Here is a 64,482-nt window from a genome sequence, read left to right on the forward strand (position 1 = left end):
CGCTATTTTAGAATTCTCCCCCCGCCCCCCCGACGGTGTTGGTTCTATAATTTAGGAAAAAAAACACCTCTGTTTTGAACTTCTCTAAAAATGCCCCCCGTCGCGGGACCAGGGGAGCCAGCGGGCGGCACCCAGAAGCCAGCAGGAGACGACACGGAGCTGTCTCCGATGCCCCACGCTCCGTGGCCTGGTGGGCCGGGCTTGGGGAGATTCACCCCATCATTCGTGGCCAGGCTGCCGTCACCCCGCTGTGCACACCAGGCTTCGGGGAGAGCGGGCGGGGGAGCGGGGCTGATAAGCAGAGCTGGGCACTTATCGGCCGCAGCAGGAGGCCCAGGAGGTATCTGGCGGGCCAGGTGCCCACTCCAGGCCGTGCCCTGCGCAGACACCCGGCCCCACGGCGCTCTGGGCAGCTGTCCCCGTCATTCTCGCTGTGTCTGGACGGTCCCCAACCCAGGGGCTCCCGGTTTGGTGTTTACGGCTCCGGGACAGGAACCCAAGTGTGACTCAGTAGCTGGGGCAGGGAACGCGGAGGGCCACACGCCCAAGCTGGCTTCCCGGTGAAAGCCAGGGAAGGACGGGGCCGCTCCTCGGGGCAGGACGGCGTGGGGCTTCCGGAGCTGGACGTCTCGGGTCCAGATCCTGGCTCGGCCACACACCAGCTCTCCGGCCCTGGGGCAAGGGGCTGAATCTACCCGGCCTTGGTTTTCCCATCTGCAAATGGGGCACAGTCGACCTCCCACGTTGCTGGGAGGGTTTGGGGGAAAGAATGGACACAAAACCATAGGAAGTAGTTTTAATAAATGTCAGTTTAAGTAAGTCCTGGGGCTCTGAGGGCAACTTTGAGTTCCAGGGGGACAGACCAAAACATGCTGTGGCGGGGGGGGTGGCTGTCGCTGGGGGGGTGGCTGTCACTTGGGGGGGGTGGCTGTCCCTGGGGGGGCGTGGCTGTCGCTGGGGGGTGTGGCTGTCGCTGGGGGGGGTGGCTGTCCCTGGGGGGCATGGCTGTCGCTGGGGGGGGTGGCTGTCGCTGGGGGGGTGGCTGTCACTGGGGGGCGTGGCTGTCGCGGGGGGGGTGGCTGTCACTTGGGGGGGTGGCTGTCCCTGGGGGGCGTGGCTGTCGCTGGGGGGTGTGGCTGTCGCTGGGGGGGTGGCTGTCACTTGGGGGGGTGGCTGTCTTACTGGACTGGAAACACGGGGTCCTTCATCCCCAGGCAGGACCCTGAGAGGTGGAGGGTGGGTTTCACAGGAACCGGGGTGGCTTCCTCACCTCCAGCCTCAATTGCTCACTCAGCTTTCCTGCCGGCCTGGGGGCGGGGGGCTCCACGTGTGACAGCCCGCGCGGCGAGCCTACGTCACCCACACCAGGCCGACAGCCGGCCGCGTCGTTTCCTCCTCGCAGCGGCCCGGGGAGGGCGGCCGTGCTGACGACCCCACAGGCAGGTGACACAACCGCGACCCAGCTACCTGTCGCCCAAGGGCAGGCGGTGACGGGCCAGGGCACCTGGCCCTTTGCACGTCGCCGTGAGGCCTCAGAGCCCGGAACACCGACCTGAGCCTGGATCAGCCGTTGCCGCCCAGGCCACTCTGCCCCTCTGAGCGTCAGTCTCCCCCTCTGTAAAATGGGACCATCAACCCAGTCCGCATGGGAGGGTCCTGGCAAGGAGGGAACGAGCCGGCACGAGGGAGGATACCAAACCGCACCCCCGGGCAGCACTAAGCCCAGAGCCCCGCGCCAGGACCCCCAAGGTGGAAGCCGTGTGGGCCTCAAGTCCCGCCCAAGCGTGACGCGCCACATCGATGAGGAACAAGCGTGGCTGTCATCCCAGAACGGCCCCTAAGGCGCCAGGCGACCTCGGGCGAGTTCCGTGAGCGCTCCGAGCCTCGACCGCCCCACGTGTGTCGTGGGCACGGTGAAGGACCCAGCTCGGCGGGCTGGTGTGCAGGGGGAGCGAGGACACGGGCGGGGTCAGGATCAGCCTTCGCAAAGCCCCACGGGACCGTCACTGCCCCGGACGCGCGGCATCAGCTTGAGACACAAACTGCAAGTCGTCTACGCAGTGGACGTTCTGCCTCCTTCCGTAGTAACGAAAGGCTTCCTGTATTCCAGACAGCTGTGCACCCAGGGAAACACCTACGTTCCCCGCCCTCCCTCGCGTTTAGGTATGGCCAAGTGACTAAGATCTGACCAATGAGACGGAAAAGCAACTTCTGGCAAGCCTCCCTGGGAAGTCGCAGCCCGAGGTTCTCCTTTCACCTTCCCCTCCTTCCTACTGCTGCTTGGAACTTGGACATGACGGCTGGAGCTACCGCAGCCATCTTGTGCCATGCGACGGTCTCGAGAAAGTAAGCTATGGACTAAAATAGCATAATGGGAAGTTACAAGGAGTGTGAATTCCTGATGGCTCTGGACTGCCTGCCTCAGCTATCTTTTACGTGGGGAAAAATTAACTTGTAACTAGCTAAGAACCACTATCATTTTGCGCTCGTCTATCGAATGCCACTCAATCTAATTTTTCTTCTTCTTTTTTTTACGTTAATTTACTTATCTTGAGACAGGGAGGGGGAAGGGGTAGAAAGAGGGGGGAGAGAGAGAATCCCAAGCAGACTCCACGCTATCAACGCAGAGACCTCATGAACCGTGAGATCGTGACCTGAGCCGAAACCAGGGGTCAGACGCTTAACTGACTGAGCCAACCAGGCACCCCTTGACCTAAGTGGACATTGCGTATGTGGAGGTTGTATATGTCCAGAGTCTTCGTCGCAAGGGACAGAAGAACAAAATTACAATGCAAAAGGGGGAATTTATTAGCTCTTGTAACACAGAAAGGCCCGGGAGTTAGCTTCAGGCATAGCTGGATCAAGGGGCCCCCAACGGTGTCACCAAGACCCTGTCTCTTCTTCACTCCTCAGCTCTACTTGCCCTTGGGCTGCTTTCCTTCTCAGGCAGTGTCTCCATAAGGCACAGGTCGTCCCTCCCCATCCCCATCCCCAACAGCTCCAGGCTTATCTGCTCCCAGCCTGGCTTCCCAGCAGAAAGAGCTTCCTTCCCCAGGAGTTCAAGTCCAGGACTGACTCGCATGGACCCCAACTGGGTCACATGCCTATCCCTGGGGGACTAGGGGGACTAGAATATGCCCACCCTGTCTGCACCGTGGAGCTGAGCTGGGGGGTGGCCCCAGGCTGAGGCAGTCCAGCTCCTCAAGGGACAAAAGCAGGTGCTACTCACCCAGGAAGGCAGTGGATCCTGGTGCCACCCAGCGATCACCTCAGCTGTGCAAGAGACTGGGGATCAGAGAGGGCTGGGGCTGGGCAAGCCCCACCTCCACCCCAGGTGTAGGGGGCAGAGTAGCACGGAGGTGACATCGTCTGACCCCAAACCCAGCCCGCCCCTTCGTGATTACACCCCCAGAGCGGGAGCAACAACCCCGTGGTCTCAGAGGAGCCCTCTTCTCCTCTGTGGCCCTCGGTTTTACTCATCTGAAAAGTGGGATAACGAGGCTCCCAAGCAGTAAAGGAAGTGCCTCCCTGAGGCCCGCGTGGCTCATACCGAGCCTCTCCCTCCCTGGGCACCCTCCCCCGGCCCCGGCCCCCCACCAGCTCAGAGGGTAACAGCTCGGAGACCTGCCGGCGAACTGGCTGGGGGAGCCTCTCTGCCCCTGCCTCTGCCGGGTGCCGAGGGGAGAAACAGGTCCCGCCTGAAGGACCCCTGAGGAGCAAGGGGGCCACAGGATTCCCAGCACAGCCCAGTGTGTGCTGATCCCCACGGCGGGGCTTAGGCTCCCCCACCCCTGGCTTGTCTAGGCAGGTGCCCCCCAAGCGGTGGCTTCCTGGGGAACGGGATCCCCGGAAGCACAGCACAGAGGGGGCACGAGGCTGGAGGAAGTGAGCCGGGCGGCGGGCGGTGGCCCTTGGCAGCCTTCCGGCGTCCCAGGAGAACGTGGGTGCCCGCGACGCCCCGTGTCTGTGGCCACAGCCCTGGGCACATCCCGCCCTGCCCTTTCTGCCCCCTTCTTCTCTCTGCCCCGCTGGCCAGGGCCCGGCCCCGGGGGCCAGGCGTCCAGGGTCACAGCCCTGCCATCCCTGACCCCTGACCCCGGGCCACCTCCCCCTTCCCCAGCCCCCGCCCCGCGCCCTCCGAGCCACCAGGCCTGGCTCAGTGCCTACTTCCCTCTTCCCTGGTGGGTCACAAGCGTGAGCCCTTCAACACACGGGCTGCTGCTGACACGCTTCACGTGGACCCCAGACCACGGTGGCGGCTCTGGGCTTGTCACCAGCACGTGTGCGAGTGAACACGTGTGTGCGTGCCTGGGAGTCAACATATTTGTGTGCCCACATGTGCATCTGTGTGTCCCGTACACGTGTCCGTATATGTGTGTGTGTGTGCATCCGTGAGTGTGTGTGTGTGTCTGGGGGGTGGGGAGAAGAGGGGACAGGGTGCTGTGTGTGCATAAACGTACACGTGTGTGTGCCCGGCCCTCTGGGCGTGCGGGACCAGGGACGGCCTTACTGATGGGGACGAGGAAGGAGCCCTCTTCTCCTCTGTGGCCCTCGGTTTTACTTATCTGAAAAGTGGGATAACGAGGCTCCCAGGCTCCCAGGGCCTCCCTGAGCCCGCGCCCCAGGCTGGCTGCGGGGGAGACAGCTAAGAAGGGACAGGGAGCCGTGCCCTCGGAAGACGGTCAGAGTCCGTTTCTCAAAGCGTCAAGCCCGCGCCCCTCGCCTCCCAGGCAGGTCACCTCCGGGGCCATGGGGACCCTCGGAACGTCCGCGAGAAGCGCCTGGCGCTGTGCCCGAGCCGGGTCAGCCCCGCAGACATCCGCAGCTGTGCCTACCGTCACTAGTGACGACGACGGTGGCCGAGACTGGCGGCCACGGTCCCGGCCCCCCCCAGCGCCACCACGGTTCGCCCTGCTTCCCGCTTGGAGTGGGAAGTCCACTGGGACTTTGGCAACTCTGCCTGCCCTCCGTTTGCCACCATCCAGAGCCTCAGTCCTGGGACCCAGGAGGGCGTTTTCGGGGCTCCGAGGCCGGTCCCCGAGGCTGCCACCGGCTGATTAGCGACAGGAAATGGGCTGGCAGCGGGTGGCCCTCCAGATAAGCCTGGCAGCGCCCGCAACCCCCTCCCGGCCCCCGAGCCCTTATCAGCTGCAGCAAGTGTCTCTGAGCTGGGAGCCCCACGCTGACCTCCCCAACCCCTAGCCAGTGGTGGCAAAGCAAGACCCGGCAGGCCGGGGGAGGGGAAGGCCCGGGTCCCCGGTAAGAAAAGCCACACGCCCGGCAGGATCGCACCTGACTCGACCCTGGGAACCCCCACTCTTCCCTGGGCAGAGGCCGGGGTCCTGCACCACAGACAAAGGGAATTTGTAAATCTCAAAGTCAAAGTAACTGGAAAAGGCCCCAGGAGGCCCCTGGGGGACCACCAGGGATGGTGCAGAGGGGGTGGCCCTGGCCAAGCCCCCTCCTCCCATCGGGGTGACCCCATCTCACTTCAAAGCCAAGGGCTGACCAGGGGAGCAGTCGGTGGCTTCTGGGGCCACATCCAGCCTTGAGCAACTTCTCAGCTCACCACGCTTCCTCCTGCCCCATTCCATGTGAACACTGCCGTGACTGGTCTCTGTCCCTCCCTCTGGTCCCCTCCTGGTCCAGCCTCTCCTGGCTCAGGACCACCCCAGACACTCCACCCCGAATGGACGGTCCTAAAACTCCTGCCAGAAATCTCTGATGCCCACTCATCACCAGCCGGATCAGGTGATGCTTGCAACCTTCAGTTTCCCTGAACTTAAACTTTCGGGCTGAGAGCTGAAGGAGGGACTCGGCCGGTAGAGGCTGCAGGACTCAACAGCACGTGCAAAGGGCCCGTGGTACGCTGTGACTGGTGTGTCCGGCGAACAGCGAGGAGGCCAGTATGGGCCTCACAGCACCGGCTTTTACTCCCAGGACAAGGGGAGCCACAGAGGGCTCTGAGCTGGGAGACATGACCTCTCTTTTGGTGACCGGGACCCCTCTGGCTGCATGTGGAACACGGACCGCGGGAAGACGAGGACAGAAGCAGCGAAGGGCCCACGGCAAGGGTCCAGGACAGGAGGGGATGGTGCCTGGGTTGGGGGCAGATTCCTGATAGGCTTCGCTGGTGGAAACGTCGGACCCGGCAACGGGTTAGATGTGAAGGTGAGGGAGAGAGAGGAGTTGAGAGCAGCTGGAATCTCTGGCTTGGCCGGAGGGAGAGGTGTCGTCTGGGCCAGATGACAGGATGGGGACAGATTGCACGTTATGGGGCCCGACTCTGCTCTGTGGGATCCGGAGAGGATAAGCCTGGTGCCTGGAGTACATCTGGCCCAAAGGAGGCCCAACCCGAGACCTCCAAGCCTTAGCCGAAACCGGCCCCCTCACCAGGGTGCCCATTCCCTTCCCACTAGCTCCCCAGGAGCCCCTCCATCCCGCGCAGCCCAGCTGTGGTGTCCACCCCCTCCCAGGCTCAGGGGCCTCTCCGCTGACAGCATCGATCAGACCACACTGTGCTAAGCTTGTCGGGTCACGTGTGCACGCCGCTATCCCTCCCCAGACTGCAGGCCACAGCAGGACCGCCCCTGGGTTTCCCCAGTTTCCTCAGCTCCGGTTCCATCACTACCCTAAACTTCGTCTCCTCCAGCCACACTGGCCTTCTTTTCCATGCATCCTACCCCAGGGCCTTTGCACTTGCTGCTGTCTGCCTAGAACCCAGCCATTCTCCAGCACCCTGTGACACCTGCTTCACAGGGCTCAGCAGTATCCAAAATTATCCCATTTGTAGGCTTGTTAGGTCACCCTCACTGGATTATAAACCCCAATGGGATAGCATCGTGTCTGTTTTAGGACTCTCTTCAGTGCTTTGCCTCTGACCGGCCCATGTTTCTTGGAGTGAATGACTTCATCCTCTTTCCAGGCTGAACACTTCCTCCGTGAGTCCCCCGTGATTTCTCCCGCATGGAGCTGTGGCTCCAGCAGAGTTCTGGGAAATGCCAGAACTATCCCTGGGCTGGGCCCCCTCAGCCCCAGACCAAGACTTCCCTTCCTGGACCTCGCACCCTGCCTGCCTCCCAGCATCCCCTAGGGCAGCTGGCCCACACACCTGCTGTTCTCTCCTCTCAGCAGTCCTCACTCAGGTTCTTCTAGAAGCACTTCCCTTCTCCTGGGGACAGGTCCCCCCATCCCACGGGGTTCCGGGGAGCCACCACTCACACCACTGCGCCGGCCCGACCCCATTCCCAGGACACTGCACACAGCTCATCACGTATGCAGAGCCAGTCAGCCCTCCCCTGGGCTTTAAGCAGACTGCAGGGGAGCAGACACCCAGGGCATGGGGGGGGGGGGGGGCAGGCATCAGCTCCTTCCCTAGTTCGTGGAAAGGGGGGTGGTAACAGGACCCCGTCTGTCCGGTCACTCTGGATGCCCAGAGGTCAGTGCGGGCAGGTGCTCAACAAACACTTGACTAAAATGCCCGGCTCCCAAGCTGTGACACCAAGTGATCACGTGGCAGGGAGGGGGGTGGAGGCGGGGGGGGGGGGGGGGGGGGGGGGCTGCGATGCCGGAGGCTCCCGTGCAAGAGAAAAATTACAGACCAAGTTTTTCTTTAAAGAAAACAAGTTTTATTTTTATAATCAGAACGTTCTAATAAAAATATTATTATAATATTAGCTACCTTTATTTTCTGGGCTTTGACTCTGTACCAGGCGTGCCGCAAAGTGCTTGCCCACGTCGGTCAGCCCCCTGAGGCCACCACTTCCCTGAGGTAGGTCCGAAGGAATACCCCCAGCGCCCCCCAACTTGGCGGCCCGCCCTCCCCAAACCCTTCCACGGGTCTCCTCCGCGAGGCTGCCCCTCGGCTCACTCCCCCCTTCCTCTGAGTGGGGGCCACCGCACGGCCCACGGTGCTCTGTCCGGGAGCCCCCCGCCTGGCGGCACCTCTCTCGCCCCACCCCCCACCCCGCCCCCAGACCGAGGCCCCCCCCCCCCCCCGCCAGGAGGCCGGACGTGTCTCTGCTCAATCCCAGGGCCCCAACTGCTACACAGCAGGTGACGCCACGAGGGAGGGGGGCAGGCAAGGCCGGGTGGTCCTGCACTCGGAGCCCCGCCCACTCGCTGGCCGGCAGGGTCGGTGCGCTCCGGCCCCTCGGCCAGCATCACCTCGGGCCACACTCCCTCCTGCCCTTGGTGGCTGGGGGGGGGGGGGGGGGAGGACACGCTGAGACCACTGCCCGTGGCCCAGAGAGACCTGCCTGGAGACGCCCACCCTCCGAGGGGCTCCCGGGGCCGGCAGATGCTTCGTCGCGCGGAAATACTGCCACCGTCGCCTTGGGCGGAGCCATCGACAAAAGTGAGTCTCTCAAAGTCAAAAATAGGTTCTGGATTCTTGGTGGTGGGAGTTCCCGTTGAAAAAATAGACTACGATTCTGAAATCATCTTAGTAGCAAAACCAGGACGATAAGAAAAAAGTTGCAGCTCGACAGAAGGGGATGTCGGCCGGCTCCCCGTCGCCAGCGTGGGGTGGGAGGCAGACGGGCCCCCCGCACCTTCCACCACGGCTCACCGCCCGCTTCGGCGGCTCTCTCGGGCTTCCCCGGAGTAAGGCATCTCCGAGCGGGGCGAAGGGCAGCCGGTCCGCGGGGAGGGGTGGGGGAGGAGGGGGGGAGGGGGGGGAGGAGAGGGGGAGGGGGGGGAGGGCCCGGCCAGGTGCGGTGGGGGCAGGGCCCTGGGCGCCTGGGGTGCGGGGAGGGGCAGGAGCAGGGGAAGGCGGAAGGCTGGCGGTGTGTGCGAGGTCTGGGTTGTGTCTTCGAAGAGCGCGCGGCCGTCCCTTTTTCCCGAAGTCCTCCCTCAAGACGCGGCGGGTCCTGGATTTCAAGAGAAGCGGTCTCCGGTCCATCCGGGGTCAGGCGGGGCTCCCGCGGGGTCTCCGGAGGTACATGCGCGGGCGCGCACCCCGAAGCCCGGCCGGCCGCGTGCCCGGCGTGGGGCCGATGGGGCCGTGACGCCAGGGGCGGGAACGGCCCTCACTGCATCCTGTCGGGCTGCAGCTGCGGAGGCTGGTACTGCACGAACGTGGCGCCCGCGGGGGCCGCGGCCGAGAGGGCCTGAGGCACGGCGGCCGGGTAGCCGTAGCCCACGAAGCTGGCGGCCGTGGCGGGCGAGGCGGCGTAAGGGTACTGGTCAAAAGTGGCCGGCGGGTACTGGGCGTAGGCCGGGCTGGCTGGCGTGTATTCGATGTAGGGGGAGGACAGCGACGGGACCGGGGCAGCCGGGATCACCACGCTGGGCTGGACGATGGCTTGTGGATAGATGTAGTGGGGGGTCAGCCTGCGGGGCCAAACACAGAAGGTCTGGGTCAGGGGACGGGGCGGTGGAAAGCCGGCTCCGGAGTGGAGGGGCTGGGTGATGCCGTGTCCCCGGCTCCCGAGGACCGCGCGTCGGTCAGATGGGTGTGGCAACAACACATCTTCCTGGAACACACCAGCCGTGCTCCTACCACAGGGCCTTTGCACTGACTGTTTGCCCTGACTGTTCCCACTGCCCATAACACACGTTCCCCGGCTCTCCAGAGCCCCCCTTCCCAGTGAGCCCTTCCCAGGCACCCCCCAGCCCGACCCAACGCTCTGCACTCCAGCCATCCCCCCACGAGGCCCCCCACAGGGCCAGCGATTTGGGGGACCCAGGTTTAAAAAGGAGTTAGAAGTTTCAGACGGTGACAGCAGAGCATCAAGTCTAGCGTGGGCCTTCTGAGCTCAGGTCCCCGTGTGACTGCCAGGTCACACCCCGGCCCTCCGCCTGCCTGTTCGTCTCCCCAGCAAGCCGCCACCACCGGGGGACACGCTGCGCTGTCCCGTCCTCCTCCCCAGCTCCGGAGCTTTGCCCTGGTCACCGACAGCCCAGAGCCCGGCCGACGGCAGCTCGGCGAACCTCCCCGAGTGAGGACTGCAGGAATGAGGCACGAAGGACAGCAGTGAAGACAAAGAGGATGAGAAGCCCTGGGAGCAAGGCCACCGACCACGCCCGGCGCCCACCGAGCCGGGTCCGAAACCGAAACACCTTCACGCGGTGCCTGGTCGGACGCGCGCTCAGGCTGCCCTTCACGTCACCATCTTGTTTCACGACAGAGAACGGAGCTCAGAGGGTCAGCGGCTCGGCCAAGGCCCCACGGCGATGAAGTGAGGACACCCTCCTGACCCACGCGTCTGTCCCATGCCGCAGGCTAATGTGCAAAACCGTCACCGCACGCCCGGGATGAGTCCCACGTGTCACGGGTGGGGAGACGGGGGCACAGAAAGGCGGTATCGGTGTGGGCCCGCTCGGCCAACCAGGCGCTGGGCGGCCCCGGGCAAGTGGCTGGGCCTCTCCGGGCCTCGCGGCCTGTCTGCTCCATGTCAGGTACCCGGCAGCCCCATCGGGGCAGACGGCCCGGCCACGGGCATCAGTCTCTCCTCCGCCTCTTCTCGCACCAGCACGGGGCACGCGGGACCCAACTCCCTCCTGCACGGAAAGAACAGGGCGCCCCGTTCTCCGACACTCAGCCGGGGCAGACACCACGGCAGCACCCACAGGATCGGCGACAAGCCCGAGAACGCCAGAGGGTCACCTGCAGGGGCCGCAGCGGCATCCGATGTCCCTCCAGACGCACCACACGCGGTGGCAGTGAGACCAGGCAGCCGGCCCGTGCTCGGCCCCACGCCACTGCCCTCCACGCTGCCGGGAGGAAACCGAGCAGCGGACCCGAGATGCTGTTTATGCTGTGGTATCACTGATGCTAAAGCAGCCAGATGGGTATTTATACGCGGGCCAAGGCGGCTGAGGATGGGCGAGGCGGGCCGTAGGAAGCTGCCGTTTTTACGGGTCCGAGAACCGACATCCTACCGCACGACGTCCTGAGCGCACAGGCAGGGGCCGGGGCCGGCGGAGGGCTCCGCGGGTCGTTACAGGGCAGATGGGTTCCCCGCGCATAACCAGGAAGAAGGGGCGATATTCACGGGGGCCAAGCGCCCCCCACGGTGGACAAACCAATGGGGTCTCCCCACGCGGCGACGGGGAATGACACGTGCCACGACGTGGATGAGCCCTGAGGACGTGCTGAGCAAAGGACGCCAGACCCAGAAGGCCACTCCCCCGACAGGAAACGTCCACACGGGTTTGCCCGGAGGAAACGGGGGGCGAAGCGCCAGGGGCTCCCGCATGGGGCGGGGCCGGGCCGGGCGTGAGCGCTCGCGGGGCTCCTCTCGGGCTGATGGACAAGTTCTGGGTCAGGCAGAGCGCGCGTCTGCACACGGCTGTGAACACACTTAAGGTCTGAAAACAGCTGTTCGGTTTCAGATGTTCAGATGCTCGGTGACCCGTCCTTTGCGAGAGACAAATCCCGCTGCGGGGTGAGCCGCCCGCGAGGGCACGGCGCGCAGGGCTGCGACGATCTGGCAGCAAAGCGGGCGGGAGTCTGGGGCACACCTGCCGGTGCCTGCGGGGCCCCCAGCGCCGCCCGCGCCGCCCTCCCAGCGGCAGCGCCCCAGTGCTCCCGCAGCAACACACGCAGGCCGGCGGCGGCCGTGCCTCCCCACCCCCACCCTCTGCCGCGTGTGCCCGGGCAGCTTCCGCCGGGATCCCCGTGCTCTGGCTCCGGACCACAGCGCCCATCCCCCTCCACCGCCCCCACTCCAGGAGCCTCCGCCGACCACCTCCTTCCTCCCCCCACGCAAACCAGAGCCTCGAACAGAGCCGGGCCTGGGTTCGAATCCTGCTCGGTCTCGTGAAAAGTGCAACAGCGATCTCACGTCTGCCGGGGCCAGGATACGGCCCCCGCAGCTCAGATTCCAGCGGGGCGGACAGACACACAAACATACCAACCTATGACCTGGAGGCGGGACTGCGGGGAGTGGTCAGGGTAGGCTTCTCGGAGGAGAGAGCAACTGCACTGAGCCCCGAGGGTAAGACAGAGCTGGCCGTGGGGGACCAGCAAGGCAAAGACTGAGGCTGGAGCCAGCGTGTGCGCGGGAGGGGCCCGGCAAGGCTGCCAGGCTGTCGCTTTGAGACCACATCCCTGGGGGCTGCTGTCCCACCTCAGCTGCTGTCCCGTCCCAGCCGTGCCCTGCAGCACCTCCGACGCTCAAGGCCATCCCCACCCGGGTCTGTACCTGCCAGCGACCCCCTGGAGCCCTCACCTCCCCTGCATCTCATGTGAGCCATGGGGAGGGCTCTGCCCCCACCCCCAGGGCCTCCCCCGAGGCCTAGCTCTGGAACGAGCCGGGCACACAGCGTGTTGATGGAACAACAGGTCACGGGGAACAGGTTCTCCGCTGAGAAGGACCAGGGGCTCCCGCAGTCAGGACGCCACCCGGGAAAGGAGCAGCCCCCACCGGGACGTCCCTGGCACCACGAGAGCCCCCACCACCCGGCTCCTGGAGCCTCGGGAACATCTCTCACTTTGAGGCTCTGGAAGCCTGCAGCCCAGAACTTCTCCAAACATGGGCGGGGACGCCCCTGCCTTAGACACCCCCGAAGCATGTGCCAAAAAGGCAGATCCCCTGCAGACAGAGGGGTCAGAAGGGGTGACAGGCCCCCAGGGATCCTGATACACACCCACACTCAGAGCCACTGCCTAGACCCGGGCCTCACCCTGTCCACACAGCAGAAGGATCCAGGGCCGCAAAAATGACAGGTTTCCGGCGACTGGGTGGCTCGGTCGATTGAGCGTCCGGCTCTTGACTTTGGCTCAGATCGTGATCTCACGGTTCGTGAGATTGAGACCCCGGGTCAGAGTGCGGAGCCTGCCTGGAATCCTCTCCCTCTCTCTGCCCCTCCCCGCTCTCGAGCGCGTGTCCTCTCTCTCAAAATAAACTCAATAAATACACACGTAAGTAGGTAAGACAGACAAACAGGGCCCTGGCCGTATTTCCCCAAGGTCCAGCCTTGGGGATGAGGCAGTGGTCACATCTGCCAGGTCCTGCACTCTCCCCTGTCAGGACCAGAGCTCTGTCCCAGCCTCCACGGGTGACGGAGGAACTGTCTCAGGCTGGGGAGGAAGGGAGACACCCGGTCCCTGACACCCCAGGATACAGCCCACCTGCGTCCACTCACCTGCTTCCCTTGAGCCTCTGCCCCGCCCCCACTCTATGCAAAAAGTCCGAGATAACCCACACGCGTTTTAAAGCCACAAGAGGTACTGTGTCACCGCAGTGGCAGAGTCTCGCCTCCTTGTCCATACGCTGCCTGGTACCTGAGCCCACAAGGACTGGCTGCTGGCTGGAGCCTGTGACCGGGGCCCCCCTCGGGGGCCAGCTTGGGTCTCCAAGAGGCCACCCAGGTGGCAGGGCAGTCCCAGTCCAAGGCCCAGCAGCCAAGCTGCTCAGTGCATCCACAGAGACTGGACCCCCAACAGGTGTGTGCACCCCAGACTGGGATCAAAAGGAAAAGAAGGAACGGGGGGGGGGGGGGGGTCCTGCCGCACAGTGGGGCCAAGAGTCAGAGGGAGCCACAAAGCCCCAGGAGGCAGGGCACGCGCCCCAGGCAGGTTCCCTCCAGCAAGGCCGCCCCTCAGCTCTGCATGTGGATTTGCAGAGGCTGACCTCAGGGCCTGCAGGGAGGACCAGGACCCCCCGCCAGAACGGCGGCCTCAGCCAGGGCGACTCTGCCCCTCCGAGGGACACCGGGCCACGCCTGGGACATTTCTGGGTGCCACCCTGGTGGGTGGAGTCCAGGGAGGCCGCCAATCCCCCACAAGGCAGGGGTCGGCCCACCGTGGAGACTCCTCCAGGGTCACACCCCTCACGTGCGGACCCTGCCGTGGAGCAAACTACTAAGCGAAAGGCACGCGCTCGGCTCTTGACCGCCCTCAGGGCCCGACGCCCCAGCCCAGTGGGCGCAGGGAAGGAGGCCGGGTGGGGACGGAGGGGCGGAGCTGCAGGGGTGTGTGCACACACGCCCACGGGGACCCCACTGAGCTCCCAGGGGAGAAAGCAAGCCCAGCCAAACCTGCCTGAGCGCAGCCCGGCGCCCCCCTCCCCAGGCCCGCACACACGGCAGGAACAGGAGGCCCTGGCCAGGGGGCAACGGGGACAGGGCCCGCGTGCCCCGCACGTTCCTTGCCACCCCACCCACTCCCCAGAAAGGCTGGGGCGCCACCAGCCTCCACGTGCTCGACCTTCAGACCTCTGAAAAGGCCACAGGCCGCACAACACTCTGCGGGCGAAGGCTGGTCTGCCACCAGAGCAGGAGGCCCTGGGAGGACGGTCCCGCCCACTCTCCCTCCGCTGCAGCCCAGGACCCCCCCCACTCCCCCCAACTGTGTCTCTTCTCCACACCCCGCCCACCTCCCCAGGTCAGTCAAGCCTCCATCTACCACACCCCGTCGAAGCAGGTCCTCTGTGCCTGCTTCTGCCCCCATCCGGTGACCAGAGGGTCATCTTAAAAACATCCAAGACAGGGCGCCTTGGCTAAGTGTCTGACTCTTGATCCCGGCTCAGGTCGTGATCTCCTGGTCTGAGAGATCGAGCCCTGTGTCAGGCTCTGCACTCTCTCTCTCTCCCTCCCAAAATACGTAAACTTAAAAAAAAAAAAAAAAAATCCAAGAGACCAGCCCACCCCCAGGATCAGAACCCTCCAGCGGCCTCCACCCTCCCCAGAACCACACCGCTCCCCCTATGGCTTCCCACACAGCCAAGCCTCAACTCCCCCTGCAACTCTTCTCTACCCACTGTCCCCACTCTCACCACCCTGTTCCCCAGGGTGCAACGGGCACCTCCCCCAACGGGCCTTTACACTGGCTGTTGCCCCTGCTTGCAGGCTTCTTCCCCAACCTCCAGCCTCACCTCCTCAGAGGCCTTCCCCGACCAACCCCCAGGTCAGCGCCACCACATCCCACCCACCCCTGGCTTTATTTCCTTCTTACGACCTGAGACCCGTCATTTACTTTCCGTTCTGTTTTCTCGATGAAAATGTAAGCCCCCCCGAGGGCAGGCACTTGGTGCCGACGGCCGGGTCCCGAGCACCTAGCACACCATCTGTCGAGTGCGGAGGGCCTCAGGCAGGCCGCGGGATCGCCGGCACCCAGAGAGCAAAGGAGCCTCCCTTGGGCATGCTGCCTGGGTCCTGGGATAGAAGCTGCAGCCCTTTAGAAGGCAAAGGAAGCAGCCCAGCTGGAAACAGCTATTGCCGGACAGGGCCCTGCTCGCAAGTGGGGGGGCGGAACCTGGCGGCTCGGTTCAAGGCTGGCTCTGGTCCTCGCCAGGTGCCGGGCTGTGTCAGCGCTGCCTCTGTGGGGTGAGTGAGGTCACCCTCACCGCTAGGGCTGCGTGAGGATTTAACGCTCTGTGCGCCCCAGAGAGCGTGGCAGCACCAATGACCTCCTCGGGCCTGAGGGACGACAAGGGAGAGCCCCCAAGTTGGCCAGGACGCACAGAAGGTCCTCCCTCTCACGGCCACCTGGCCCCAGCCCCAGGGAGAGCAGACCAGGAACCCTGGAGGGAAAACCGGACCAGCCAGCAGGACAGCTGGGCCCACGGTCGGAACCTAAAGGTCAGGTGGCCCGATGCTCACCAGACTTGCTCCGACCAGGCGTGACCATGACCTGCAGGACCGGCGGCTCGTGGCTTCCTGACGGCACACGAGGGAGCCGCGAAGTCTGCCGGGACCCAAGGCACGGCCAAGGGCACCCCAGTGGACTTGGCCCAGAGGAGGTTCAGGGGCAAGAGCCCTGAGTCTGGACCCTGGCCATGCCTCTCCAAGTCCCTCAGCCCTCTCTGGCCTCAGTTTCCCCATCTGTAAACTAAAGGTGCCAGCCACAGAGCCCAACAGGGCCTCTGCTGCGTCCCCAGAGGCCCCTTCAGGAGACAGAGGTCTCGGGAGCCTGAGTGGCCCAGTTGGAGAGGCGGCTGACTGCTGCACACACTCAAAGCAAAACTCCGCTAAAAGGAATCACTACAGCCTCGGAGGACTCATTTTCTGAAAGCAAAGCCACCCCCAAAAGTAAGAACAAAAAAGGCAAATGAGACCGTTTCACTTTTTCTGCTCCCTGGAGGTTTTCGCCAGCCGTGCTGGGGACCCAGGCAGCCACCGGGGGCGCAACTGCAGGCTTCTGGAAGGAAGGGGCGCGGAGTGGGACACCAGCGCAGGCAGAAAAGCAGGTCCGGGGCTGGGAATCCCCGGAGGGGGCACGGGAATGCTCCCTGGGGCCACCAGACAGCAGGCAGGAGTGGGGCAGCGGCACAAGGCAGGTAAGCCGTGCCTCCGTGGGACGCCGCCAGGCCTCCCCCGAACTTGTCCAAACCTCGACCCACACCTGCGCCCTCTCCTCCAGGCCCATCCGGCCTTCCACGTGCTCAGCCCAAACCTCTGGAATCTTCTCAGGCTCCTCTGTCACACGTTCTTTAAAATGTATTGTATTCGGGATCCCACAGCTGCTCACCCTGGCCCGAGCCAGCGGCCACCCCAGCTGCGTGGGGACCACGGCCTCCACCGCACGGGCCACACAGCAGCCAAAGGGATGCTGTAGAGACACAAGTGACCCGGCCCTCAGCCACGCAGGGCCCCCCTCAGTCCCGTGTCACTCGGAATAAGATCTAAATGTGCCCCTGGGCCCCCCAACTCCCCCACTTCCTCCCCCGGCTCACGCTGGCGTCCCCGGCCCGGCCGCCCCTCCCCCCACAGCGCCTACCGCCACCGGGCCTGCCCACACTGCCGCCGGGCTGCAGGCCACTCTGCAGCTACGATCCGGGACGGCATCCCCACGGCATCCGCGGCCTGCCACAGAGCTGGCAAACATCTGCTGAACAAACGGGCCGAACGAATGCCCAGCTTCCTGCTTCCACCCACGTGGGAAGGGTCGGGAGCACGAACGCTCTGCTGAGCCCTCGTCGCGTTCACGTGGGAGGTGGGGAAACTGAGGCTCGAGGAGGAGAAGTCACGACGACGAGGGATCACACACACAGGCCACGGAAAAGCGCCTCCGGGCTCTCGGCCCAGTGCTCTGGCCACGGCTACGCGAGGGGGCCGGCTGGGCCACCCGGGAGCCCTCCTGCCCCGTTCCCCCTGCTCCTCCCGCCCCAGGGCACACCCTTGGGGGTGGTTCAGACACCCGCAGGCCTGTCTGTGGCCAGGCCTCTGTCCCTCGGCTCCGGGCTTCCGGACGAGGCTCTCCGGCCCTCAGGCTGCCAGGGCAGCGGGCCGGAGCGAGGAGCTCATCCTTGAGAGGAACCCAAGAGCCACCCCGGAGGCTGGTTTCTGTTACGGCAGACGGGGACAAACAACAGGTGTGCACCGGCGGCCCACCGGGAGGGCCACGCGCCGGCCCACGCCTCGCTCCAGTGCCAAACAGGAAGCTACGGTGTGGGGAGCAGGGCCACCCCAGGCACCCTGAAAGTAAAAACAAGCCATGTGACGCCACAGCGGGGAGCAGGCACCAGCTTCCTCCCAGCCCCCACAGCCTCCCGCTCTGACCTCACTTCCTGCCGCGCCCCCCCCCCAAAGGTGCTGATCCCACGCCCGCCCCCCACCCAGCCCCCGAAGCAAAGCTCTGCGACTCACCACCCCTGCCCCGCCCAGCCTTTAATCTACTTCGTATTAGGAAACAGCGGGAGAATCCCGAGAAGTTGCAAAAACAGCACAGGGAGGTCCTGGGTGCCCTCCTGCCGCGTCCCCCAGTGGTGACGTCTTACACAACCCAGCGTGCGACCAAAACCAGGCACCTGATGCTGGCACGGTGCTATTAACCAGGCTGGAGGCCCTGGTCAGGTTTCGGCGTTTTTGGGGTGTGTCCCAGTGTGTCGTCTCTGACCTCCCGTCGCGGGCACAGATGGCCTTCCCACGGCTGCGGTCCCCATGCAAACCGCCCCCCCCACCCGACCCTGGTGACCCAGGTACTGGGCTCGGGCCCCTCAGCGTGCACACACCTGGGGCCTGGTGATGGCGGGGACAGCGGGGGCCTGCCCAGAGAGCATAGGCGTCCCTGGACCCACAAGGCATGTACCGCCCCAAGAGGGTCCCATAGTGGGTGTCAGTCCTGGGGTGTCTGGCTCGGATTTGCTCAAGAGCTGGCCAGAGGGAGGTGCTGGGGCCTCGTGGAAGGAAGGAGAGTACTGGAGCCACCCAATCGGGCCCCCGGCCCCACACTGCGTGAGCTCAGACAAGTTTCTCCTCACCCGGTGCCTGCACGGGCAGCTCGGGCAACAGGCCCTGTCGGAGGGCTGCTAGGAGCTGGGTCCCTGACAAACACAAGTCTCTCTGTGGGCCAGGCCCCCGACCCACCGGCTCTGCACAAAGGCACCCACTCGGTGCTCAAGTCAGCCCTGCATCCTGGTGTCCATCCTGGTCATCTCCGGGGAGATGAGCCCAGGCAGACCCTGGGATCCTGGCTCCAACACAGGACGACCCTGCTGTCTGGGACCTGGGGCCCGGTCTCACCCTGGCCACAGAACAGGACTTGGCAGTGAATGGATATGAAGGCCCCAGCAAGGCCCCCTTAAGAAAAGGGACGGGGGCTGTGCCCAGAGAAGGAGCTGGCCCTTCAAAAATAACCCAAGGAGAGGTTCCAAGTACAGCCAGGCCCAGGACAAACCTCAGACCCTGGCAGGTCTTAGGTCTAGCCCTGGACACATACCCTCTGACACCAGGAGGTCCCTTCCAGACAAGGCTCAAAGCTCTGCCCGGACATGTACCCTCTCCAGACCACTTGGAACTTTCCTGCCTGCAGGCTGCTGACTGTCCCACCCGGGGGGGGGGGGGGGGGGGGGGGGTCGGCCAAGAGATGCTCAGCTGGATGGTCTATGGGCTTGGTCATGTCCTCTCATGGTTAAGTCACTGGTCACCTGCCAAGGAAGGAGTCTCCAAACCTCAGGCCTTGGCCCCACACACAGTTACATGACAGGAACGCACAGCCCAAGTTAGGTCCTGAAAGGCCCCATCCCCCTTAAAAAAAAAAAAAAAAAAAAAAAAAAACCCGAGAGCCAGGGAATCCAAGCAAAAAGTGTAACTTGTTAAGAAATTCTTTGGCGAATCTCCCACGCTGATGCTTGCGGCCCCACCGGCGAGGATTCCGCAGTGGCCTTGCCCAAAGGTGGGGCCGTGCCACCTTTAGACCTGTGCAAGGCGTAGGATCGGAGGCAGGAAGTCCGGGGGAAGTTCGGCCAGGCAGGAGAGGGGTTAACTGGTTGAAAAGGCCGAGCTGCCCAGCCCTGGCTCCCACCGTGCCCTCGGCCGGCGCAGGCCCAGCCTCACTGCCAGCCCGCAGCACACAACACTGACTGCTGAGTCAGGCCAGCCGCGCTCCCGCCCGATTGTTCTCGTTTGCAAAGACAAAAGACAAAAGGGACGCTGACGGCCCAACTCTCCCAACCGAGGGGCACTGGGGGAAGGCAGCTGACCCCGGGCCAGCCCGGCCCTGCCTCGCTGGGAGAGCACCCCCAGGGGCCCCTCCCGCCACCCTGGACCTCTCAGCGAGGCCTGGTGGGAGGCGGCGGGACCCTGAGAAGCTTTGGGCCACCGGCCGCTGGCAACGAAGACCTGGACGCTCCCTCTGACCCCTTGTCCCCGCCTGGGTCTCCGCCCCCTGGCAACCAACAAGAAAAGCCCGAGGCCTCTTCGTCGTCACAGGTATTAGATGCCAGCCAGAGATTTGGTTACAAGACACGGTCACGTGAGGTCGGGAGCGCACGGCGGTAAGATCTGCACCGACCCCCAAGCACCCTCACGTGGGTGGCACTCAAGGGACCGTGAGGGGAAAGGCTGGGGCACCCTTCCTACCCGCCCACCCCAGAGAGCGGCGGCTGAGTGTGGGCTCGGAGCCAGTGGCCCGGTTTAAGTCACGTCACTCAGGTCACCCCGACAGACTGTTAACCGCTCTTCGCCTCAGTTTCTTCATCTAGGAAGCGAAGGTAACATCAGCCCCAACCTCAGAAAGCTGCTGCGAGGACAGGAGAGGATGGGGGGCAGGGGCACAGGGCACCCGGTCCCGCGTGCCGGCACCGTATGTGAAGAGGTCATTATTTCCGTCAAGGAAGTCACAGACGAGGAAACCGAACGCTCAGGAAGAAGACGCCACCTGCCATCTGCCAAGCGGACCCGGCTGGAATGTGGCAGAAGCAGGATTTGAACCCAGGTCTGCAGGCTCCGGGGGCCAAGTCCTGACAGTGACTGGAGTCCTAGAGGCAGCTGCAGCGGATCCGAAAAGAGCTCAAACGCGCTCGGGGAAGGAGCTGCTCCGTGGTCAGCAGGACAGAGCCGCTGATGCCCGCCCCCCTCCACCCCCGGTTCTGTGCAGCCGGCCCCTGCTCCAGGCCCTGCCCCTGGCCACCTGGGACACACCTGGGGGACAGCGCCAAGGCTATGGAAAATGAGGAATGCCCTCCTCACGTGACCTGGACCCCAAGCAGGAAGAACTTCGGATGACGGCAGATGTCCCCAAATACCTCCCAAGACGGCTCCAGACATTTATGAAGCAGATGCCAGGGCGAGAAGGAAACCCAGAAGCACCAGCTCCCGGCCGCCCCCGGGCTCCCTCCCAGGAGAACAGACTGAGAGCTGGGCTCCCACGCATGCCAATCCACGCCAAGGCCACCAAGCAGACACAGACGCCGCGTGTCCGGGCGAGCACCCCCAGATCGTGGGCACGCAACAACTCCTCAGCCATCTGTGTGACCTGCCCGGTCCACCCGAGCCCAGCTCCCAGCCCTGCCAGGGAAGCCAGGTGGTTCCTCGAACTGTGCCTCTTTCTAGGGCAGACACATGCACGTGAGACACACACACACACACACACACACACACACACACACACACGCACACACGCACACGCGCAGCTTGAAGCACAAAATCCAGAGCCTGGGATTTGGTTCTGACAGCTTGAGAAGCACCAACGTTCTAAAAGGGGCTGTCTGTGTTCTCACCGCCCTCGCCACCCCCAGGAGCACACCCCACCCCCGTCGACACGCTGCCGGCACTGGGACACACAGCCAACATCGATCACGGGGCTGGGAAGTCACACTGCATGGCAGGCGCCTTTGTGCCCCTGAAGTGTGTGTGTCCTTCCACAAGCAGCTGCCGGGACTTATTAGAACTTTAAAAAAAAAAAAAAAAAAAGGCCAGGCAAGGGTGGGATGCGCTGAACCACAGCACGTCGGACAAAAGGCCCATAGGCCGGGCCCACTGGGGCTGGACAGCTGGCCCCGGTCCCGTCTCACCTGCTGCAGCTTTCATAAATACCAGACCCCGGATGGCAGTGGCCTGCTGGCACCATCTGTCAGGCACCAGAGCGGGTCACCCGGCACCCTGAGAAGAACGCAGCCACCGGGCCCAAAGAGCACGGGCAGCACTTCCGGAGCGTTCACTGCCCGCCCTCCCCACAGGCCTCTCCCGAGGTCTCCGCTCACAGAACTCAGAGAGGCCGCTACCATCCCCATTCCACAGAGGGAGCTGGGGGAAACTGAGGGACAAACGGCTGTGTAGGCTGCCAGGGGTCACGCAACTGGTCACAGGGAAGCCAAGACTTGAAACCAGGCTCCAGCAGCCTCCGTGGTCTCTGGCAGGACGGGAGGAACGCTCTCGGCCTTCTCTCCGTCCTCCCGGCTGGCCCTGCCTCCCCGCCCTCCGAAGGCAGTCAGGTTTATGGAAGATCGGAGAAGGTGACGGTTCGCAGACACGGAAAGGTAGATGCAAAAGGCATCCCGTGGGGCTGGCAATCCTCGGATGAAAGACTCCCTCGGGCCAAGGGGCGCCCGGGGCCTGCTTGGCCAGGTCTGCTCACCCTCCCCACATCCCCCCAGCCAACAGTGTCCACTCACCCGTAAGTCCGTTGGATCAAAGTGGGGTGCAGCTGCTGTACTCCAATGGCAAAGCCTGAAACGAGAGGCCACGTAGGGGCTCAGCCTCACCCAAGGGAGCAGAAGCACACAGCCGTGCCCTCCCCCATCGGAAGGGACAGATAACTGGCTTCCTCTACACTCCCAGGCCACCATCCCACAAATCCCGAAGCTCCCTGCCTAAGAAAGCCAACGGAGAGGGGTAACAGCGGCCTCTGGGTGTCTGTCCCCCTGATCGCCAGCCCCGGGGAACAACTTCCTCCTTCCCTGGCGGACGGCTGACAACTGGCTGATGCGCCCTCCTCGCCCTGTCCCACGGGCACATGCACCTGGACGACGGGGTCCAGCTCCCAGGCTAGGGGATGACTGCCCAGGGACAGCTCTGCAAGCACATGATAGCTGACGGCCACTCCTGGGGCAGGGCTGGGGAAGGGGGGGGCCCTTTCCACCCCACAGATACCAACACTCAATATAGCAATCAAGACGAGCCAGGAAAGGAAAACACAGGCTCTCACCTGTCTGGAGGCTCCTCGGCTTGGCACCCAGATACGCCAGGTTCACGTTGGCCTTGCGGCCATCGATGTTGGGGTTCGGGTCTTTGCAAGCTCTCTCCGCCGCCGCCCGGTCGGCCATGGTCACCTAGAGGAACACAGATGCATCAGGGGTTTCCCTTACCGGTGGGAGGAGCAGAGCCCTCTGCTCCGGCAAGAGGCACTCACTTCCCCCTCCCTGGGGGGCCAGTTATTCAGAACCTCTGACCCAGTCCCCACCCCCACCCCCCACCATGGGGCCTTCCTGCAAAGGTGCCCCTGGATTCCAGTTCCTCCATCCAAGTTCATGTGCTGGGAAACCTAGCTTTACCGACAGAAATGATCCCCAGGGGAGACAAGGAACTTCCCCCTTTCCTCCCCAAGGAGGGCAGGGGCCCCGAGCTTGTCCTGACTGCCTGTGGGGGTGCGAGTTTCCTCGTGGGAGGGGTTGGGGGACACCGGTTAGAAGGAAAGTAGGAGACGTGCCTTCAAACCGTTTTTTTTTTTCTTTTTTTTACTTAAGCCGTTTGTTCTGGGCGTTTAAAGGAACTCTTGTAAAATACTGGAGGGGAGGGGGTGCGAAAGGCCTCCAAAGCGCCCTGAGGTGAAGCCTCTTCTGCTTGCTTGTTGCTCCAGGAAGTCCTGGGAGTAAGCCGACTGTCCCCAGAATCTCTCCACAAACTCCGAAGCGCTAATTGAACACAGCGGCTCTCCCTTTTAACCAAGGAGTGGGGTGGGGGCAGGGAGCCGCGGCCGAGTAGCGGCGGCGGGACGGGCTGGAGCGTGAACCTCCGCCCCCGAGCCCAGGAGGGGGCAGCAGGTGCCGGGGCAGCTGGGCGTGCGCCCGCCGGTGGACTCGGCGCCCCCGGCGCGGTAAGTGCGGGGCGGGGTGCGCGCCCGGCCGCGGGGCCACTTACGAAGCCGTAGCCGCGAGACTTGCCCGTCTGGCGGTCGGTGATGACCACGGCCTCCTCGATGTCCCCGAAGCCCTCGAAATACTTCCTGAGCGAGGCGTCGGTGGTGTGGTAGGGCAGGCCGCCCACGAAGATCTTGGTGAACGTGGTGTCCTTCTGCGAGCCGTGCATGGCGCCGGAGGCGGCCGGGGGCCGCGGGAAGCCCGCGCTCGGGGCGCACGGCGCGGGCTGCAGCAGCATGGGGGGGGGCGCCCCGCCGCCTACGGACCCGGGCCGCGCGGCGCCGCGCTCATGGGCGGCAGCGGAGAGCGAGCAGGACAGCAGCGGCACCGGTCCAGCCGCCGGGCCCGTCCACTGGCGGGCCGCTCCCACCGAGTGCGCCTCGCTGCGCTGCGCTGCGCTCCTGCCGGCGCTGCGGGCACTCTGCGCCCCGGCGCCCGCCCCCGGGCTTTGTAAGCGGCTCCGCCCCTAGTCCGCCGCAGCCACGCCCCAGCCGCGGCCCCGCCCCGCCCCGGGCGCGCGGGGCCTGCCGGGAAGCGTAGTCCCGGCCGCGCCCCGCGGCGCCCGGCGGGCGGGGAAGACTTGGGGCGGGGCGCGCACGCGAGCCTGAGTGAGCAGGGTCTCGTCCCCGCCGGCCCGGCCGTCCCCGGGGGGGCCCTCTGCGTGCCCGCAGGGGTCTAGTGAGTTAGAGTCAGCGACGGTCAGCATGTTTATTGAGCCAGGGTGGGATGGGATACAGCAACATGTATTAAAAGCTGAAATGATTCTTGTTTTATATGCACATATGATTCACTCGATGAATATTTTTCAGGGCGTTTCATGCGACACTCCAGGATGGGGGCTGCAGGGACGCACAGAACTTACGCCCTAGCTCCGTGGAGCCTCTATGAATAAGACAAGTCAGCGCTAAAAATACAGTGGACAACCCGGAGGGACATAAGCCAGGGATCTGCAATCCAGGAGGGTCCAGAGTGGTCCCAGAGGCCCCCCCTGGAGGAGGTGACTGGGCAGAGGAAGTTGTTCTGGCCTCTTCCAGCTGACATCAGGGATTCCTCCCTGTAGGTGGGCGACCCTGGGGGAAATGCAAGCTGAGGGCAGTCCTGTCTCTCTGTCCTTGTCCCCAGACATGGAAACAGGCCATCCCGGAGCCTCTGTGAGCTCCACGCCAGGCAGGACGGGCTACAAGAACTTGTTCAGAGTTGTTAGGAATTTCAACGAATAGGAGAGCAGTCAACCAAGCGTGGGGCCTTTCCGAGCTTGGGGCCCTGGAAGCTGGCCCTGGCACCAACATCCCCCACTGGTGGGTCACACCTTGGTGCAGAGGCCGACTCTGGGCACCTCAGATCCTCTGCTGTCCCAGCACAGCTGTGGTGACAGCTCCAAGTGAGGTCACTCCTGACCCTGACCCTACGGCCTCCTCTGGGACAATGGGATACAGGTGGGGCCTGGAGGGCTGGGAGTGGCACCTGGTGGGTTGGGGGGCGGGGCGAGTCGTGTTCCCTAGTCTTTCAGGATTTCACCCGCCACCTAGGGTGCTTGACTCCAGGCCCAGACAGACTGTCTCAAGTCCCTGGACCCTGACCTCGCCTTCCTTCCCTCAAGCCTCTCTGCTCCAGGCCCCTTAAGCTGGGAGGGGAGCCCTCAATTTTCAGCAGGTCTCCCCGAAACACACACTTCTCCGTCCCAACTAATTCCTCCCTTGTCCTTTCGCACACGTTCCTGCAGCACCTCAGGCACACTCCTGCCTCCTTTGGGGCCTTTGCCTCATCACTTGCCCTTTATCTTGCCCGTGTGTGTGTGTGTGTGTGTGTGTGTGTGTGTGTGTGTGTGTGTGTGTTTTAACGTTTTATTTTCTGAGAGAGCATAAGCAGGGGAGGGGCAGAGAAAGAGGGAGACACAGACTCAAAAGCAGGCTCCAGGCTCCGAGCTGTCAGCACAGAGCCCAGTGCGGGTCTGGAACCCACACTTGAGATCATGATCTGAGCCGAAATCAGACCCTCACGCGACTAACTCATGCAAGCACCCCTATCCTGTTTTGTTTTGTTTTTTTCTTTCTTTCAATGTACTCCTGTTTCCCGAACCCCTGCCCACCTGCTCATTTACAGCCTCTTTCTCCTGCTAGGTGGGCGGGACCCTGGATGTTTTGCTCCAGCTGTAAGGCCTGGCAAGCAGAGGGCCCTCGGAAAATGTTTGTTGACTGAATGCACGACGGAATGGAGGTGAGGAGAATTCTCCACCAGACAAGGGGCACTTTTAAGAGAGCCCTTTGGAAACTTTGATTAAAGTGTGGCCTAGATTTTTTTCCTAGAGGCCAGGGAAGGCGGCCACTGCCCGGCCACGTGGTCTCGGGCAAGCTGAGTCCCTTCCCCGGGTCTCAGTTTCCCCTTCCGTGACAGACAAGGCCTCTCTGCGGCCGCCCTGGCAGTGGCCACGAGGGGCTCCGGCGGGGTGGGCGGTGCCTTTCCCAGCGGCGCAAGCCGCCCAGGCGTCCCGCCTACAAGTCCCAGAGCCGCCCGCGCGCGGCCCCGCCCTCCGGCGCGCGGCCCCGCCCCCCCCCCCCCCCCCCCCGCGCTCCCGGAGACCCGCCGGACAAAACCGGGAGGCACGCAGGACGGGAGCGCAGTTGCACGCGGGGCGGCTGGCGTCTGTCTAGCACGTGCTGGCGCTGCGGGGGCCTGGGGTCCCGAGCCAGGGCGGGGACCCAGGCTCCGAAAGGGGGAAAGCGCGGGGCTCCGGCGGGGCGTTTGTGCACCCCGGGCCAGGCGGGCTGGCTGCGTGCACCTCGCGCTCCTGCCCGGCCCCGGAAGGGGCCAGGGGGCCGGGGGCCATGTGTGTCTTACCGGGCGCTTGCCCGGGTGGGGTTTCGTTCACTCGTTCATCCTGTGCCCCCTTATGCTTCCGCATCCCCGACCTCCCTGCCCATGGGGTGGCCGCACTTCCCCACTGCAAATGGGAGACCAACGTAACGACCCACCACCGCCCTAAGAGCTTACATTTCAGGCGGAGTAGAGAGAGGGCGAATGAATGAATGGTGACTATTAGGTTTTATATTCAGGTAAATTTTTCTGGTTAGGCTGTGAGAGGGAGCAAAGAGGAGAGGAAAGATGGCCAAGAGATAACTGTTCTTTAGAGTCAGGGAAAGCCTGTGGGAATTGGTAAAAGCCAGAGCCATTGGAGGACAGGAACAGAGAGAACAGAATGAAAAGGCTTAGGGCGACTAACGTTTATCCAATATGTATTTTTTTGTTTAGTTTTCATTTATTTTTGAGACAGCAAGAGAGAGAGGGAGACGGAGGGTGAGCAGGGGAGGGGCCGGGAGAGAGGGAGACACAGAATCCAAAGCAGGCTCTAGGCTCCGAGCTGTCAGCACAGGACAGGACAAGGGGCTTGAACTCACGAATGGTGAGATCATGACCTGAGCTGAAATCGGCCGCTTAGCCAACGGAGCCACCAAGGCGCCCCCACACCCATATGTTTTTTAAAAAAATTTTAATGTTTATTTTTTAGTGTTTTATGTTTTATTTAATGTTTTAATGTTTATTTTTTAGTGTTTTATGTTTTATTTAATGTTTTAATGTTTTATTTTTGAGACAGAGAGCACAGTGAGGGAGGGGCAAAGAGAGAAGGGACAGAGGATCCAAAGTGGGCTCTGTGCTGACAACCCAATGCAGGGCTTGAACTCATGAACTATGAGATTCCGATCTGAGCCAAAGTCAGACTCAACCAACTGAGCCACCCAGGTGCCCTATACCTAATGAGTACTGGGCACTTTTATGTGGTCGATCCTCACACACCACTAATGATAAAGGTCATTTGTCCTGGCATACCTGTTTGGGGTCAGGTCCTTGACTAGGTGACTTACTATTAGATGATTTAATCTTGGGGTGCCTGGGTGGCTGTCAGTTAAACGTCTGACTTCAGCTCAGGTCACAATCTCATGGCTCGTGGGTTCAAGCCCCATGTCGGGCTCTGCACTGATAGCTCAGAGCCTAGGGCCTGCTTTGGATTCTGTCTCTCTCTCTCTCTCTCTCTCTCTCTCTCTCTCTCTGCTCCTCCCTTGCTCTCACTCTCTCTCTTTCTCTCTCTCAAAAATAAATTTAAAAAAATTTAGATGATTTAACCTCAAAACAGCCTTTGTCATATGTAGGTACACCCAGTTTTAAGGCAGTGGGCACTGAGGCTCAGAGTGGCTTCCCCAGGGCCACCAAGTGAACAATGGCCAATCCATGATCCCCTTTTATTCTCCCCACAGCATTTAAGGAAGATTTGTCTCCCCATTTTGAGGGCTGCGCAGGTGAGACCTCAGAGAGGTTAAGAGAAGTGATTAAGTGGAAGTCTTAGGGGGAAGGCCCAGACTTTCAGGTCTGGAAACATTGGCCCTTGTCTGAGACCGTGCCTGGGCGTGTGCGCTTGTCATGGGTTGAATTGTGTCTCCCCCAAAATATGTTCAAGTCCTAACCCCTGGTGCCCACGAGTGCGACCTGATTTGGAGGTAAGGTTTTCACAATCTAATCAATGTAAGAGAAAGTCACATCGGATTCGTATGGGGCCTAATACCGTGACTACTGTCCTTACAGGAAGCCCATGTGAAGGCGCAGACTCAGGGAGAAGGCCGTGTGACAACAGTGGTGGAGACTGAAGAGATGTACACACAGGCCAAGGAGCGCCGTGATCCCTGGAAGCACCAGAAATGACGAGAAAGGCACGTGCAGAACAGGTTCTCCCTTCTTCGTGCACTCGGAGGAAGTACAAGTCCTGCTGCCACCTTGAGTCTGGACCTCTGGCTCCAGAACCACGAGAGAATAACCTTCTATTGTCCTCAGCCACCCAGCGTGTGCTCCTTTGCTGCGGCAGCCCTGGGAGACTAACGCGATTGGAGAGAGGAGGAGGACAGAGCCCTGAGCAGGTGGAATCACACAGTTTGTCACGTTCGGGTCTCAGAACCGTCTTCAGAGCCACGCGGGGGTCCTGGGACTCCTGGGTGTCATTCCAGGCCCCAGGCCTAAGAAGCCGCCCTGTGCCTCCCTGGCCTTCAGCTGCTCAGCCGGGAAAGGTGGGGATCCAAGAAAGGATTCTTCTGCTTAAAACACCACCAGTTTATGTCCATTCCCGTCCTCACTGCCCAACCCCTACTGGGAACAGAACCGGCAGCCGCCTTCCCCTGCGCCCCTCCCAGGTGTCTCCGGAGCCTGGGCTCTTTCCCACAGTGACAGCCAGGCTAGGACCTCACCATCCCCGCCTGCGTCTCGGAGGCACCATCTGGATGCAGCCCGAGGATCGACTCAGATCTATCTTTAGTTTTCTGTCCATCCCGGAACGCGGTCAGCTCGGCGTTTGGATCAGTGGCCGCTGAGCTGGATGCTCCCAGAGCCTGGGACTCAGGCTGCATCCAGGCCTCTCTTCTGGCATCCCTCAGAAGCCCGTGTCCCTGCCCCACGCCGTCCTACACCTGCATTTGCCTCTCTATGGACTGGCGGTCTCCCCACTAGAGGTCACCTCCAAGAGGCTGCTGGCTGCTTTGTTCACTGCCACGTGCCCAGGGCCCGGCACATGGAAAGCACATGATAAATGTGTGCTGAGGAGGGCGCCTGGCTGGCTCAGTCGGTTGAGCGTCTGACTCTTGATTTCAGATCAGGTCATGATCTCAGGGTTCATGAGTTCGAGCCCCGCGTCAGGCTCTGCCCTGAGCGCCCGGAGCCTGCTCATTCGTCATTCGTTCTCTCTCTCTCTCTCTCTCTCTCTCTCTCTCTCTCTCTCTCTCTCAAAGTAAGTAAATAAACTTAAAAAAAAAATCCTTTAATAAACGTATGCCGACTGAGTGAGCAAACACACGAATGAATGAACAGAAGACTGGGATTGGAGGTGTTGGGGGGGGAACCCCGAAGCCTGTCTATTCTAATGGAGACCCAAGCAACTCAGGCTTTCTGCGGATCCCAGCCAAGGTTGCCCCTCGTCTCCATGCCAGGCTGCGAGGTAGAAGCGTGCGGGCCACCTGCACCCACCCCACCCCCAACCAGAGGCCTGAGGAACCCTGAAAGAAAACATCAGCACAGCAAATCGAAAAGGATTTGCTCAAGTCTCTCTGCGGGAGACTTGAGGCCCGCAGACTTTGACGCTTTAGCGGAGCCCCATCTACCCGCCGTTTCAGGTTTGCAAGGCTCCTTTCTCGTCACGTGGTAAAAAGCCACCCCGTGTTCTTCGCGAAGGCAGTGGCGGGGCTGTGAGGAGAGAGCAGAGGGCAGGCCAGGAGGAGCCGGCCCTACGTTTGTGAGCCGTGCCCAGCGCACCCAGCGCAAGCCTGCCGGCAGCCACCTCCCCGAGCCTCGGTTTCCTGGGCTATGAAATGGACGTGATGGTAGCAGCTCCCTCGTGGGGCTCCTGCGGGGCCGGGAGACACAGAAAGTGCTGAGGTCAAACTCATACCGAGTAGGCGCTCAGTAAACGCAAACTCCTGCAGTTTTCGGTTTTTTACCAGCACCCCTCAGTTTCCAGCCGACACAGCAGCAGTCTGGGCCAGGTGGGGAGGTGGGGACCTTGTCAGCCCTCCCACACGTGCTCCTTGGGCGACTCCCGTTGCCTGTGGGACAGAGTCCCAAATCCCTTTGTTCGAGATGTCCTCCCGCCCCCCCCAGTACAGAAAGGCGCCCCTCCCCGCTTCCCCCAGCCCTGTCCCCTCTCAGGGGCCCTCCCTTCTGCGTGGGCCTGGGCCTCCCCCCTCCCCCTGCAGTCTGCCAGGACCTGAGGCCTCTCCTCCGATAGATGGTTCCAAACAACAAATGGCTAGAAATGTCACGGAAAACAAGCACATTCAAAAAACGCTATTAACGTGTTTACAAACGAGCAAGTGATACAGGAACGTGTGTGCCCTTCCGTTGACGCGTAAAGTACCAAGAACAAGCGGTGGCTTGGACGATGCCAACGTTGTGGACGACCCGGCAAAATGGCCGGGACACCCGTGCTGTGCGTGTGGCTCAGGGCCGCTCAGGTTCAGGGTCATGGCGGCTGCTGAGGCTGCACGGCCTGTGGCCTGCGTCCACGGCTCGTCCGCGTCGGTCGGACTCTGCCGAGGAAGACTTTTTCCCTCGCCAAGTTCACAGGCCCTGAATTCTGTCCACGGGCCGGGTGGGCGTGGGGGCCCCAGGGGAGAACTCCTCTGCGTCAGTTCCTTCGGTCGTGGTAACGAGTGACGCACACTTCGTGGCTCCGGGTAACACAGACTTATTCTCGCATTCTGCTTACTCTGGAGGTCGGAGCCCAACAGGGGTCTCGTGGGCCAGAGTCGAGGTGTCGGCAGCCGGGTGAGCTCTCCCATGCTGCATCACGGTGACACGCCCTCCCTCTGCCCCCGTCTTCCAGCTGCTGAGTGGAAGATGGTCCCCCCCATCACCGGCATAATCGCCCCGTCTCAAGGCCCAGAGCCCTGGTCACAGCTGCAAAGCCCCTTTTGCGACATGCGGTAGATCGGAAAGCAGCGGCCATCTGTGGGGCTAATGAGGGCGTTTCGTCAGTAGACAACCTGGGGCACTGCCTCCGTCCACCTTAGAAAAGTGGCCACTGCTGATCTGGAAACGTGGATCATAAGCAGGGCAGTTCCCCCGCCGGAGGCTGCACGCTTTTTACTTTTTGGCACTCCGCAGGCGAGCAGGTGTGTGTGCCGGGAATTTGCAGGAAGTCGCGTCCTGTAAATGGAAGCCTCTTTCCCCCCCGCCCCACCCCCCACCCTGTGCGGCTAATCCCGGAGCTGCGAGAAACCCGTGAGAGCCAGTGCTCGGGAGAGGGCTGAGCCTCTCTGCAGTGGGAGTGAGGTGCCTGCCCCGGGGGCCGGGTTTTCCCAGTGAGCACTGGTCCCGGGACCCTGCCCCAGCAGGTGCGGCCCGGCAGGTGCATCAGAGGCTGGCTCTAGGAGCTAGGGGGTGGGGGGTGGCAGTGAAGGTACAGCACGGACGTGGAGTCTATTCTGGGGCGGTGGTGGGGGCAGGGGGCGCCGTGTCACACAGCTGGAAGGCAAACGGCTCCCTGGGAACACTGCCCTAGTCAGCTCGGGCTGCTGTGACTAAGGACCACAGACTGGGGGGCATGGATGACAGACATTTATTTCCTCACAGTTCTGGAGGCCAGAAGTCCAAGATGGAGGTGCCGGGGGGCTGGCAGGGTGATTTTTGGGGGGAGGCCCCTGTCCTTGGCTTGCAGATGACTGTCTCCTCCCTGTGTCCTCACATGGTCTTTCCCGGGTGTCTGTGTCCTAATTTCTTCTTAGAAGGACAGCAGCCATATTGGATTAGGGTCCACCCCGGTGACCTTATTTATTTATTTTTTAATTTTTAATGTTTATTTATTTTTGAGAGAGGGAGACAGTGCGTGAGCAGGGGAGGGGCAGAGAGAGAGGGAGACACAGAACCCGAAGCAGGCTCCGGGCTCCGAGCTGTCGACACAGAGCCCGACGCGGGGCTCGAACTCACGGACCGCGAGATTGTGACCTGAGCCGAAGTCGGACGTTCAACCGACTGAGCCACCCAGGCGGCCCTGTGGTGACCTCATTTAACTTCATCACCTCTGTAAAGACCCGGTCTTCCCGTACAGTCGCCTTTGATGCTCTGGGGGTTGGGACTAAACATAGGAATTTGGAGGAGGGGACACAGCTCGGGCCACAACAGGCACCTACTCTGCTTTTTCAGCAACTCTCAATCGAACAGAATCATGCTTGGGGCCTCCCACGCTGGTCAAGGGGCCCCTGCTAAGTCCCGCTGAGGCGGCCAAGAACTGGGGTCCTTGTCACACGAAGTCCCAGGAGATAAAGCGACCCCTGGCACCGCGAAACACGCGACGAATCCGAAGACAAGGGGAAAACCATGCAAGTAGTTCTCTCAGAAAAGTCCACTTCCACGGCGCTTTGGCTTTAAAGGTCACCCCAAAATCAGAGGCGATGGCGGACGGGGCGCTGGAGGAAGGGGTGGGGCGCAGTCCTGCAGAGACGTGTGGCAGGGGCAGGCAGGAGCCCTCGGGCACAGTGTCACGGCCAGCCCCTCCGGGCCCCAGAGCAACGGTGACACCAGGGGCCATCTGTGCTGAGACTCCAAAGCCGGGGAGTGTGGCCTCTTGCTTCTGACCCGCGGTGGAGAAGAACCGGGGACGCAGGAAGCGATGCCCAGATGACCCAGAGGGCAGTGTGGGCTGGGCCCCGGGCAGTGCTGGTGGATGAGTTTCTTCTTAGCACTTTTGTTCTCTCCCCTCCGCTGCCTTCCCCCATCCCTCCCCCCGGGGAGAAACTCAAACTGGTAAAATAGCTACTTTTCTTGAGGGGCTGACTCATGTGTTAAGGAAGTATGCAACCAGCGTTTTATTTGCTTTGGAAACAGCCCTTCCCTTCGAGAGTCTTTGTCCGTATTAGTGACACAAAATTCACGACGACTTACACACGCCAGGCTGTAGAATGGTTCACTCTGCTTATGTGAGCCTCGTGGTGATGAAAAACTCTCAAAAAAAAAAAAAAAACAAAAACAACAAAAACAACCCCAAAACCCCAAACTCTCAAAACTACAGCCGCCCGGCTCTCCTGCCTCCTCCCACCTTCTGCTGCTTGAGCTCCATGAAATCGGGGTACCCTCGCTTTGCAGGTGATCCCGCTGGGTCTCTGGGGGGTCAACCCAGCCCCTCTCTAGGGAACAGGGTGCTCTTACTGAAACTGCTCCCGATAGCCTGCAGCCAGGAGGCATTTCCCACCCACTAGCCCAGGTAGGTGGAGAGGGTTCAAAGGCACCAAAGTTAGTCTCCAAATGGCCCTTTTGGCCACCAGGGTCCACCTGGGAAGGAGATTTGCATTTCCTACTCTTTCCTTCCCAAACCAGGGCAGAGGGATGCCAAAGGGTGAGTGGGTTCTCAGGGTCGCCCACACCGACAGGCAACAAAACCCCAATGTCCCCTAAGGGAACCACGGCGCAGGGGGTGGGGGGGGGAGGCATTGAATTTTAAAGTAGAGAAGTCAGGAATCGGACCTCTGAAAAAACACTGACTCCAGTATCTCCTAAGGAGGCCATCACTCTCGGTAAAGATAAAGTGTATAGTTTTAAAGAATATTTTTCTAACGGGGTAAATACTCCTTCAACCCCACTGACAAGCTTAACGACACCACCAAGTGGAGAGCCAACCCTCATTTCCCGGAACAAGTGCAAGGAGAACACAGAACCGCCCCCCCCCCCCCCAACACAGGCGCCGGAGTCGCTGGCGCCATCTGCCGGGCCGCTTTGAAACACGCACCGGAGAGCCCAAGACCGCCCAGCGTGTGACTTCCGTCCCTGTAGGGCCCCGGGGGGGGGGGGGGGGGGGGGGGGGGAGGGAAGCTTCCCACGGATGTCATCCCACCTGGAAGTTCCAGCGGTGGCAGCAAGAGTCTGAGCACGTGCCGTGGGCCTTAACTCTGAATCCTCAACGCCGGTCTTCTGCGAGCGCTGCTTTTAACGTCTCCCGTTCCGCAGATGCGGTCACGAGGGCTCAGAGAAGTAGAGATGACACGCTCGGGGCGCCAGCGCTGGGATTCGTCGCTGGGCAGCCCACGTTCCTCACTAGGTACAACGCTGTGCGGACACTCCAAATGTCACATTTTAGTCGATAGTCCCTCTCTCCCGTTTTGGGGGGAAAATGCAAGGAAACCATTACGGCTGGTACTCATGGCGGGTACTGCTTGAAGTTACTGAACCTCAAGAACTCGTCCTAAACCGTGTAAGACGTAGCAGGGAGAAAAACCCCAGCCCGGGATACGATGACCGTGCAGAACATGCATATGCGTAGACACGCGCACACACGTGTGACGGTAGCACAAGTTACGCCGAACGATACTGACTGTTACTGCGAACGACGTAGCGGAAAATAGAAAATAAATATATTTTGGGGCGCCTGGGTGGCTTGGTCGGTTAAGCGTCCGACTTCAGCCAGGTCACGATCTCGCGGTCCGTGAGTTCGAGCCCCGCGTCAGGCTCTGGGCTGATGGCTCAGAGCCTGGAGCCAGTTTCCGATTCTGTGTCTCCCTCTCTCTCTGCCCCTCCCCCGCTCATGCTCTGTCTTTCTCTGTCTCAAAAATAAACATAAACATTAAAAAAAAATTTTTTTTTAAGAAAATAAATATATTTTAATGCGGCTCCGCTACAAAAACACCAGTAGCAACAACTCCAGTCACTTCACAACCTATGAATGGATGTTTAATTTGGAAAACGCTGGCTCACACATTCCCTAATGTGTTTGGCTCATTTCTCACAGAACCCCCTCCTTTCAAAGGAAAACCAAACTCCCGGGCCGCTGGGTGGCTCAGTCGGTTCAGCGTCCGACTTCAGCTCAGGTCACCATCTCCCGGTTCATGGGTTCGAGCCCCGCGTCGGGCTCCGTGCTGAAGGCTCGGAGCCTGGAGCCTGCTTCTGGTTCTGGGTGTCCCTCTCCCTCTTGCTCTGTCTGCCCCGCCCCTGCTTGTGCGCCGTCCCTCAAAAATAAATAAATGTTTAAACAAAATCAAATTTGGGTTGAATGAAAAAAAAAAATGGTTTCCCAGGTCACTCCAAAAATGGCAGAGTTCCTACCAAACAGCCTAGAACATACGGAATAACGTCCCCTTGAGAGAATTTTCCAGAGCAGTACGTCGTCCCTTGAAGATGGCTTCACGTGGTACGTTTTACCTTCTGTCGTATTATTTCGTGGCTCGTTTTTACTGCTTTATTTTCATTGTGTTAGTTTTTATGGTTACCTCGGGCAAAAGAGAATCGTTTTCCATAGACTTCCTTTCTTTCTTGAAATTGATGGCGGTGGCTAATTTTTTTGCAAGGCAACCATGTTTTTCAAAAGCGGATCAACTGAAAGAAGTGAACAACAGTGCAAGCGGTGACCAGAGCAGCGTGCGCCTGGGACACTGCGTGACAACCGACCCCTTCCCACACGACCAGGCACTCGAGGAGCTTCTCGCTTGGCAGAACCCCCTGCTCCACAAGAGCGGCCGAGACGCGATGTCGTAAGCAGGGGGTTCACCTTGACCTACCGAATCCCACCCACGGCGTCCGCTCGTCCAGGGGCATGACAGACGAAGCCACCCCGAACACGGGCTGGGCAGGCAGGGGTCAGGAGACACCCTTGGCTGCAGAGGGCTCTGAGAGGGCTCTGAGGAGGCTCCCGGACGCAGGACACAAAGCAGGCCACGTTTTGCAGGCCGCTCCCGGCGTCTGTGCCCCCAGGACGCGGCGTCAGACCAACCGCAGCAGGAGCAGGGAGGGGTGTGGCCACCCTGTGCCTGCAGGACCCCACCTCGGGCCCCCGGCCCCTCTCGTGCAAGGTCTGGCCACCAGGCCGCGTCCGCGGCTCCCGCCAAGCGCGGGGTCACACGCAGAGAGGAGAAAAGGCCCAGCGAGACCAGAGGGGAACATACGTGAAAGCAACGTGCCACCTTTGGAATCTACGTGGCAGGTCCGCCTCACGGGGAAGCTCTCACCTCCGTTTGGGACTTCGTGACGATCCAATGCCGGAAAACGTTAAGTGAGCGAGACGACTGGTCCTCTCCACGAGGCCTACTCTCTCCTCGCTCAACGAAACGGGGACCTCTGGTTCTAACCGCGTGTGCGCAGCGGCCTGACACTGGTTAGAAGAGTCACGATCACACGCGTGGCTTTCTGGACTAGAAGATGGCTGCAAATCTCTTCCGCGTACCTACCGCATGCAACGCACAGCTCGGGCGCCTGCAGCGATGACGTCTAAGGTGCGGAGTTTCTCAAATACTCCGTGTGCCTTTTAGGAACCGTGAAAGCAAGCATCTTAAGTCCGGTGATTCAGCAACTATTTCCTGGTGCGTCAGCGAACCCCAAGCAGGCTTTAAGGCTCTAGGTTCTGGGCCCCGGCCCCTCTGCCAGGGTTCACATCTCTGCGGGCGCCAGGGAGCCGCCCTCACTCCTGGTTCCGCCACCCCACAGTAATTTCGGTAAATGGACCTTGGTAACAACGTTTTAAGTTGGCCGGTGACTAAAACTACCTAGCCCCTCGGTCACGTGACAAGGCCCAGTCTTGGAAAAGAACGCTCTTCGAAGCTCACGACTCGGGCCGTTTCGAGGTCCTTCTCAAGCATCGCCAGTCACGGACATACAGGGAATGAAGAATCTCCGGGTAAACGAACACTGATAAATCTTGTCCACCTGCCGTGAGGGTCAGCCACCGAGATAAGCAAGCCGGACTCGGCAGAGCGGGCTACTTGCTGTCTCGCCCCACAGGCACAGATCATAAAGCCGCACGGCCGATTCGTGCAGCAGGGAGAGAAGGGAGGTGGAAGCGATTAACTTGAAGATTCAGACTTTTTCCCCCGTGCACCTGCCTTTCTCCCTCAAAAAACGCATCTTCCAAGGCAAAGAGAGCTGAAGAGTTAAAGGGCCTGAATTTGCTTGGGATCTGACTACCAAAGAATTCAAACCATTGAGTGCAGGCGATCTCTTTCAGTAGAAAACTTTATTTTCATTGCTTTTTACGAGTAGGCAAACAAGTCTTACAATATTAGGAAAGCCAGATTTCCAAACTCAGCAAGCCAGTTTACAGCCCAGTCCCAGACAGTAAAGCGTCAGATGCATTTGGGATCGCAGGGTAGGAACACAACGGACTCAAAGGTCAAATGTCGAAGTCGAATTTCATTTCAGATACTTACCAACCAAGAATTTTCAAGTACGAGAAATAAATAAAATAAAAATTAAAAAGCCACGCCTGAAAAGAAAACAGTTCCTGGGCGTGAGTTCAGAGCACGTCTCATGCAGGGGGCTCGCTCCTAACTTGAGGGCCACACAAACATCACCCGCTTGGGTCTGCACACGGAACAGGTCCCGTCCCAGCCACCAGGACGTCCGCCCGCAGAGCCAAACGACACCGGGGACGTGGAAGACGGAACGAAAGAAGCCGGTGCTTGGAGAAGCAGCGGCCGGCCCCCCGCGCACGGCTCAGGATTCCCGTCCTCCTCAGCAAGACTGCTGCTCCCCCAACGGCGTCTCACATCACAAATCAAAACCCATGATCATGCTGGGCAGGACAACCATGTGAGAGCTTAGGGGGCAGGCCAGGGGGGAGAGAGACAAAGGGAGCTTAGGAGGCAATCTTCAAAATATTTTATTACAAAATACAGTACAGCGTCCATAGAATGTTCCCCAATGTTCTCTAATACAGACGTGGCTGAACGAAGCGCTGAAAAATGCCTGGCAGTCGCCCACAGGAAGCTGACTTCTCTAATGACTTCAGTCCCCTCAGGGCCACAGCACAGACCTGTGACAGGCAGTCGCCATGGCCGGCTGGGCTCCCGACTGCTGAACAATGATCGTTTTCTCCAGGGGTTGAAATCCACATCCAAAAACTGGGACCAAAAACTGGGACCCAAATTCGTACAAAGACGAGGCAGAGTGAGAGAGAACGACTCCCGACGGCCCAGAAGTCTCCGGCCGCTACTTCTTATTCCTGGGTTTTAGTTCTTCGGCTGCGTTACGCAGGAAGATGTAATTTTTCTTTTGGGGATTATAAAATTCATGTCCCTAAAGGGAAAAAGACACAACAAGCTTATTATGAAAAAGCAAAAGTTAGCATTTTGTGGGCACTTGGGACACGCCAGGTCCTGTGCTTCGTGCATCAAACAGAATCTCTCTGGGGGAACAAAACGGGTTTCTGGCGAGAAAGAAAAGGCAAACAAACGTTAAGCAGAAACCGGTTTCGGAGGAAAGGTTAAGGGCGTCCCCCTCGGACGGACCATCTTTTATGGATTTTCGGCACGGAGACTCTTCAGCCCACCCCCACTTCGAGGCCCGGAGGGCCGCCCACGGGAGGAGCAGAGCCTCCCAGGAGGACGGGGGAGCACTGGCCTGGACTTGAGGCCTTGAAGCAGAGCGGACGTGTGCTCTGAGGCTTCCCGGGCACGAGGGCAGGGTCCGGGACAAGCCTCCCCACGCAGACCCATAGAGAAGCGGAGGCACGCACGGCCGACAGTGCGTCTGCTCGTGCCCGTGCTGAGGTGGAAGGAGATCGGTATGACTCTGGGGGAGCCAGAAAAATCTGGACCAGGCTGGACTCTGAAGGGCTGGGAAGGGCAGACAGGGGGGCCTGAAACATTATCCCACAGGGAAAAGGAACAGCAGCCACCAAAGTCATAAGTGGCATTAAGAGTGATACGGGGGGCTCCCGGGTGGCTCGGTCGGTCAAGCGTCGGACTCTTGGTTTTGGCTCAGGTCGTGATCTCACAGTTCGTGAGTTCGAGCCCCCCATCGGGCTCTGTACTGACAGGGCGGAGCCTGCCTGGGATTCTGTCTCCCTCTCTCTCTGCCCCTCCCCTGCTTGCTTGCGCTCTCTCAAAAATAAACCAAAAACAAAACAAAAGAGGGAGAGACACATGACAGACCCGTTTCAGGGAGATGATGGGGGCGGGGCAAGGCAGAAAGGCAGCACTCCAGGGACCAGAAGCGTGAGAACAGGGAGGTGGGAAAGGACACTGACTGCCCTCTGCCTCCCCCGTGACGACAGGTTTTTGCTCATCCCTGGGCAGATGTGCCGAGGTGGGTCTAGAAGCTTTGCTCAGTGGTGACCATACGTTCTCATCGTAACACGCAAGGTGCAGCTCTTCTGGACAGGTACACTCGGGCAGCAAGCTGAGAGTATTAATCGTAAGCGATCACGGTCGCATCCCGGAGACAACGATCCTTAGACCAGAACAGGGTGAAATTCCCAAAGCAACTCCTTCCAAACGAGAACGGGGATTTAAGCAGCGGGCGCCACGAGCTGGCGCAACCTGTTCGGACAAACTCATCCTGAGCGGCTTTCAGGGCAATGAACTTTCTCACTTCCTTCCACTACCAATGTTTCCAAGCCCGCGACACACGGAGCCCCGCGGAGAAATCGAGGCCTCAGGCCACCACCTGGCTCCAACACCAAATCAGGCAGAACCGGAAGTGCACACTTTGCAAAACTGAGCGTGTGGCTCCCGGGTGGATGGACAGACACGCGGGGCACAGTCGTGCCACGGGCTGCTACACAGTGAAAAGGATGGACCAGGGATACGCTCCACGCCATGCGTGAATTCCACAATCATCACACTGAGTGAAAGATGCCAGGCAAAAAAAGGCGTGTGGTGTAGGACTCCTTTTTTTTTTTTTTTTTAACTGTTTATTTACTTTCGAGATAAGAGACTGTGTGAGTGGGGGAGGGGCAGACAGGAAGACATCGAATCCGAATCCGAAGCAGGCTCCAGGCTCCCAGCTGGTCAGCACAGAGCCCGACGTGGGACTCGAACACACAGATCATGAGATCCTGACCTGAGCTGAAGTCGGACGCTTAACCCACTGAGCCACACAGGGGCCCCCCCTAGGACTCCTTTCACATAAAGCTCTAGAAACTGCAAACTCATCTATCTATAAAGACAGAAAGCAGATCACCGATTGTGTGTGGGGAGAACGATTCCAGCAATACACACGGAAACTTCTGGGGGTGATAAAAGCACTCTCTCGACTGGGGTGAAGGCTTCACGGGCATATAGACGGATGCTGAAACTGATCACTCCGCACGACGACGGCTGCATTGCAGGGACACGTCAGTACAGCTGCCTGACGAAAACCAAAGGGCGGCTGCACGGCCCGCATCGGCAAACGCTCAGCCACAGGGGGCACACCTGTAGAGGCCGGGGCAGGCATCGAAAATAAGGTGCTGAAGGGCGCCTGGGTGACTCAGTCGGGTAAGTGTCCGACTCTTGATTTCAGCTCAGGTCACGATCTCGTGGTCTGTGGGATCAAGCCCTGCGTCGGGCTCCGTGCTGACAGTGCAGTGCCTGCTCGGGATTCTCTCTCCCCCTCTTTCTCTGCCCCTACCCCGCTCGTGCTCTCCCCCCTCAAAATAAATTAAGCTTAAAAAAAAAATTAAAAATTACAAGAAAAAATAACAACGTGCTGAACAGGCAGGGCGGCCATAGGCAGAGCGGCCAGAGACAGTGACTTCCGGCTCTTCTGAGAAAAAGAGCGAATCAAAGCTGAGACCGAGACCTATGCCCCAAGAGAGCGGATGGTGACTGACACAGAGGTTGGACACGGGAGAGGCAGCAAGCCTGGAGGATAAAGGATGCGTGGGTGGGAGTCAGCAGGACTCCTCTCCCAAAGTGAAGGTACCCTAGGGCACCAGGTACACACATCCTGTCGGGACCATGATACCGGAAGAGCTCAGGAATCAAGTCAGAAACCGAAGGGTCACTGGTTTACGGTGGAGAACCCCGAGCAGAACCAGTCAGGCCGAGAGCTGACCAGGAGGGGCAGCATCCCAGAGGCGGCCAAAACAACAGAAGCTAGCGGGCGTTAACCTCTTCCGACAGGTCTATCGGTCAAGGGAAACGCGGCTCCTCCGCGAGCTCTGGCACGGCCCCAGGCTGGAGGACGAAGGAGCTGGCGGGGAGGGAGAGAAGGCGCTGGGAGGAGAAGAGAATGGAGTGGCTTGAGGGAGTCCTATGCCTGTCTGCGGTGGCAGGAGGGCAGAAGGAGACGGGCCAGAAGACAGACACGTGTGCCGACGGGAGGGAAGACGGGTGGAAAGGCTGCTGGGGGAGGGGACGAGAGAGACAAGGGTCGAACAATCCAGGAGAACCAGCAGCTGAGACGCAAGCACGTGGGCTGGCCGGGAGACAGCAGACATCAGCCAGTGGCCCGGAACCCCAGCACCCGGGTCAGGTCCCTTCGCCACTACGCCGGGACGCCTCAAAAATGCAGCCACGATCCGGTCAGCCCCTAAACCCTCTCCCCAGATGACACACAAAAAAGCCACGCCTCCAGCCAAAGCTCGGTGACCTGGCCCTGCGGCCCCTGCCCCCTGCACGACCACTTCCTCTCTGGCCACCGCCCCAGCCATCACTGAAGGACGTGCGGCTTCCAGCTCCCCTCTGCTTCTGGGCTCACGATGACCAGACCCTGCCCAGGGACAGGGTCCCAGGGAAAGGCTCTACAGGTATGACTTCACGGGGTCTGCACACCTGGTGAGGAAAGCCTGCCATTGCCCTTGGAGGTGACGTGATGGTGACCTGCCAAGGTCACCAGCGAGTCCAGAGGAGAGTCACAGCTCGAGCCCGGGCCTTCCGCCTCCAGCCTGGCGTTGTCACCCGAGAGAGCCCAGGGCAGGACTGGGAATCCTCACCTTTGACCAGTCGTAGCTGGAAGCATAGGCAAATATGTTCCCGTTGTGATTGAAGCAGCAGGCCGATATGGGCTGATCTAACTGTTCCGAAGTTTTTAGTTTCGTTCTGGCATCTTTGTCCCAAAAGCTGAATCTGCCGTCGGATCCCACAGTGGCAAGGGTGCCGTGAACAGGATGGAATGCGATCCCGTTTACCTGAAGGGATTGACACGCACAGTGAGAAGTGGACGACGGAGAAAGCACGTCTCTACCAGGACGTGCTTCCTGCTGCACGTACGAAACAAAACGTACAGACTGTCTCTTTCTGAGAGCCGGCTGCCCGCTGATCACGGAAGAAACTAGCCATGCTTCCAGAATCAACTGCCGGCCCAGAACTGAGTCACGCCTCTTGTTAGGGACACAAGTCAGCAAAAATCAGCACGTATGCGGCTACTGACACTGCGGAGAGGACCCCACAGGAATGCCTTTTTCTTTTTCAGCAAACAGCAATTTCTGAGTTTTAGCTAAGCGAATCACCTGCCTACCAGCACCCGAAAGGAGGTGGATGGCCCCGAGAGCCCGAAGCGAGAGCCCGAGGCTTGCACCCGAAGCAGCAGGCGGAGACCAAAGACAGTGTGTGTCATAAAAACAGAAACCCGGGCCCTACAGCATAAGTCATCTATCTCTGCCTGTGACCCCTAATGACTCAGCCACCCACCTCCAAGTCTAGTTTCTAGACAGGTTCTCAAGGTTAAAGTTTCTAAAAACATACCGCGTAGATGTCTTGAGGAGCTGAGGTATTGGTTCCGTTCGAGCGGTGACATTTGAAGGTGAAGTTGTCTTTGGCACTGAAAAGCAAAGGCCCAACTGAGTTTTCCTTTCTGAAAGAGTCTCCAGTGAAAATTCACAAGCGAATCGAGCCCACTTACGGATTTGGGGGGTTGATGTAGTGAATAGCAACCCTCCCCTCGATACTTCCCAGAGCGAAACCAGTCGGCTTGTTCTGTTTATCTTTGAAAATAGCCACGCATCGATGCTACCGTTTGTGGAGACAGAAAAAGAGAACGTTATCTATCACAATGTAAAAGACAAGATTTCGTAACTAAGTGAAAATAAGTAATTTTCACCGTTTTTGGGTTTCAGAAGAACCAGAAACATATCATACAAACACGACACAGAAGTGACTGCTCGTCCTCCAGTAAACATCACTGTCCACCTTTTGGGAAACCACTTGTACCCGGCCACGTGACTTTGTGGATAAACCGCAGGCGGCGTGCTTCCGTCCGGTGCCGCTCGGCCTCTGGCGCCACAAAGGCCTGTCACTCCCGCGGTTCGTGTGACCCTCGGAGCCCCGCCACATCCTACCCTGCTGCCGCCCATCGTGGGGCGGGGGGCGCACTCGTGTCTCCGACCCACGGCCCACCACCAGGTGGGCTCCCTGCGGCGACTCACCCGATGCTTCTGAATCCACTGCCCCAGGCAGAAGAGGGAAACAGCGTCTGCCCGGCAACCACAGGGGAAACCAGGGCCGAGTGGGACAGGGGACGTGACCGGCACTTTCTAACTGTGACCACACTATGCAGAAGCAACACACCGCACCCCATCTAACGCTGGGTCTGGGGACCCAAAGGAGGGTCTCCTGGACTCTATAGAAGACCCCACAAAAGAGCCCGGGACCCAGCCCCCGTGGCAGAGGACCAGGGCCTGGGTCTTCGTGCCTCCTTCTATGCTTTCATCTACCTTGAGAGAAGAGCATGCCGGCGAGTGGGGGTGGCGGGGAGGAGGGGGGGAGACAGAGAGAGAGAGAGAGAAAGAGGGAGAGAGAATCCCAAGCAGGCTCCGCGCCGTCAGCACAGAGTCTGACGCGGGGTTCTATCTCACCAACGGTGAGATCGTGACCTGCACCGACATCAAGAGTCGGACGCTTAACCGCCTGAGCCAATCAGGCACCCCGTCACTGCCTCCTTCTAGATGACAACCTGGCCTACCCCCGAGAACCACCCACCCTCCCCAAACTGGACATTTCATCTTCCTAGAGGGGTTCGGGAGGCATGAGGGCAGCACCAGAGCCTGGGACGAAGCCATAGAAGAATGATGGTAAAGAGCAGTTTCTGTTGTTGTAACACTTATTAGAGCGCACAAATTTCCTAAGTAAACAGAAAAGCACATGCTAGTTCTATTTCTGTACCGTTTGCCTTTTTTTGAACAGAAAGCCCATTACTTCTGCAAGTAGAAAAAAAATTAACATAGAGACAAAATCTGTAAGTTCTTAGAGGTCAGCAGGAACCATGGCTCGTCAAGCTGTGCCTCCCATGCTCAGCACAGAGCCCAGGAACTGCACACCTCTGGGGGGCACCATCTACAAGAACACAACCACACAGCAGCCCTATGCAAAGGCTGACGGCGTGCCTCGACAAATGAAAGGCCAGGGTGCCTAGAAGCAGGAAGTAAAGTCAGATCAGACTAGGTTTTGTCTGGGAATCTGGGATTCATCCAAAGGGAAATGAGAAGTCACTGCTGGCTTTTCGGCAGAGGTGTGGCAAAGTCAGACGTGCCACTAGAAGAAAGAGCCCCCCCAACCCACGCGTGGAGAGCAGATCAAAGGAGGGCACAGACAGAACCTCTTACAGTCATTCGAGGAGACTTGGATTAGATGTGGTGGGAGGGAAGGAACAAAATGAACAGATTCTAAGACACCTGCAGAAGTGAACCTGGGGATCAGGGGGACAGGCGGAAAGGAGGGGGAGCAGATCAAGGATGCCTTTCCGATTCGCAGCATTGACAACAGCAGGTGGGTCTCATGAGATGCAGAGCACCTGGGGAGGAACACGCTGGGGGTGGGGGGCGGGAGCAGGTTAAGATCATTGTTTTGCTCAGCAAACATCTACAGAAGCCTTCTACCCACCAGACCGGGCTGTAGCTGGGAACGAAGCAGCAACAAAGAGAAATCTCTGCTCTTACTGAGTTTACATTCTAGTGGGCAACACAAAACGAAACACATGAAACACATCACGCGTTTATTTCTAAGGTATACACACACACGCACGCACACACGCAGTTTGGGGGAAAACAGCCAGGGAGAAGCCTGAGGAGGGGTAACACCCAAATAAAGATCTGCAGAAAGTCGTCCGGGGTTTGGTGACGGATACTGTTGGGCTGAGACGTCGGGAGACACGTCAAGGAGCTGTCAGACTGGGGGTGTCCTGCAGGCATCCCGGAGGCGAGGTCTGAGTCCCCAGCCCACAAGGTTTACCAAAATGACAGCAGGGACGGGAGAGGAGGTCCTGCTTCAGGAGAGGAGGCAGCGCGGCCAAGGGCAGACACCCGGGGAACCCGACACGCAGCAAGCAGCAGTGAGGAAGACAAAGCAGCAACCGCGAGGCAGGTGGTAAGAGGCTGGCGTCGCGGAGAACAGGGACAGGGCGTTTGAGAACATGTAGGGACAGTGGTGAATGCTGCTGGGCTGACAGAAGAGGACGGCTGGTCAGCGTCCACCGGAATCACTGACGAGGAAGCCCTCGGTGGCCAGCCAAAAGCTGTTTCAGAGGAGTCACGGAGGCAGAAGTCTCAAGGGAGTCGGGTGAGAAGTGAGTGGGAGGTAAGGAAACCAAGAAAGCGCAGGTGAGATGCTTAACTGCAGAGGAAAGGGGTCCGGGTGGGACCAAAGGATGTGGGCCAAGAGTGTTTTCTCGGGTGAAGAAGACTAGGGCACATGTCAGGGCCGGTTGTGACATCAGGAGGGGGTGGGAGTCCAGACAACCCCCGCCCCTGGAGGAGATGGGGACCACCAGCACGAGGCTCCACAGACCCCCTCCACACGATGGGCCTTCCCAAGGGGCACACGTCCCCTGACTGGCGGGAGAAAGCGGGGGCAAGGTGCAGGCGCAGGTAGCCTTCTAGGTTCAGCAGGAGGAAGAGAAGCTCCCCACCGCTGGTCTGTATGCTCTCTGAGCAGGAGCCGAATGGATGTGCAGAGACAAAGGTAGGGGAGGGAGAGCCTAGGAGTTTCAAGTGAAGAAAATCTAAGAGTCTGTGGCAGGTGAGCTGACGAGAAAAACCCGGTAACTGGGCGGGATGAAGGCACAGCGGAGGCTGGGAGCTATGCCCACGATGGAACCAGTCCGCGGGGGTATGCGATCTGATTCACAGCATCCAGCTGTCCGGGGCACGTCTGGAGAGGACAGAGAAATCTGGCTTGTCCAGGGATGGACAGCAGTTACTCACTAAATACTTGCTTATATCCTCAACTTCACCCCCTTTGAAACTACTTGCCGGGGCGCCTGCGTGGCTCAGTTGGTTAGGCATCCGACTCTTCATCTCGGCTCAGGTCACGAGCTCATGATGTGGGAGTTCAAGCCCTGCATCGGGGTCTGTGTTGACAGCTCCTGCTTGGGATTCTCTCTCCCTCTCTCTGCCCCTCCCCTGCTCACACTCACTTTCTGCCCAAAGAAATAAACTTTAAGAACTTTAAATAAACAAACTTTAAAAAAAAAAAAATGCTTACAGGTGTTTGGAAGCACAATTGTATCCCAATCGTGCGCAGTGAAGTGCGTGTGACACAGGCTCATTAAGTATGTGCGTCCTGGTCACGTGACTCACCTGATGTTTCAGCGGGGATTCTATCCTCCTGAATTCGGAGGGCTGATTCTCTAACTGGTAGACGATCAGTCCCCTCTCTGCAGTCGCCACCACGGCCATAGGGTAGATCTAGGGAATGGAGGAGGCAGGGGCGTGCTTCAAATGAAGGACTGTGGTTTTTTTACACAGAACTATTAGATCAAAATTCTTTCAGAGTCACAAAAGTCAGTCTGAATTTTTTTTAATTTAAAAAAGACCCACTGGTATCAACATGTTTCATGAAAATCTGCAGAAACCGTATCTGCAAGTAGAACGTCCGTTTTTAAAAGGCTCGTTTTTTAAAACTACAAAATACAATCATTTGAAAAGTACACTGAGGGGGAGAGGAGAAATCAAAGTCACCTACACCATCCCTTCAGATGACAGCTGTTGTCACTATCACAGTGTGTTTACTCCGGTGTTTCTTTGAGCATTACGCACATATAGGCACGTACGTACGTTCCTGCATAATCCGGATCCTTCACTCGAGGTGTGTGTTCCGAGAACGCTACTGGTGACTGTGCAATCTTCCCTCAAACAAACACTGCACCAGGTTCGTTTAATCTCCCTGGTCCTGTTGGCCCATTAGGTCACATCCAAGGTTTCGTCGTGTTACACAAAACAAAACCCATCTGCGTCGTTTTTCTCACAATAAATTCCTAAAAGTGCGATTACTGGTAGTTCGCACAAAACTTTAAGAATTATAACCAGATGGACAGAGAAAGTTCTTCGGTTTCTCTTCCGCTCACGGTCCCCAAAGATCCAGTGCCACACCACAAAGTTGTTGCCAGTTTTTCTACAGCAACCAAAAAATGTTATAGCCTGATGGCACGTGGCTTCCTGCGTATGTTCAAAAAACAAGTGGCAAAAAAAACCCGGCAGCAGGATTCGGTAATTTTGGAACAAATCCAGTACAAAAATCTCCTGATTCAAGACGACAGGAGGTCTGAACTACATCCTCTGGGAACTTATTATTAAAATTCGAGGGATTTTTACATTATCCTCTAATCGCAAGACGTCATCAAGTTTTGTATTTCTCTTAAAAGGATACGTATTAAGTCGGAAATTCCTCACCACATCGGCGCAGTAACATCTTTCAGGGAGTTGCAAAACCATCATGGGATTTGATGATCGTGTATCCCAAAACTAGAAGGAAGAAAAAACAACAAAAAGCCAGTAACTGACCATTCAGAGCTTTAGTGCAAACAGCATGAGAAGTCAATGTCCATCCTGGTCAGGCCATGCAGTCCCCTGAATGTATGTCCCCTGAATGAAGGTATGAATGGCACAATCATACCTTCAAAGTCTTATCCCAGCTGCCAGTCATCACACAGCTGTAGTTTGGAGCTTTGATCCAATGGATGGTCTTAACAGGAGCGTCGTGCTTTCGAAACAAAATCAGAACAGATCAAGATAAATGTAACCATGTGCCGAACGGCCTCAGTTCTGGAAACTCAAAGACAAGGAATGAACTTAAATATCAAGGTCGTACCAGACAAACACCAAAGGATATCCAAGCCCTTCCCAAGGACCGTGACATCCAATTTACCCCGAGAACTTATACCTACTTACCATTCTGACACATGTCAGTTTTATTTTCCCCCTAATTAGCGAGCACGTGAGAGTAAAAGCAAGCCCCTTCCCAGGGAGGCGTTCAGAAATGACGAGTAGGGCTCCACCACTTTTGTTTATACTAAGGTGGTACGAATCAAGAAATCAAGGAGATGCTTCTGGCACAGTCACACAGCCCCGTGATCTCGGAGTATGCGATGCCTTCCTGGAAACGTTTCCACGTCAAGGGGCCCTTCTCAAACAGGTCAGACCCTCTGGTTCTTGGCCCTCTTGCCTCCGTTACTCCTGCCTTAGCAGTCTTTCCACAAGAGCGTGCCTGCTGTCCCCGAGCAGGCTAACAGCTCCACGGGCGCGTGCAAGCGTCTCTCTTGCTCGCTGCCGCGTCTCTACCCCTACGGAAAGTGCCTGGGATACTGCAGGCATTCAATAAATACTTGTCGAACGAACGAGTATCCAAATACAGTTGGGAAAAGGCAAGCCGCACGTGGGTGTCGGAATGTCAGATACGTGAATGTTGAGGCCCACGGGCACCAGCCTTTTGTGGACGGCGTTCATTACCTGTGCAATCTGTATTGCTTGATTGCTGTTGAGGTCCCACATTTTGGCAGTTTTATCACATGATGCTGTAAATACTTTGCTCCCATCCTAAAAGAAAGTGGAGAAAATCTGTCAATGGAAAAAAATAAAATTTCTATCTGTATGTTAAGTTGATCATATTGAGCCAGGTTTCATTTTGCAATTTTTAAAAAATTTTTTAAATGTTTATTTTCGAGAGAGAGAGGGAAAGAGAAAGAGCACAAGTGGGGAGGGGCAGAGAGAGAGGGAGACACAGAATCCAAAGCAGGCTCCGGGCGCTAAGCGATCAGCACAGAGCCCGACGTGGGGTTCAAACTCAAGGACCATGAGGTCATGACCTGAGTCGAAGTCGGAGGCTTAACCGACTGAGCCACCAGGTGCCCCTGCAATTTTTATTTTTCTAATTATCTGGGGGCTAGTATATTATAAACTACGCTGTCATACCCAAAACGTGTTTTAGCTTCATTTCTTTATTACTGATTTATTTTTCTAAGAAATGCCACATAAACAGGATGAAAACCATCCAAATAGCACTTGAAGTTATACAGGGAAGATGAGGTCTCCCACCCCTGACCCGGCTCCCTCCTTATGGGCCACTCACTACCCTCTGGGAGTAGTTTTGGACATCCTCCATCTGTGTGTATTACCAGGGGACGTTTATACATTTTTTCTTGTTTTGATTAATTTTAAGCTGGTTTTTTTTTTTTTAATGAATTTCAAGCCCTCACAAAAGTCGCAGGAATAAAACCATGAACATCCGTAAACCCTTCACCTAGAATCACCAATGGTAAACACATTCACGGTATCTCTCTATGTAGACACACGTACATATCCATAATCATTACACATTTCTTCGCCTATGTATCCAATAACATTCTGAAGTGCACACCATGAGACTACACTAATTTTTATTCTTTAAATTTCTTTAATGTTTATTTATTTATGAGAGAGAGTGAGCACATGTCGGGAGGGGGGTGGGGCGCAGACAGAGAAGGAGACACAGAATCCAAAGTGGGTTCCAAGCTCTGAGTTGTCAGCACAGAGCCCGACACGGGGTTCGAAGTCACGAACCGTGAGATCCTGACCTGAGCCGAAGTTGGTACGTTTAACTGACTGAGCCACCCAGGTGCCCTTACGCTAATTTGCAAAAATCACTGGTCCTATGTAAACTATAGAACAGCTTAAAAAATTAGCAATCATGTTGTGGTGATTTTAAAAATATTCAAATACAGGGATGCCTGGGTGGCCTAGTCGGTTAAGTGTCTGACTTCGGCTCAGGTCAGGATCTCACGGTTCGGGACTTCGAACCCGGTGTCGGGCTCTGTGCTGACAGCTCAGAGCCTGGAACCCACTTCAGATTCTGTGTCTCCCTCTCTCTCTACCTTTCCCCAACTCACGCTCTGTGCCTCTCTCTCTCAAAAATAAACAAACGTTTTAAAAAATTCAAATACAGAACTCATAAATTAGGTCAAATACGAAGAAGCACAAGATAAGTTTTAAAAAGTACTAAATGGAAAGTTCTAGACCAGCGGTTGGCAAATTTTTTCTTTAAAAAACAATTTTTTTTTATGTTTCTATTTTACTTTTGAGAGAGAGAGACACACACACAGTGAGAGCAGGAGAGGGGCGGAGAGCGAGGGAGACACAGAATCCGAACGGGCTCCGGGCTCTGTCAGCACAGAGCCCGACGTGGGGCTTGAACTCACAGACTGCAAGATCATGACCTGAGCTGAAGTCGGACGCCCAACTGACTGAGCCACCCAGGCGCCCCACAAATTTCTTTCTTAAAGGGCCACTTATTTAGTGAATTTTCGTCTTTATAGGTCTCCGTTCCAACTCCTGAAGTGTTACACTTGAAGGCAGCCATACACACTATGTACATGAGGGAGTGTGGCTGTGTTCCAATAAACTTTATTCCCAAAAATAGGCAACGGGCCACAGTCTGCTGACCAGTGACCCAGATTATGTCATTCCTGGTTCCAAAGCTCCAAGATTTACTGCCATCCCTCCCCAGCAAAAGTTTCTTCCCATAGAAAGTCACCAGTTCTGCAACTGAAAGACAAGATACAACCTGCCCGTGTCGGTGACCTCGGAAGGCTCACTCTGTAAACCCTCAGAAAGACACCGACGCACGCGACGGCCACCCCCAGACCGAGGGACACGCCGGCCTCTCCATCGCGCCGGCAACGCTCGTCCTACCGGCCGTGACCAGCGCCACGCGGCAGCGGCACACGAGAGCCCAGCGGGCGCCGACCTCGAGCCTAATCTACCCGAAGGCGGGGCAGACGACAGCGCTCGTGTTCCCGGCCCTGTGTTCTCCACCCAGCCGCTCTCCACGCTGCTACGGCCGCGGGGCGAAAATGTCCTCAGAGGGCAAAGAATCATCTTCGCCAAGTTTGGCTTTTATGCCTCCACGGTCGCTCTGGCTCTCTCGTGCTCCCGTGCCGTTACGTACGCGGCTTCCTCTCCCGGACGCTCTTCCCACGCTGGCCCGTTTCCCTTCCTGCAGGCCTATGAGGGAGGCGGTCAAGCACATGGGCTCTGGAGCCAGGAAGGTCTGGGTCTGGGCCTAGACTCGGCCACTCACTACGTTCCCTCGGGCGAGCCTGTCGTCTAACACCGTGCCCGTCGCTTTACGTACGTGTGGTCTAGCTGTCACAAGTTCTGCCGCCTGGAATTCTTACTTGTTTCTACAGGTCTGTCCTGAGAGGCCAGAAATTCCATGAATACGGTATTTGCCTACCTGGCCTGCTTTGTTTTCCACTCTATCCCCACAGGGCTTTAGCTCACTAGAGGAGCCTGATAGTTATTTGCTGAATTAAATATGACCCGTCGTAATCATTACCACCTTCACTTTACAAACGAGGAAACAGATGGAGAGAGCAGGTAACCTGCCAAACTGAAAACACTGAAGAGTAGAGCCCAAATTTGAACCTAGGCCTGGACTGGATGACACGACGCCCAAAAAACCAGAGGCCCGTGTGCAGTTCGTTTCTCTAACTCTTGTCTCTTCAGTGAAGCCTTCACGGCACCCTCCCCAGAATTTACAGTTGCTTTCTGTGTTCCCCACTACCCGGCACCAGCACACCTTCTCGGAACTCAGAACCCTTCGTTACGGTGCTCAATCCCTCCAGCAGATGCCGCACAACTCGGGAGAAAGGCAATAAGCCGTTCTCGTTTTCATATATCCCGAAGCCACTCAATACATCCTCTACCAGTTCATTTTACTTCTTACCTACTTTATAAGAAACTTTACATTCTGATCCATCACCAAATCAGAAAAAAAGACAGACAAAATAAGTCAAGTATTTTAAATTTACTCAAGTTATTACTTTTCCACGTGCAAATTAAAAATAAGTTGTGGGGCCCCTGGGTGGCTCAGTGGGTTTAGTGTCAGACTCTTCAGTTCAGTTCAGGTCACGATCTCACAGTTCATGAGTTCGAGCCCCACGTCAGGCTCTGTGCAGACACCGCACAGGCTGCCTGAGTTTTTGTGGGGTTTTTTTGAGAGAAAGAGAGAGCATGTGGGTGAGCAGGGGAGGGGCAGAGAGGGGGACAGAGGATCCCAAGGGGGCTCTGAGCTGACAGGCCAACAGCAGAGAGACTAATGCGGGGCGTGAACTCATGGGGCTCAAACTCATGAAACCGTTAGATCATGACCTGAGCCAGACACTCAACCGACTGAGCCACTCAGGTGCCACTCCCCCCTTCCCTGGGATTCTGTTCTTCTCTGCCCCTCCCCTGCATGCGTGCTCACTCTCTTTCTCTCTCTCCAAACAAACTTTAAAAAAATAAGTTGTATCTGTAAAAAATGCATCTTTTCAAATTGTTTTCACAGATCTATTATCAGTCTCCTACTAACCCAATCAGATATGTCAAGAAAACACCTTCAGATGACAAAAATGCTCAGAGAAGACCATCACAGTTAATGATGAAAACAGGAGCAACTCTGGCTCCGGAACCATCCCGAAATATTGATGAGTAGCAGACTCCTTTCTTAGTTAGAAACTAAGTAAGATCACGTCATTTAAAAACGACCACATAAAACAGGAGTAACTGGCAATTTCTCATAGTTAAACATATACTCACCATACGACCCAGTAATCCATTATCTGCCCAGGAGAAATGAAAACTTTTGTTCGTGGCAATTCCAGGACCCAAGTGTTTACAGCAGCCCGTAAAATGGGCAGCCCTGACCAAAATGGGCAACAACCCAAACGTCCTTCTCCTGGTGGCTGGGTGAGCAAACGATGACCCGGCCACGCAGTGGGCCATACCACTGGCACGACCACCTGCACGGGGCTCAAAGGCACCACACGGAGTGAAGGGGCACTGCGGGGCGGAGCTGTCTGCGCGACCCGGCACGGGGAGAGCCACGGGCACCAAAACCACACCAGTGGTTTCCAGGGGCTGGGATCGGAGGAGGACGTGCCCACATAAGGCCGGGGGGGGGGGGGTTCTGGGGGCTGATGTTCTGTTTTTCGACCACAAGTCTCTGCAGCCTCAATAACTGACAGAATTACACACTAAAAAGGTTCCGTTTCATCGTCTGCAAATCATGCCTAATGAATCTGACCGAACAAATGACTCAGAAGGCCTGGGAGGGGCCGGAAGGCCTAGCCTCCCCAGCCGTCAGTCAGGCCCCTGTTTTCTTGTCTCCGCTGGGCTCAGCCAACCGGGCCACAGCGGTGGCGGGAGAGAAAGGCTGAGCTGTCAGTGCCCCAGCCCCTCCTCTACCCAGGGGACCGGCCTCTCCACAGCTGCGGCCCGCCACACCCACCTTCCCTTCTCTGCTGGGCCTTGTGAAAGATCTCTCCATTTAGACTCTCCCCAATCCACAGCAGAAGCTCAGAGCCACATTAACTTGGACATATTTGTTTCTATGACTGATGTTCAAGATTCGGAAGGAAAAAGAGAATTCTAAAACCCTAAAAAAGACTTCAAATGTCTGTTAATAGAAAAAGATTATTTTTTTCCTCTAGCATTTATTTTCTGAGATACTAAGTTTCCAATTTTAAAACAAGATAAATTTATGGCATAAAGGTAAAAAAGGTTTCCAGAAATTATTTAATCCTTTGACCAAGGTAACGTGTCAATAAAATGATGAAATTGTGCTTTTTTTGTTTTTTTAATTTTTTAAAATGTTTATTTACCTCTGAAAGAGACAGACAGACACAGTGCGAACAGGGGAGGGGCAGAGAGAAAGGGAGACACAGAATCGGAAGCAGGCTCCGGGCTCCGAGCTGTCAGCACAGAGCCTAACGCGGGGCTCAAACTCACAGACCGCGAGATCATGAACCGAGCTGAAGTCAGACACTCAACTGACTGAGCCACCCAGGCACCCCTAAAATAATGAAGTTTTTATGCAAGAAAAGCTTTCAGATTAACTAAAGCTAACGTTAACGGACCCCCTTAGGAACGTCAACACATTCAGAAACTCAATTTCCAACAATGTGTACAGATACCCGCTATTTGTGGTTTGGGTTATATAAAAGTTGAAACACAAACTCTGGATTACACACAATTTTACGCTGCAGAAAACACGAAAACTTGAATGAGACTCACATCACTCCAGCAGACATCTAACACCGGCCCCGTATGCATCTGCTGGGCTTTTGGGATCGTCTGTCCGCTGTCTTGAACTTCCCAGCAGCGAACCTGAAGCGATACGACAAATGAACACAAACAGCAAGCCACGGCACACTGCACGCAGTAAACACCTGATAAGGAATGGGGGCAACTTACGCATACAGAAATCATCTCCTACCAAACTCATTAACTTTAACAACAAAGCGATTGAGGGGCGCCTGGGTAGCTTCCTCGGTTAAGCATCTGACTGTCTATTTTGGCTCAGGTCACGATTTCATGGTTCGCAGGATCAAGCCCGGAGTCGGGCTCTGTGCTGACAGTGCAGAGCCTGCTTGGGATTCTCTCTCTCTGTCCCGCCCCAGCTTGTGCTCTCTCAAAATAAACGTTAAAAAAAAAAAAATGTTTGCTGTGCTGTCTTTCTATGCACACATTGTCTTCAAGAAACTAGATTACAGGGGCGCCTGGGTGGCGCAGTCGGTTAAGCGTCCGACTTCAGCTCAGGTCACTATCTCGAGGTCTGTGAGTTCTAGCCCCGCGTCAGGCTCTGGGCTGATGGCTCGGAGCCTGCTTCCGATTCTGTGTCTCCCTCTCTCTCTGCCCCTCCCCCGTTCATGCTCTGTCTCTCTCTGTCTCAAAAATAAAAATAAAACGTTAAAATATATATATATATATATATATATATAAAAAAAGAAAAGAAACTAGATTACAGAGTACCTTCACTCTCGTCAGCACTTTTCTCCCTGCATCATTAGTTGCCATTACGCGTTCTTCTGACGTTTTTTAGTGACTCATTTGAAGTCTTTCCAGAAACTACATGTAGAAACCAAACCTGCTCAGCCATGGCTACCTTCCTCCCCTTGCTGTTCTCCTCTCTTCATCCCCCTGCCGCCCCACTGCCTCCCTGCTGCCGAAAAATCTTTTCCAAAACCTTTAAAATGGCAATCCGGCATACAAACATACCACAGAATACCATTATTAGCGGACTAGCACGGAGACTTCTTAAAATGAGGCAGTATCGGGGAGCAGTCAGGAGTCTAGACCCTGGGCCATATTGCGCGGGTCGGCAGCCCCGCCTTGCCCCTCCCTTACATGTGGGCCCTGGGCCAGTTATTCTGCTCCTGAGCTCACAAACTGCTTCATAAGACGGGCAGGACAGTGAAGAGACTGCTGGAGAGTCTGCAAGACACAGCCTGGGGACGTTCCTCATGCCCCACAGGGGAATCACTAAGATGCAACGTACAAACTTAAGGATTTCTCACAGGTATGGCCGATTACCTTTCAGGAGCCCCATAGCAATCTACACACTCAGCAGCGGTACATGTACGGTTTTGGCTTATCTTTGCCGAGACCAACCGTTACGCTTTTCTGCTTTTAATTTTCGGTAACGTGAGGGAGTCTATCACCTAAGTCTGAATTCATCTGCTCAGGAGTGTGGCCGGATGGCTCCAGTCCACACCAAGGGGCCACCTGCACTCCTTCTGTGAAGTGCCTCTTCACATCCTTTGCTTATTTTTCTACCAGAGTTTTTATCTTTCTGTGTACTGTGATTTTTTTGCCTTTCTTCTTGTACGCCACAGGCTAAGCGTAACACCTACGCACGATCTGTGCTTTGCCTGAAGTTAAACAAGTTTAACGTGTGCCTTAAGAACATTTCAGGATAAGAAAAGAAATTTATGTATACTACCACGGATAACAGTCATTCTCAATGATACTACGTTTGATCTGGGAATCCACGTCAAGTTACTGAACTAAGGTAGGAAATTTTTTTCAGGTTGTATGTATATATGTACGTATGTATACGTACGTATGTAAAGTAATCTCCACACCCAACGCGGGGCTGGAGCTCACAACCCTGAGATCAAGAGACATGTGCTCCACTGACTGAGTCGGCCAGGCCCCCCCAGAGGAGGAAGTTTTGAGTGATGCCTATGATCATGCTTTCTTAACAAAAATCAGGGTAACAAATGTCAGCGCACTCAGAAGGGTCACACCCTCTAACCGATTTCTTTCTTCATTCACTTCATTCACTTGGGAAAGAACGGAGCCAAAAGGAAAGCTAACCCTGTCCATACAAAGAGAGAGGACTTCTAGAACATGCACATAAGGAGCACTTACATCATTAGCCCACGATCCTGCAATAAGAAAGTTCCCGGGCAAGGTTGGTGGGCTAAAAGATAGACAACCAATGCTATCATCAGGAGACGATGTTACTTCAATATCCTGGGGGAAAAAGTCAGTGTTACAAAGTATGCATCATTAATTTCATTCAAAATTGTTTTCTTTCTCACTAAGCACTCAGGGTAGACTTCCCTTGTGTTCAAGAACTAAATGAACTGGACCTCTCTTACTTTGATCCCAAAGGGGAAGCAACAGGAAGGACCAGCATAGATGGGAGGGACCAGACCCAGCACTCTCTATGAAACGTCCATCATGATATCTTCCAAGCGATGGCCCACTGGTTCACTGTGGCCTCAAAGTGCTTGATCAAAGTCATCGCCTGTCCCCACCCCAAAGGAAATTCTAACTCAACAGTCGTGGGCCGGGCCCTGGGAACCCACATTTTTAACAAGCACCGCGGTGACTTAAGAGATGGGGAAAGTTAGGGTGCCCGGGACACTCGTGCAGTGGACACAGCTGCCGTGCTCCCGAGTTGGAGAAAGTGGGCTAGACAGAGTTTCAGAGCTTTCGCCCCAAAGGAGGCTCCCACACCACTTCAGTGTCCCTCACTCGGGGAGGCCCTGGCGCGTGATTTCCTCCAAGTGCCACGAAGCTTTCTGAGGTACCTTCATGGGGTTGTGGTTATCTGTGCTTGTGCTGCCAAACATGCTGGTCCCACTGGTTCCGAAACCCGAGGTTGTTCCGAACAGACTCATTTTGGCCCTGAAAAATAACGGAAAACGTTCAGGACGGGTCCTTTCTTCAGGAATCAAGATCACTGAGAGCTAACTTAAAGCTAACTCAGCCACAGAAGAAAAAGAAGACTCTAAATGAGTTTCTCTCTTCTCAAGACATCTAAACGTGATAAGCAGGTACTTTTTAAAGATGAGCGTTCTACTTTAGGACTGTTTTTGACTTACAGGGAACTGTCAAGACAGAGTTCCCACACACCGCACAGCCAGCTTCCCCGTTTCCCTCGCACGTTTGCCACCGTCAGTAAACTAAGACACTACGGCCGAGTGCTTTTCAGTCACCAGCCAGAAAATAAATTCACCCATGTTTTACGTAGTTTGAGACGCTGCCCTTGGCACCAGGAACACAACAGTAAACCAGCAAAAGGCCCCACTCTTCAGGTCAGTGGGAGTTTCCTGTCTTCTTACTAACTTCTACACTGCTTTAGATCGGCATCTCCAAACGAAGTCACTAAGACAAGCAACCAGTCCCGGCAAAGTTCAGCAACTTCTCCGTACAAGAAGTTTTAAACAGTACTCCATCGGGTCTGCTCGAGTACCCAAAGGTCTGGTATTACATCCTGGACAACACAGAATGGGGAGACCGCTAGGGATTCTGGAAAGGCATCTGGGCTTCCCGACTTCATGAAGCAAGTGGGCGCCCAGCGAGTTGGTCAAAGCAACGGCTATGATCCCGTCGGCGTCTGAGAACAACTCTGAGAGGACGTTAAATGTGAGCAGTGCCCGGGCAACGCCAGCTCACTGCATGAGAACAAAGGAATAACAAGGCTTCTGCAGGCAGAGTCCAGGAACCAGGGGCTACACGGCTTGGGACAGGTGACTTAGCCTCGATTTTCTCATCCCCGAAAACAGAGCCACGAATGCCCACTTCACAGAATCACGAAAAACAAGGGAGGTCGCGCGCACACACGCACGGCGCCTGAAAATTCTCTGTTCCTTCCCTCTCTGCAGCTCTCAAGTTGGGAGAGAACGTTTCTGCCACGTGGAACCCAGGGAAGGAGCAGGGGTCATGCAAGCATTAACCAGGCTACGTGGACCGCGTGTCATACAGGACGCTGGGACCCCTCAAGCTCGGAGGACCCGCGTACAGCTCAACCGCACCTCCCCGCCTGCGCCACCCGCTGCGTTCCAGCCAGGCTGGCTCTGCTGACGCCCTTCCTGCGCGTGGACACAGCAAGGTCCACCCGGCCTTGGAACATTGCCGCTACCTGTTCCTTCCGCCCGGGGTGACTCGCCCTCCCCCATCCTCCCGACGTCTCAGGCTGAATCTTCAGACCCCCAATTCAAAAGCCGTCTCCCGAGCACTTTTGGGGGGCGATGGAAACGTTCTAAAACTGGACTGTGGTGATGTTGACACAACCGTAGGCAACTTCCCAAACCCATCGAAAAGGTCCGCTTTAAAAGGGCTACAGTAGAAGGCCGCTAGACCCGTCTGTTGCCAAAAGGTCACCTCCTCAGAGGCGTCCCTGTTTTCCTCATCTGACATCTCCAACCTCGGAAGACATCACCCTGTTTTCTGGACTGCACCTGTCAGGATCTGATACTGTTTGCAACCAGGCTCTTCCCCAAGAGAAGGTCAGCTCCGGGAGGACAGAGGGCTGTCTGGATTCTTCCCTGGCACACGCCTGACCCTCAGCACAGTGCCTCGGGCACGGCGGCTGGGACTGGACAGATACTTGCCTGGGGGACGCGTGTCTCCGTGTGCACAGCAAACACTTGGCAGAGAAGGCCGGAAACAAAGAGACAGATCAGTTTCAGACAGTGGTCGGTGCAGCGAAGAGAGGTTAAGGCGGGAGAAGACTAAAGAGAGGTTAAGGCGGGAGAGGTTAAGGGATGGATGCCCTTCTACACTGGTCGGGGAAGGCTCCTCCGAGGAGGCAGCATGCATCTGATAAGCCAGACCTGTAACCGGGAGGGCAGAGGCGACAGACGCTGCCATCAACTCCGCGACCCTTCCCAGTGCCTCAGTTTCCCCACAAGAAGGACGAGGGGGTTAGACCCGAGATGACTCCGAGGCCCCTTCCAGCTCTGGCGTCCCTCCCAGGGGCCGGTAACGAAGCCCGCTAACCGGCCGGCTCGCGGCCCGGCACCTCGCTGCGGGGCTCACTCCGCCGGGGGACCCGGCCTCGGAGGCGCCATGGCCGCGGGGAGCGAGGGAGGCGGCGCGGGGCCTACCTGAGTCGCGCCGCGGCGGGGGGGCAGGTGGCGGGGAGCGGGAGGAACTCGGGGGCCTGTGAGCCCACCCGGGCGAGGAGGAGGCGAAGGCGAGGTGGCGCGAACAGAAAACCCAAAGGCCGAAACACCCTCACGCTGGTGGAGGAAACTGCCCCAATTACCGCGGAGCCACTGCGCCTGCGCCCCGGGGCCACTTCCTGTGTCGCCCGGAAGGCAGCGAAGAAAGAAAAAAGCCTTCCGCCTCTCGCGAGACGATGACGCATGCGCAGAAGCGTTATTGACGCCGAGAAGCAGTCCCCGTGCCAGCAATTTGCGGATTGGACGTAAGTTGGTGTGGCCCGCCTGCAAGTTGCCAAGCAACTGTTTTAATAAATTCGCCGCTGCCGCTCCCGCCCACGGAGGATAGTTAGTATTTTCTCTCGAGAATTAAATGTCTAGCAGAATTCTGATTGCCGCCAATTCAAGTCCAAGGCCATCCTCGGAGAAGCTGATGGAATGCTGCCTCGGGCTGCGGTGAAGTCCGCCAGCCTGGGGCCCTGCCCTGGCCTCCTGTCTGCCGTCCGGGGCTCTTGGGGCCTCAGTTTCCTTTTGTAAAATTGGCATAACGATGCCTGACTTCAGGGAAGTTCTTAATTGGGATCGAGTGAAGTAACACACATGAAAGACTTTTGCGAAGTGTAAGATTCCATAAGAATGCTAAGGGGTTGTTAGGACACACACACGGACGCGTGCCAACTCCAAAGATTTCAGCTGGTGGCTGAATTTCTGAAGGAAAAGAAGAGAGAGGGATCTCCTGACTCTGTGGGACATACACTGAACCTTCTCCTTTGCTATTCAGTGTGGTCTGCGAACCAGGAGCCTTAATATCTGCAGGGGACTTTCAGACCCACAAGACCTTTTTATAAAACGCAGATCGAGAAGGTCCAGGGAGTGCTGAGCAAATTCCCAGCTGAGTTGGCCGCACCGAGTCTAGATGAGGTATTTGGAGTCATTTGGGGTACCTTTTGTAAAGCTGTGCTGCCTGGGCCTCCCTCTCAGAGATTTCTGATTTAGTTGATCTGTGGTGGCACAGGGGGTTAATAGTTTTTATAAGCTCCCCAAGTGATCCTAAGGAGCAGGCAAGATTGAGAATCTCTAGTCTAGATCGTGATAATAATGAGAGCTCTTTATCTCCTATAATTTCCAGAGCAGCCCTATAAAGTAAGTACTGTAATCCCATTTTATAGAAAGGAAAGCGAGGCTGAGCGAAGCAACCTCCTTGTCAGACATCATACAGCCGTTAAGCAGCAGCGCCAGTGAAGCCTGTCCGGTACCGAAGTCCCCCAGCATAATCTTGGAATCATCTCTGACAAGTACTCCCTCCTCAAGCACACCTCTCCTCATTCTCTCCCAAATGGGTCATCTCATACCATCGCTTCTTGAAGACTGCTTCTCATATTCTGCCTCATAAAACGGCAGGCATCTGCCTCGTCTTGCTTGCTAGACTTTAAACTGTGTCTTACTCCCGTGCGTATCCTTTGCAGCACCAAGCTCTCAGTGTCTTACACACAGCTGGCGTGAAATCAGCGTTTGTTGAATTATATTTCCCACACCTGAGGAATACTCCAGAAACCTCTATCATGATACAGAGTCTTGCACAATCCTGGTGCTTCATCATATTTTTAAAACGATCTTTCTGCTGTTTCGGGGGAACTAGCTGACAAGCTGCTTTTGCATCGACCCCCCGGGGAAGAATAAAAGCACGTGCACGCAAATGTAGCAACAGCGAACATTCCTTGACTTTTCTAAAGTGTCATTCCAACAGTTTACGGGAATTATCTCATTTAGTCCTCACAATGAGACTACGGGGATATTATTCTTGTTAGCTCCAATTCGCCGTTGACAAAACCAAGGCCAGCCACACAAGAAGCGAGTAGAAGGGGGAGCTGAGATGCAAGCCGCGTGCCCCCCAAATCCGACTCCACAGATGGCAGATGGCAGCAACTCACCGCCACTAGCAGTGGCATCTTTTCCACTGGCAACAAGAAGGGGGATCAAGACCATCGAAAAGCAGGGACAGAATTATCGAGCCATAAAGTATAGGCAAAACATCATTAAAAATGAAACAATTAAAATTAAATTTCAGCTACGGCTATCATTCACATTGGTAAACACTTGCGCGGTTATTACACAAGACAGGCTTTATGAAGGACCACACAGTTTAGATTACATTTCTAGGTGAATACAAACTAAACAGGCTTATGATTTTAGTATCAATTCCTTTTCATTTAAGGTGACCTTTAATTTTGAAATTTAATTACGAATTTTTTTTCATGTTTGTTTATGTTTGAGAGAGAGCGCGCACGCGCAGGCAGGAGAGGGGCAGAGAGAGAGGGAGACCCAGAATCCGAAGCGGGCTCCAGGCTCCGAACTGTCAGCACAGAGACCGACTGGGGGGCTCGAACTCAAGAACCACAAGATCCTGACCTGAGTCGAAGTTGGACGCTCGACCGGCGGAGCCACCCAGGCGCCCCTGATTATAAAGTTCTAATGTGTTGTTTAAGGTTTTGTAAACAGCTCGGTTGCCAAGAAGCACAAAGTGCAGCTTCACAAGGAATCGGAAGCATCCAGAGCTGATGACACAGAATGAATTTTTGTCAAGTAGTACTCAGTCTCACACAGGAATCTTCGTGGTTTCCTCAACTTCTTTTGTCGCGTCTCAGACTCTTCTGCTCCATTCCTTCAAACGCTGACTTGAAGATATTTTAAAGAAACATCCATCCAAAAGAGTGGAAGGATCTGAGAGAACAGTAGAGTTTCTGCCAGCAGAGGACGCCCTTGGCTCGTGTTTACAGGATTGTTCCCCCAGGGTAACAGATTTTACTGGTGCACAAAAGTCCAAACACAAGTAATGTTTCTCGATACTTTACTACAAAAACATTCTGTTGCAAATATCTTTTAGTGCACATTTACATGTGGTTTAGCTTTGAGAGCAACCGTTCCTTTCGGCACCGATAAACAGGTGTCTACATCCAACAGTTCAACTGAGATGCTCTCATTAAAGGAAGGAAGTCATAGATGGAAATCCCAGAATGATTTTGCTTATTCTGCAGAAACTGCAATATTCTCTCCTCCCATTTTCTTTTCCCAAATAATTGAAAATTATTTTAAGTAAATTTCCGATCATAAACTTGAAATGACTGTAATTGTCTAAACAATGTATCTGCAAGCCCCTTTCAAATTTATTTTCCAACTTTTTTAAAGTTTACTTATTTTGAGAGAGAGAGAGCACACATGTGCATGTGCAGGGAAAGGCAGAGAGAGAGAGAGAGAGAGAGAGAGAGAGAGAGAGAATCGCAAGCAGGCTCCGCACTGTCGGCGTGGAGCCCGACATGGGGCTCCACCTCACAAACCGCAAGATCACGACCTGAGCCGACATCAAGAGTTGTCCACTTAATCGACTGAGCCACCCAGGTGCCCCTATTTTCAAACTTTAATTAGACTACTGTAGATGTTTCATTCCTTTCCATTTGATAGTCTATCCGAACGAATCCAGACATCGTGCAGCTTGACCATGTATTTCTAGGTTAGTAATGTTCTCCTTTACACGACCTGTCAAAGTTCAGCGATGTGAGATGTAAAGGAAGGAAGTAGAGTATAAATTCAAAGCAAAATTTGTGATGTATAAAAATGTCTTTACAATTTGCGATAGTCTCACAAGTCAATTTGGTAGCCTCACAGAATATTCTCAAAATGAAATACCTGGTTCTGAGGCGACCAGGGAAAATCACATAATTTTTGACATTACAGGCTTGGCATCAGGAGGACCTGACTTGGCCCCCAGCCAACGAGAACTGTGGACCCTCTCCGAGCAGTGTGCACACTCGTGCTCCACACGTGGAGCCCTTCACATGTACTGGTGTCGTGATGAGAGCAGGAGCCTCGGAGCCAGACTCTGGCGTTAGGTCCCAGCTCCGCTGCGTAGTAGTTGTGTGACTTTGGGAAAAGCTATTAGCATCTCTGTACCTTTGTTCTCTTATCTGTAAAGTGGGGCTGATAAAAGTACCTAGCTCATAGAGTTTCTGTGAAGATGACGTTAATGTTCAAAAGCACCTAGAAAAATACCTGGTGCGTAAGTGCTATACAAGTACTTAATTTTCTTATTATATTACCTTATTTAATATGTACCAGAACCTCTTGAGTAGGGCCAGCTTCGTGGGTGTGCAGTCACGCGGGCCCCAAGGGCGCTTTAATTCCCTGCTGCTGCTAACTTTTGAATGAGGACCCTACAATTACATTTTGCCCTGGGCCCCACATATTCGGTAGCTGGTCCTACTCTTGAGGTAAACAGTGTCACTGTCCCCTCTCTGCCATGTCCTGGCTATGTGTCCCGGGAGAAGCAACATCCCCGTGTTCTCACCTGTAAACTACAGATGTAATTAACTACAGACCTGACGGGGCTCTTGGAAGCCTTAAGTAAGATCACGTGTAAGCAATGATCAGCACATGTAAGTTCTCAGAAATGGCATCCACTACTATCATCGATAAAACATCATCACTTGATAAAATCACCAACATTTCTGTTCTCCTACAAATCTATATTCTTGCTTATAATTACAAGCAGTTCTACAATACAGGGAAAAGCTTGCTGAAAGTAGAGAATAAAGTCATAAAACCCAACTCTGGAAAAATTAAGATAGGGTTAGGAGGGGAGAAGATCAAATCTTTACTGTCACAGAAGGACCTTATTAAAATTCGAGGCTTCTGGGGGCGCCTGGGTGGCGCAGTCGGTTAAGCGTCCGACTTCAGCCAGGTCACGATCTCGCGGTCCGTGAGTTCGAGCCCCGCGTCAGGTCTGGGCTGATGGCTCAGAGCCTGGAGCCTGTTTCCGATTCTGTGTCTCCCTCTCTCTCTGCCCCTCCCCCGTTCATGCTCTGTCTCTCTCTGTCCCAAAAATAAATAAACGTTGAAAAAAAAAATTAAAAAAAAAAAATTCGAGGCTTCTGCAAATCTTGAACATGTTCTATGTTTCATAAACATGGACTAGAGGAGAAGTCAGGGGACTTGATTTGGGGTGAGAACGGATAAAGCCCTGGAGAAATTTTCAAACAAATTATTACTAATAAGAGGCATACTCAGAAACGAAATTAAGTGCTTCGGTCTGCATCAACCCAAATATTTATTCATAATAAATTTTACCACTTTCACAAGTGAATGAATGGGCTACAGCCCCTACACCAGGAAGGAAAAAGAAAAAACAAAACAAAACAAAACAAAAAGCAGCTAAAAAGGAAATGCCGGACACTGTGATTCATTTGCAACATCCCAAATCTAGGTTATTATTTGTTTTGATACTGAAAAGATACTTCGTGCCTTAACATTAGTCGTACTGTAGAAAGTAAATAAGGTATTTCTGTAGACCTTGATGACATGTACACATTTTTTTTCAAGTAGAATTTAAAAGTCAAAATAACTTCTATTTCTTTTATAATTTACTTTAGAACATAAGATAGAACTCAATCTCTACAGAGAAGGCCAAAACAAAGACTTCTAAAGAAAACTGTTTTGACAAAAAATATAACTAACGTAAAATTATTTTACCTCTACAGAGTTAAGAATATACATTCTTTCCACAACAGTATCTACTACTGAAAACTAATGAAAAGCCTCTTGGAATCACAAGGTATATTCTGAT

The 64,482-nt window shown here is 56.7% G+C and overlaps 3 protein-coding genes and 2 long non-coding RNA genes across 9 annotated transcripts in view; 2 read left to right on the forward strand and 3 right to left on the reverse strand.

Annotated features, from left to right (window-relative positions):
- Positions 1–7,605: 7,605 nt before the first annotated feature.
- On the reverse strand, positions 7,606–23,673 carry RBM38 (RNA binding motif protein 38). Its single transcript, XM_006929636.3, has 4 exons — positions 23,248–23,673; positions 22,316–22,439; positions 21,783–21,837; positions 7,606–9,333 (listed from the first exon to the last, which is right to left on the reverse strand). The coding sequence occupies exons 1-4, from the start codon at positions 23,482–23,484 to the stop codon at positions 9,030–9,032; spliced, it is 720 nt and encodes a 239-aa protein (XP_006929698.2). The 5' UTR covers positions 23,485–23,673; the 3' UTR covers positions 7,606–9,029.
- Positions 23,674–23,840: 167 nt separating this feature from the next.
- Positions 23,841–29,804, forward strand: LOC109497905. The gene is made up of 3 exons (XR_002740901.2): positions 23,841–24,243; positions 25,367–25,463; positions 27,826–29,804. It is a non-coding gene; the product is annotated as an uncharacterized LOC109497905 (long non-coding RNA).
- A 7,531-nt stretch (positions 29,805–37,335) lies between these two features.
- On the reverse strand, positions 37,336–58,968 carry RAE1 (ribonucleic acid export 1). 3 transcript variants are annotated; one of them, XM_006929637.4, is made up of 13 exons: positions 58,809–58,942; positions 58,314–58,348; positions 56,508–56,604; positions 55,840–55,944; positions 53,701–53,793; positions 48,118–48,204; positions 47,285–47,371; positions 47,062–47,133; positions 45,970–46,077; positions 42,300–42,406; positions 42,143–42,218; positions 41,392–41,586; positions 37,336–37,769 (listed from the first exon to the last, which is right to left on the reverse strand). In XM_006929637.4, exons 3-13 carry the CDS (start codon positions 56,595–56,597, stop codon positions 37,683–37,685), a joined length of 1,107 nt encoding a protein of 368 aa, XP_006929699.1. In that variant the 5' UTR covers positions 56,598–56,604; positions 58,314–58,348; positions 58,809–58,942; the 3' UTR covers positions 37,336–37,682. The 3 variants fall into 3 exon arrangements, with proteins under 3 accessions (XP_006929699.1, XP_011279063.1, XP_003983399.1); XM_011280761.4 differs by lacking the exon at positions 58,809–58,942 and adding an exon at positions 58,536–58,723; XM_003983350.5 differs by lacking the exon at positions 58,314–58,348 and having other exon boundaries at positions 58,809–58,968.
- A 135-nt stretch (positions 58,969–59,103) lies between these two features.
- Positions 59,104–60,566, forward strand: LOC109497906. The gene is made up of 2 exons (XR_002154344.3): positions 59,104–59,786; positions 60,035–60,566. It is a non-coding gene; the product is annotated as an uncharacterized LOC109497906 (long non-coding RNA).
- A 3,368-nt stretch (positions 60,567–63,934) lies between these two features.
- Positions 63,935–64,482, reverse strand: part of SPO11 (SPO11 initiator of meiotic double stranded breaks) — a 12,918-nt gene continuing 12,370 nt past the window's right edge. For all 3 annotated transcript variants that reach the window (XM_019826320.2, XM_045053458.1, XM_003983351.4), the window contains one exon: positions 63,935–64,482. This exon is cut by the window's right edge and continues 125 nt beyond it. The gene's annotated coding sequence lies outside the window, so the exon portion shown is untranslated.

The sequence above is a fragment of the Felis catus genome, chromosome A3 (genome assembly GCF_018350175.1).
Source record: "Felis catus isolate Fca126 chromosome A3, F.catus_Fca126_mat1.0, whole genome shotgun sequence".
NCBI classification, from domain to species: Eukaryota; Metazoa; Chordata; class Mammalia; order Carnivora; family Felidae; genus Felis; species Felis catus.

What these genes read in the sequence shown, in the direction of transcription:
- RBM38 (XM_006929636.3), bottom strand. Translation starts at nt 23,484, where the DNA reads ATGCTGCTGCAGCCCGCGCCGTGCGCCCCGAGCGCGGGCTTCCCGCGG. An exon ending in AGTCTCGCGGCTACGGCTTC is followed by an intron (nt 22,440 to 23,247) that starts GTAAGTGGCCCC and finishes GTGTTCCTCTAG; the next exon opens with GTGACCATGGCCGACCGGGC. An exon ending in GCCGAGGAGCCTCCAGACAG is followed by an intron (nt 21,838 to 22,315) that starts GTGAGAGCCTGT and finishes CTCTCGTTTCAG; the next exon opens with GCTTTGCCATTGGAGTACAG.
- RAE1 (XM_003983350.5), bottom strand. Translation starts at nt 56,597, where the DNA reads ATGAGTCTGTTCGGAACAACCTCGGGTTTCGGAACCAGTGGGACCAGC. An exon ending in AAGCAATACAGATTGCACAG is followed by an intron (nt 47,372 to 48,117) that starts GTAATGAACGCC and finishes TTGTTTCGAAAG; the next exon opens with CACGACGCTCCTGTTAAGAC. An exon ending in TACATCAACCCCCCAAATCC is followed by an intron (nt 42,219 to 42,299) that starts GTAAGTGGGCTC and finishes TTTGCTTTTCAG; the next exon opens with TGCCAAAGACAACTTCACCT.